Raw genomic sequence first — 72089 nt, 5'->3', positions numbered from 1 at the left:
GACACATTCGTCACCTGAGTGCCTGTGCACGACCCGGAGTATATTCCTGACCACAATAAGACTGATACAAACATGAAACTGAGATGTTCCTTCCAAGAGTCACCACACCGGTATAAGAGCCTCCTCTGCTCCAGTAAGAGCCAGTGTTACCAAAAGAAAAAAAACCATTGCAGTTCCAATCCAAGTAACCTTTAACATCAGAGATGCTCTGGGAGTTAGAGCTCCATCTAGCTTCCAAACTTTCCATGCCTAGCGAGGCTAGGCGCTTCCTGACTACCAATCCAAGTTTGAGACCTAGACCACAGTAGAGTAGCAACATAGGTTACAAGTCTCTTGAAAGCCTAAGATCCGAGAGATAAGGTTAGTACTTTTAATTCCCAAGGAGTTATGAAATGGTCAGAGACCGAAAAGTTTGACCGAGAAAAAAAGAGTTCGGTCCACATGCTTTGCCCGTTTCTGGTCGGCTCCCAAAGGGGACACTGGTTGCCTCTTGGCATTGGCAGGTCGGTATAAACCCCCGACAAGTTTCTGCCATAAGCCTTATGAGGTCGCCGAGGAAGCGCAGAGCAGGGCCTTTCATTCATTCACACAAGCACACCTTAGAGTTAGTAAAGAACAGCGGAAAACGTGTTCGCTAGGAGAACAAAGAAGTAGAGCTCCAAGCATCCTTACCTTGTCCTGAAGGATCCCGGACGAGCCCCCAAGATGAAAGGTTGTTGCTGAACGATAAGACGCGGGATTCTTGGCCTCCGGAGGAGACGAATTCAATCCGGGGCCAGAGACGAGGCTGGATCGCTCAGAGCTTTTGTGTAATAAAGTTTTATTAAAGTATAAAGGAGATAGAGAAAGCTTCTGACATAGGCATCAGAAGGGGGCAAAAGAGTACCCCCCTCCTAGTCTTTAGCTGTATGGTATATAGTCACTCACAGTCCGTTAATGAAAAGAAAGGAATGTCATAAAATCTAGAATGGCACCAGATAATTCATCCCAGGCCATAAAACTATTGACTTGCACCTTGTACCAACAAATAGTTTCGTTTACATAGATTAGGGGAACAATACCTGAACAAGTAAGTTAGGCCCTTTGGCGGAACCAACTTGAAGATGGAGTCTGGGGTTCATTAACATAGCTTAAGACAACATTTCCATACGAAAAAGAAATGTATTGGTTAACTCAAGGTTTGGGAGTAGTTAGCTTTAGGTGAGACCAGGTGTCATGGCCACACAGAATGTTAGGAGAAACCTCCTTTTAATTTTGTATAGAGAAGGAAAAACAGATCGCTGGTTTGTTCTTTTCTGCCGGTTAAGAGAGATAAAAATGTCTGGCACTTACAGTCTCATACCTCCATTTGGAGACCCCTGGCCTTCCTGCCTGTTACTCTCTCACTTCTATGAACATAACGTGCATATATCTTTTTGAACTATAGTTTTGTCTAGATATATACCTATGAGTGATATTGTTGAATCTTAAAGTGATTCACTTTTAGTTTTCTGAGGACCTACCATACTGTTTTCCACAGTGTTTGCACCAACTTGCAATCCCATTAGTGGTATAGAAGGTTTTCTCTTTCTACACACCCTCTGCAGCATTTGTCATTTGTAGACCTTTTAATGATATGGAATGGAGTTTTCAAGGCAAGAATGTTGAAGTGGATTGCCATTCTCGTCTCCAGCAAATTGCCAACATCCATTGGATAAAAGAAAATGAAAGGTAATTCCAGAAAAGAATCTATTTTTGTTTCATTGCCTATGCTAAAGCCTTTGACTGTGTGAATCACAACAAACTGTGGGGAATTCTTAAAGAAATGGGAATACCAGACCACCCTACCTGTCTCCTGAGGAACTTGTATGCAAGTCAAGAAGTAGCAATTGAAAGTGAACATTGAACAATGGACTGATTGAAAATTGGGGAAGCAGTACATTGTCACCTGTTACTTCTGTGCAGAGTACATCATGTGAAATGCCGGGCTGAATGAATCACAAGCTGTAACCAAGTTGCCAGTAGAAATATCAATAACCTCAGATATGCAGATGACACTATCCTAATGGCAGAAAGTGAAAAGGAACAAAAAAGCCTCTTGATGAAGGTGAAAGAGGAGAGTGAAAAAGCTGGTTTAAAACTCAACATTCAAAAAACTAAGATCATGGCATTCAGTCCCACTACTTCATGACAAATAGATGGGGAAAAAATGGCAAAAGTGACAGATTTTATTTTCTTGGGCTTCAAAATCACTTTGGACAATGATCGCAGCCATGACATTGAAAGATGCTTGCTTGTTGGAAGAAAAGCTATGACAATCCTAGACAGCATTTAGGTTGATTCTATTCCTTGGCTATTGAAAATATTGCTGCAATAAAAGTTGGGTTGCATATATCTTTTCTCTGGATACATGCCCGAGTGGGATTGTAGTTTCATATGGTAACTTTATTTTTAATTTTTAAAGGAACTTTCATACTGTTCTCCATAGTGACTGCAGAAGTTTGTATTCTGACCAGTGAGGTTCCTTTTTTTGTACACACTTTCCAGGATTTATTGTTTGTAGATTTCTTGATGATGGTCATTCTGACTGACGTGAGGTTTTATTGCAGTTTTGATTTGCATTTCTCTAATAATTGGCTATATTGAGCATCTTTCCATATGTCTTTTTGCATTTTTTATGTTTTCTTTGAAGAAGTGTCTATATAGTGTATCTGCCCATTTTTGATTAGGTTGCTATTTTGCTTTATTTTGCTTTTACAAGAAGCTGTATGAGCTGTTTGTGTATTTTGAAAATTAATCCATTGTTGGTTGCATCATTTACAAATATTTTTTTCCCATTCCATAGGTTGTATTTTCTGTTTATGGCTTTCTTTGCTGTGCAAAATCTTTTAAGTTGATTAGGTCCAATTTGCTTATTTTTGTTATTATTTCCATTACTCTAGGAGATGGATCCAAAAAAACATTGCTACAATTTATGTCAAACTAGTGTTCTGCTTATATTTTCCTCTAGGAGTTTTAGAGTATCTGGTTTTAACATTTTGGTCTAGTCCATTTTGAGTTATTTTTATATATATAATATTTTTAAAAATGTTCTGATTTCAGTTTTTTACATGTGGCTATCCAGTTTTTCCAGCATCAGTTACTGAAGAGACAGTATCTTTCCTCCACTGTATATTTTTTAAATTAATTTTTATTTTAGTATAAAGTTGCTTACAATGTTATGCTAGTTTCTACTGTTCAGAAAAGTGAGTCACTATAAATGTACATATATCTTCTCTTTTCTTGGATTTCTTCTCATTTAGGTCACCACAGAGAAGTAAGTAGGGTTCCCAGAACTATACTGTAGGTTCTCATCACTTACCTATCTTATACATAGTATCAATAGTGTGCCTGCTAGCTAAGTTGCTTCAGTCCTGCCCAACTCTTTGTGGCCCTATGAACTGTAGACTTCCAGACTCTTCAGTCCATGGGATTCTCTCAGAGAGAGTACTGGAGTGGGTTGCCATGCCCTCCTTCAGGGGATTTTCCCAATAGAGGGATCGAACCCTCATCTCCTACGACTCCTGCATTGGCAAGCTTGTTCTTTACCACTAGCACCTTTCTGTAGACCATAAATGCCTGGATGCATTTCTGGACTTTCTGTCCTATTCCATGGATCAATGTGTCTATTTTTGTGCCAGTACCATACTGTTTTGATTATTGTAGCTTTGTAGTACAGTCTGAAGCCGGGGAGCCTGATTCATTCAGCTTCATTCTTCTCTCTCAAGATTATTTTGACTTTTTGATGTCTTTTGTGTTTCCATATAAATTGAAAGACTTTTTGCTCTAGTTCTGTGAAAAAATGGCATTGATAATTTGATAGGATTGCATTGAATCTGTAGCTTGCCTTGTGTCATTTTAACAATAATAATTCTTCCAATCTAAGAACATGGGTATATCTTTCTATCCATTTGTGTGTTCTTCAGTTTCTTTCATCAGCATGCTATAGTTTTTGGAGTACAGATTTTTGCCTTCTTCAGTAAATTTATCCTTGAGTATTTTATTTTTTGTTGATACCATTGTAAACGTAATCACCTTCTTAATTTATCTTTCTGGTATTTTGTTGTTAGTAAAATCAATTTTTAAAAATATTTTTTATATTTCCTTCTATACACTCTAGTACTGAAATTAGCAGTTCTTTTAGGTTTATTGCCCTCCCACACTCAAGCCTTACAAATCTTTCTTTATACTAAATTACTTATGTGAATCTAGGTTAAATTTTGTCATTTGATAATCAGTATTTTTTCTGCTCCCTCTATAAACAGTATCACTTTATACAAGCAAACACATGTTCTCTCATCTATATCTCATTTTGTCCCCATCTAGTTTTCTTATTCCAATCATGAACCTGTCTTGCCAGTGTAATATTACCTGTCTCATCCCATTACTCACTCCCTCATCTATTTTCCTTAATCCTCTCTCCCCAGTATGCAACAAAGTTTTCCTAAAACCATTCCAAAAGGCAGAACAGAATGTTCTGGGACTTGAGACTTTGTCTAGCTATAAAGTTAAATAATTAAAAGGTTGAAATGTAAGATATCATTTCATATTGATTTAAGAAGAAAGAGCAGAGACATAGGTGGCTAAATGGCTAATGATTAGATATAATTTTGAATAATAAAGACTATTTAAAATCTTTTTCCTCTTTAATTTAAATAAGATGCGATAAGCCCTTGCTTCTGGTTTCTGATAAATACTACTGTCATAAATACTGCTGCTATTACAACTTTTTAAATGAAGACATAAAATCTAGTGATACTTCTCTGCCAGAAATTTGAGATAAAATTTTTAGAAATAAAGAAATCTAAGTAATTCTACAAAATGATATTACAGTCTATATTGCTAAATATTAATTAAGGTTTTAGGAGTATGTGTGTGTGTGGGGGGGAAAGATTCATTTATATTTGAGTGCTTAGAGAAAATGGAAAAAATCTTCAACTTAAAGAAAATGAATAGCATGCATGGCTTGGAAAAGGGAGAGGTAGGAAAGGAATAAGAGGGGAAGTGAAGGGGGTAGGAAGAGAATGATGCACAGAGAAATTTTGAGAGTAGAAACCTACCATAGAAACCAAACTCTTCCCTGTGATTTGATGACTCATTTTTCATAGCAAAAGTTATAATTCTGTTCTAATTTTTTGTATTGAATTCCTGAAGTATTAACACTAATTGGGAAAATTTTCAAAGACAAAAGCAATAGTATTCATAAAGCATTCTACAACAGTGCACAGAGATATGGGCAGCAGGGCTGGACATAAGATCCTGGACATGGAAACTTTGGCTACTGGGCTTTGAAAGAGCACACCCAAGGAAACACTAGCTCTTTCCCTGGTGAAGCTGAATACAGGGCACAAGCAATATGATATGGAGGAAAAAGAATATGATTTAGTCCATCATCCCATCTCAGGCTTTATGTTCAGTGGGAAAATGGCCTCCCCCTAGACCTATAACACTCCAGTGTCTGAGGCTCACAGCTGCAGCTCAGTGGCCTGGTAGAGCCTATATGTTTGGAGGATGCATCAGGCATCATCCAGGTGGGATGGAGCTTGGACTCAAACATTGCTATTGACTGAGACTGAAATTCTGAAGCACAGGGCTCTGGTTAGTTTCTATGGATTTTTTCAGAAAGTCAGTTCTCTTATGGGAGGCCAGCCAGAAGGCAATCTTACATAATTTTCCTTCCCCCCACTTTGCTAGTTTTAGAGGAAGCAGCTGCTGTCTCATGCTTCTCAGACACTTCCAGACTGGCAAACACATGGTCATCTTTAAATCATTAACACATTTTAATGTCCTAATGTTTGTAAAATTGTCAATCCCTATACTTTTCAAGATCGATGGAAACTAAAAAAAAAATTTGAGTAAGAATGTATGCCTCTGGTATCTTGTTTTCTCCCTCAAATAGAGACACTGAGGTTGACATTATAAATTCTTTTCAAATAATCAGATCTTAAATTTAAAGAATCAAGTTTTCTGGTATATGTTTAGAAATCATTTTATATTTATTGTTTCTTCTTATTTACCTTAATAACTTTTTTTTTCAAATTTTTAATCTTACACATTGATTTTCATTCTGAGAAGTATTATATTTTATCTTCTAAAATGGTACCTAGTTAAACTTACACACTTTTGCAAAACAAACTGTAAACACAATGAAAAGACCACACTTAAAATTGGGTAAAATATTTACAAATTAAGCAAGCAATATTGATTAATCTCCAAAGTATACAAATAGCTCACGCAATATCATGAGACAATATCATGACAAACATTATCAATATCAATATCAATATCAAAAGACAAACGTTCCAAACAAAAAATGGGTGGAAGATCTGAATAAATATTTCTCCAAGGAAAATGTATGGATGGCTAAAAACCACATAAAAATATGATAGTATCTCTAATCATTAGAAAAAATGTAAATCAAAACTACAGTGATATATCCTTTTACACTGGTCAGAATGGCCATCATCAAAACCCCCATTTTATTAGGGAGCCGTGGGGCCATGGAATGTACTTATTCAGGGAGTTTTAACCTGTAGGATATTAGCAAACCATAGGAAAGAAGATATGGCACTGAAAGATGGATTTCCCAGGTTGGTAGTTACCCAATATGCTACTGGAGAAGAGTAGAGAAATAGCTACAGAAAGAATGAAGAGTGTGAGCCAAAGAAAAAACAATGTTCAGTTGTGGATGTGCTGGTGATGGAAGTAAAGTCCATTGCTGCAAAGAACAATATTGCACAAGAACCTGGAATGTTAGGTCCATGAATCAAGGTAAATTGGAAGTAGTCAAACAGGAGATGACAGAAGTGAATATTGACATTTTAGGAATTGGTGAACTAAAATGGACTGGAATTAGTGGATTTAATTCAAATGACCATTGTATCTATTACTGTGGGAAAGAATCTCTTAGAAAAAATGGAGTAGCCATCATAGTCAACAGAAGAGTCCAAAATGCAGTACTGGGGTGCCATCTCAAAAGCGACGAAATGATCTCTGTTTGTTTCCAAGGCAAACAATTCAATATCACAGAAATCCAAGTCTTTGCCCTAACCACTAGTGCTGAAGAAGCTCAATGGTTCTGTGAAGACCTACAAGACATTCTACAACTAACAACAACAACAACAACAACAACAACAACAAAAGATGTCCTTTTCATGATAGGGGACTAGAATGCAAAAGTAGGAAGTCAAGAGATACCTGGAATAACAGGCAAATTTGGCCTTGGAGTACAAAATGAGGCAAGGCAAAGGCTAACAGAGTTTTGCCAAGAAAACATGCTGGTCATAGCAAACACCCTCTTCAAACAACATAAGAGATGACTCCACATGGACATCACCAGGTGGTCAATACTGAAATCAGATTGATTATATTCTTTGCATCCAAAGATGGAGAAGCTGTATAGAGCCAGCAAAAACAAGACAAGAAGCTGACTGTCACTCAGATCATGAACTCCTTATTGCCAGATTCAGACTTAAAATGAAGAAAGTAGTGAAAACCACTAATGAAAACATTCAGGTATGGCCTATATCAAATCCCTTATGATTATACAGCGGAGGTGACAAATAGATTCAAGGGATTAGATCTGAGAGATAGAGTGCCTGAAGAACTATGGATGGAGGTTCATAACATTATACAGGTGGTGGTGATCAAGACAATCTCCAAGAAAAAGAAATGCAAAAAGGCAAAATCATTGTCTGGGGAAACCTTACAAATAGTTGAGAAAAGAAGAGAAGCAAAAGGCAAAGGAGAAAAGGAAAAATATACCCATTTGAATGCAGAGTTCCAAAGAATAGCAAGGAGAAATAAGAAAGCCTTCCTCAGTGATCAGTGCAATGAAATAGAGGGAAACAATAGAATGGGAAAGACTAGAGATCTCTTTAAGAAAATTAGAGATACCAAGAGAACATTTCATGCAAAGATGAGCTCAAAAAAGGACAGAAATGGTATGGACCTAACAGAAGCAGAAGATATTAAGAAGAGGTGGCAAGAATACACAGAAGACCTATACAGAAAAGGACCTTAGTGACCCAGATAACTACGATGGCATCATCACTCATTTAGAGTCAGATATCCTGGAGTCCAAAGTCAAGTGGGCCTTAGGAAGCATCACTATGAACAAAGGTAGTGGAGGTGACAGAATTCCAGCTGAGCTATTTCAAATCCTAAAAGATGATGCTATTGAAGTGGTGCACTCGATATCATAGCAAATTTGGAAAACTCAGAAGTGACCATGGGACTGGAAAAGGTCAGTTTTCATTCCAATCCCAAAGAAGGGCAGTGCCAAAGACTGTTCAAACCACTACACAATTGTGCTCATTTCACATTCTAGCAAGGTAATGCTCAAATCCTTCGAGCTCGGCTTCAACAGTATGTGAACCAAGAACTTACAGATTTACGAGCTGTATTTAGAAAAGACATTGGAGCCAGAAATGAAATTGCCAACATCTGTTGGATCAAAGGAATAGGGAATTAAAAAAAAAAAATCTACTTCTGCTCCATTGACTATGCTAAAGGCTTTGACTGCGTGGGTCACAACAAACTGTGGACAATTCCTAGAGAGATGGTAATACAAGACCACCTTATCTGCCTCCTAAGAAATCTGTATGAAGGTCAAGAAATAGAACTGGACATGGAACAATGGACTGGTTACAACCTGGGAAAGGAGTATGTCAAAACTGTATACTGTCACTGTGCTATTTAAGCTATATGCAGAGTACGTCATGCAAAAAGCAAGGCTGGAAGAAGCACATGCTGAAATCAAGATTTCAAGGAGAAATATCAACAAACTCAAATATGCAGATGACACCACCTTTGTGGCAGAAAGCGAAGAGGAACTAAAGAGCCTCTTGATAAAAGTGAAAGAGGATAGTGAAAAAGCTGGCTTAAACTCAACATTTGAAAAACTAAGGTCATGGTATCCAGTTCCATCACTTCATGGCAAATAGATGGGGAAACAGTGGCTGACTTTATTTTTCTGAGCTGCAAAATCACTGCAGATGGTGACTGCAGCCATGAAATTAAAAGACACTTGCTCCTTGGAAGAAAAGCTATGCAAACCTAGACAGCAGAGTAAAAAGCAGAGACATTATTTTGCAACAAAAGTCCATCTAGTCAAAGTTCTGGCTTTTCCAGTAGTCATGTATGGATGTGAGAGTTGGACCATAAAGAAAGCTGAGTGCTGACGAATTGATGCTTTTGAACTGTGGTGTTGGAGAAGACTCTTGAGAGTCCCTTGGACTGCAAGGAGATCAAACCAGTCCATACTAATGGAAATCAACCCTGAATATTCATTGGAAGGACAGATACTGAAGCTGAAGGTTCAATACTTTGGCCACCTGATGCAAAGAATTGAGTCATTCAAAAGACCCTTATGCTGGGAAAGATTGAAGACAGGAGGAGAAGGGGATGACAGAATATGAGATGGTTGGATGGCATCACCTTCTCAATGGACATGAGTTTAAGCTAGCTCTGGGTGATAAACAGGGAAGCCTCAGACATGACTATGCAACTAAACTGAACAGATAATGTGTCATATCCTAAAAACATAACCATGTTCCATTAGTTGTTCTCTCTTTGGAATTTGAAATAGGCAGCACAGAGGAGATAAGATAGGTAGCAAAAACAAGTGGAGTTTTGAGACAGGGTTGAGAAAGAGGTCATAAAATAGAATCATAGAATCATGTTGGAGATATATTAAGTGGAGGATAGAGTGTGGGTACAGAATCATGGGAATTATGAGAGAATGAGATGTTGTGAGTAATCTAAAGTGCTGAAACTATGGGTAAGTATAAATTTTGAGAGGATTGCAACCCAAAGCTCTTACAAAAACAGCAAGACTGTCTCTCTTGGGCAAACTGAGAATGGCCTGGACCATCAAGTATTATTCTTTGTTATAGCTCCACAGCTAAATGTTGTTTAACTTTATAAAATAAAACTTGATTAATGCTTATTTTTAGAAAAAAATTTACAAACAATAACTACTAGAGAGAGTGTGGAAAAAATGGAAGCCTCCTACATTAGTACACCCACTATGGAAAGCTGAATGGAGATTCCTTAAGAAACTAAGAATAGAGTTATGATATAATCCAACAATCTGAGTCCTGGGCATATATTGGAGAAAGTCATAATTCAAAATGTACATGCACTCAGTGTTCATTGCAGCACAGTTTACAATAGCCAAGACTTGGAAGCAACATACATACATATACATATAGGTTTATACATACTGTTGTGCTGTTCCCAGGTGGTGCTAACGATAAAGAACCTGGCTGCCAATGCAAGGGAAGCAAGGAAAGTGGGTTCAATTCCTGTATCAGAAAGATCACCTGGAGGAAGGCATGACAACCTACTCCAGTATTCTGGCCTGGAGAAGCCTATGGACAGAGGAGTCTAGTCACAAAGAGTCAGCTAGGACTAAAGCGACTTAGCATGCATGCATGCATACACACACACACACACACACACACACACACACACACACACACATGATAACTGTAGCTATAACAGATTCACTTTGTTGTACAGAAAAGCTGTATCATAAATCAATTATACTCCAATAAATTTTTTAAAAAAATATTATATGTTACAAGTATAAAGTGTAGTAATTCACAGTTTTTGAAGTTTATATTCCATTTATAGCTGTTATACAATATTGGGTATATTGGCTAGTTGTCTGTAATTGTGGTTTCAGTCTGCCTGCCCTCTGATGCCCTCTCTCAGTGCCTACCATCTCATTTTGGTTTCTCTTACATTGGACGTGGGGTATCTTCACGGCTGCTCCAGCAAAGCACAGCTGCTGCTCCTTGTGGTTTCAGACAGGCTGAACCACAATCACAGACAACTAGCAGGTCTGATCACACAGACCACAGTCCTGTCTAACTCAGTGAAACTAAGCCATGCCGTGTGGGCCCACCCAAGACGGTCGGGTCATGGTGGAGAGGTCTGACAGAATGTGGTCCACTGGAGAAGGGAATGGCAAACCACTTCAGTATTCTTGCCTTGAGAACCCCATGAACAGTTTGAAAAGGCAAAAAAATAGAACACTGAAAGATGAACTCCCCATGTCAGTACGTACCCAATATGCTACTGGAGCTCAATGGAGAAATAACTCCAGAAAGAATGAAGGGATGGAGCCAAAGCAAAAGCAACACCCAGCTGTAGATGGGACTGGTGATAGAAGCAAGGTCCGATGCTGTAAAGAGCAATATTGCATAGGAACCTGGAATGTTAGGTCCATGAATTCAGGCAAATTAGAAGTGGTCAAACAGGAGATGGCAAGAGTGAATATCAACATTCTAGGAATCAGCGAACTAAGATGAACTGGAATGGGTGAATTTAACTCAGATGACCATTATATCTACTACTGTGGGCAGGAATCCCTTAGAAGAAATGGAGTCGCCAACATAGTCAACGAAAGAGTCTGAAATGCAGTATTTGGATGCAATCTCAAAAATGACAGAATGATCTCTGCTCGTTTCCAAGGCAAACCATTCAATATCACGGTAATCCAAGTCTATGCCCCAACCAGTAACGCTGAAGAAGCTGAAGTTGAATGGTTCTATGAAGACCTACAAGGCCTTCTAGAACTAACACCCAAAAAAGATGTCCTTTTTGTGATAGGGGACTGGAATGCAAAAGTAGGAAGTCAAAAAAACCCTGAAGTAACAGGCAAATTTGGCCTTGGAGTACAGAATGAAGCAGGGCAAAGGCTAATAGAGTTATGCCAAGAGAACGCACTGGTCATAGCAAACACCCTCTTCCAACAACACAAGAGAGGACTCTACACATGGACATCACCAGGTGGTCAACAACAAAATCAGATTGATTATATTCTTTGCAGCCAAGATGGAGAAACTCTATACAGTCAGCTAAAACAAGACTGGGAACTGACTGTGGCTCAGATCATGAACTCCTTATTGCCAAATTCAGACTGAAATTGAAGAAAGTAGGTAAAACCACCAGACGATTCAGGTATGACCTAAATCAAATCCCTTATGACTATACAGTGGAAGTGAGAAATAGATCTGATGGACAGAGTGCCTGATGAACTATGGATGGAGGTTCATGACATTGTACAGGAGACAGGAATCAAGACCATCCCCAAGAAAAGGAAATGCAAAAAAGCAAAATAGCTGTCTGAGGAGGTCTTAAAAATAGCTGTGAAAAGAAGAGAAGCAAAAAGCAAAGGAGAAAAGGAAATATATACCCACCTGAATGCAGAGTTCCAAAGAATAGCAAGGAGAGATAAGAAAGCCTTCCTCAGCGATCAATGCAAAGAAATAGAGGAAAATAATAGGATGGGAAAGACTAGAGATCTCTTCAAGAAAATTAGAGATACTAAGGAAAAATTTCACGCAAAGATGGGCTCAATAGAAGACAAAAATGGTATGGACTTAACAGAAGGAGAAGATATTAAGTAGAGGTGGCAAGAATACACAGAGGAACTGTACAAAAAAGACTCCATGACCCAGATATTCACGATGGTGTGATCACTCACATAGAGCCAGACATCCTGGAATGTGAAGTCAAGTGGGCCTTAGGAAGAATCACTATGAACAAAGCTACTGGAAGTGATGGAATTCCAGTTGAGCTATTTCAAATCTTGAAAGATGATGCTATGAAAGTGCTGCACTCAATATGCCAGCAAATTTGGAAAACTCAGCAGTGGCCACAGCACTGGAAAAGGTCAGTTTTCATTCCAATCCCAAAGAAAGGCAATCCCTACAAATGCCAAACTACCACACAATTGCACTCATCTCACAGGGTAGTAAGGTAATGCTCAAAATTTTCCAAGCCAGGTTTCAGCAATACATGAACTGTGAACTTCCTGATGTTCAAGCTGGTTTTAGAAAAGGCAAAGGAACCAGAGATCAAATTGCCAACATCTACTGGATCATTGACAAAATAAGAGAGTTCCAGAAAAACATCTATTTCTGCTTTATTGACTATGCCAAAGCCTTGACTGTGTGGGTCACAATAAACTGTGGAAAATTCTGAAAGAGATGGGAATACCAGACCATCTGACTCGCCTCTTGAGAAACCTGTATGCAGGAAATGTTGTAAAGTGATTGGCCTCCAACTAATAAAATAATATTTAAAAAAAAAAAAAAAAAAAAGAACTGGATATAGAGCAACAGACTGTTTCCAAATAGGAGAAGGGGTACATCAAGGCTATATATTGTCACCCTGCTTATTTAACTTATATGCAGAATACATCATAAGAAACGCTGGGCTGGATGAAGTACAAGCTGGAATCAAGATTGCCAGGAGAAATATTAATAACCTCAGATACGCAGAAGACACCACCCTTATGGCAGAAAGTGAAGAAGAACTAAAGAGCCTCTTGATGAAAGTGAAAGAGGAGAGTGAAAAAGTTGGCTTAAAGCTCAACATTCAGAAAACTAAGATCACGACATCAAGTCCCATCACTTCATTGCAAATAGATGGGAAAACAGTGGAAACGGGCTGACTTTATTTTTCTGGGCTCCAAAATCACTGCAGATGGTGAATGCAGCCATGAAATTAAAAGATGCTTACTCCTTGGAAGGAAAGTTATGACCAACTTAGACAGCATATTAAAAAGCAGAGACATTACTTTGTCAACAAAGTTCCGTCTCGTCAAGGCTATGATTTTTCCAGTATTCATGTATGAATGTGAGAGTTGGACTGTGAGGAAAGCTGAGCCCCGAAGAATTGATGCTTTTGAACTGTGGTGTTGGAGAAGTCACTTGAGAGTCCCTTGGACTGCAAGGAGATCCAACCAGTCCATCTTAATAATCAGTCCTGGGTGTTCATTAGAAGGACTGATGCTGAAGCTGAAACTCTAATCCTTTGGCCACCTGATGCAAAGAGTTCTCTTATTTGAAAAGACCCTGATGGGGAAAAATTGAGGGCAGGAGAAGGGGATGACAGAGGATAAGATGGTTGGATGGCATCACCGGCTCAATGGACATGGTTTGGGTGGACTCCGGGAACTGGTGATGGGCAGGGAGGCCTGGCGTGCTGCAGTTCATGGGGTTGCAAAGAGTTGGACACGACTGAGCGACTGAACTGAATTGATTGGATATATTCTAAGTATTGTACAATATATACTTGTAGCTTATTTTATATCTAATAGTTTGCCTCTTTTCATCCCCTACACTTATATTTAAATGAAAAAAATCAATAAACATATATTTTATGACATATATGACTTTGTTCATGACTTTACAATATACTTCTTTTAGTCCACAATTTTTCTCTCAAAGAGAGTGGCATCTGCTTTTAGTTCTTAATGTCTGAAATGATTCAGTCATATCATCAATCTTGATAAAGTTTTTTTTATCCTGAAAATAGAAGACTAGGTTGACAGTAGCAAAGTCTTAGGAAGTTGAAAATAGTATTTCATAATCTTCTGGCATTTGTTGCAACTGATGACCATTTTGCCATCAGGTATACTTTTTTATTTTTCCTTTACAGAAAATCTCTTTGAAAGTTTAAAATTTTTCCCTTTCTCACTGATGCTTAAATTTTATGATAACCTATTTTTCATTGAAATATAGTTGATTTACAGTGTTGTGTTACTTTCATATGTAGAGCAACATGAATCAATTATACATATACATATATCCACTCTTTTTAAAGATTCTTTTCCCTTACAGGCCATTACAGAGCACTGAGTGGATGTCCCTATGCCATATGGCAGGGAACTTACTGTTATCTATTTTATATATGGTAGTGTGTGCTTGTCAGTTCCAAGCATATCTTTATTTTATTTATCCTGCTCTGCAGGTAATCTAACAGTTTAATTTTATTCAATTCTGAAATATTCTTTGCCATTTGTTTTTAAATTTTTTATGTCAGTTCTTCTGAATTTTACATATATCAGTTAATAAACATTCATATATTTCTTATATTTGTGTGTATATCTAATAGAGATCTATATAATCAACATATTTATGTATTATATATCAGCTATCTATCACTATTCTGTTTATCTCTTTATCAATTATCAATTTAATAATCAGTTTGTTTAGGTTTCTCTTTCTAGGAAACCTGACATTAGATTTGTCATCTCTCCCTCATAACTGTCAGTATCTCCTCAATTTCTTTCTTGGCTCCTTTTTCCTCTTCTCTGAAATTGAAATGTATTTTTGAATTTTGACTGTGAAGTACTGATTATATTTTCCGTAGTAATGATACTGCTTTTACTGCAAAATCTACAGGTTTTAAGTTATTTCTGTTTTATTTTCAACTGACTTGTGTTTTTGTTGTTGTTATTGTTTATAAATATTTAAATTTTGTTTTAAAGTATTAAAAGTGCAAAGTAGTTTATTCCTTCAAGAAACTACTTTTTAAAATATGCTGAATCTCAAGTATTTTTGCATGCCTTCTTTATGTACTTCTGTTATTGTAAAATGGTTTATAAATAGCTTTAATAGTCTCTTCTGGTAGCTTCCCTAGTGGTTCAGTGGAAAAGAATCTACCTGCCAATGAAGGAGATGCAGTTTCAATCCCTGGGTTGGAAAGATCCCCTGGAGAAGGAAATGGCAACCAACTTCAGTATTCCCATTTGAACTCAGAGTTGCAAGGAATAGCAAGAAGAGATAAGAAAGCCTTCCTCAGTGATCAATGCAAAGAAATAGAGGTAAACAATAGAATTGGAAAGTCTAGAGATCTCTTCAAGAAAATTAGAGATACCAACGGAACATTTCATGCAAAGATGGGCACAATAAAGGACAGAAATGGTATGGACCTAACAGAAGCAGAAGATATTAAAATGAGGTGGCAAGAATACACAGGAGAATTATACAAAAAAGACATTCATGACCCAGATAATCATGACGGCGTGATCACCAAGCTAGAGCCAGACATCCTGGAATGTGAAGTTAAGTGGACCTTAGGAAGCATCACTACAAACAAAGCTAGTAGAGGTGATGGAATTTCAGTTGACCTAATTCAAATCCTAAAAGATGATACTGTGAAAGTGCTGCACTCAATATGCCAGCAAATTTGGAAAACTCATCAGTGGCCACAGGATTGGAAAATGTCAATTTTCATTCCAATCCCAAAGAAAGACAATGCCAAAGAATGCTCAAACTACTGCACAATTTCACTCATCTCACACACTAGTAAATTAATGCTCAAAATTCTCCAAGCCAGGCTGCAACAGTACATGAATCATGAACTTACAGATGTTCAAGCTGAATTCAGATAAAGCAGAGGAACCAGAGATCCAATTGCCAACACCTGCTGGATTATTGAAAAAGCAAGACAGTTCCAGAAAAACATCTATTTCTGCTTTTTTGACTATGCCAAAGCCTTTGACTGTGCGGATCACAATAAACTGTGGAAAATTCTTCAAGAGATGGCAATACCAGATCACCCGACATGCCTCTTCAGAAATCTGTATGCAGGTCAGGAAGCAATAGTTAGAACTGGACATGGAACAACAGACTGGTTCCAAATCAGGAAAGGAGTATGTCAAGGCTGTATAATGTCACCCTGCTTATTTAACTTATCTGCAGAGTAAATCATGAGAAACGCTGGGCTGGATGAAGCAAAAGCTGGAATCAAGATTGCTGGGATAAATATCAATAACCTTAGATATGCAGATGGCACCACCCTTATGGCAGATAGGGAAGAAGAGCTAAAAAGCCTTTTGATGAATGTGAAAGAGGAGAGTGAAAAAGTTGGCTTAAAGCTCAACATTCAGAAAGTTAAGATTATGGCATCTGCTCCCATCACTTCATGGCAAATAGACGGGAAACAGTGGAAACAGTGACAGACTTTATATTTTTGGCTTTCAAAGTCACAGCAGATGGTGACTGAAGCCATGAAATTAAAAGATGCTTGCTCCTTGGAAGAAAAGCTATGACCAACCTAGACAGTAAAAAGCAGAGACATTACTTTGCCAACAAAGGCCTGTCTAGTCAAAGCTATGGTTTTTCCAGTGGCCACATATGGATGTGAGAGTTGGACTATAGAATTGATGCTTTTGAACTGTAGTGTTGGAGAAGATTCTTGAGAGTCCCTTGGACTGCAGAGAGAACCACCCAGCCCATCCTAAAGGAAATCAGTCCCGAACATTCATTGGAAGGACTGATGTTGAAGCTGAAACTCCAATACTTTGGTCACCTGATGCAAAGAACTGAATCATTGGAAAAGACCCTGATCCTGGGAAAGATTGAAGGAGGGAGGAGAAGGGGACGACAGAGGATGAGATGGATGGATGCCATCACTGACTCAATGGACATGACTTTGGGTAAACTCCGGGAGTTGGTGATGGACAGAGACCTGGTGTGCTGCGGTTCATGGCCTCGCAAAGAGTTGGACACGGCTGAGCGACTGATCTGAACTGAGTGGCTGAACTGAATTGGACTCAGTTTTCTTGCCTGGGAAATTCCGTGGACAGTGGAGCCTGTGGGACTACAGTCCAAAGGGTCACAGAAGAGTTGGAGAGTATTTAGCAAGTTAACAACAACAATTGGAAATCAAGATAATTCTAAATGTGTCTGAAAGCTTGATTTTCTCCAAAATTGTGAATGAAGTTTACTTTGTTTTTCACATTTATTTCAGCAACATTCCACTTAGGCTTCTGTAATATAATTATAAGAGCCACAAAATAAAGTTACATTTAGCCTCAGTATCTTTATGGAAGTGATAATAAAGTACTACTACTGTTGCAGATCCTAATCTGTACACAGTGTATGTGTTTTGAACACCACTGAGTAGCCTTTTATACTATACAGATTCAACAAGGTTTGACTGAGCCCATCCTTTATATTTATAGCAGGGTCCCATCTCAATTTCTGAATAGCTCCCCTGATTTGGAAATAGCTGGCTACAGTGGTACAAAGTCTTATAAGGAAAATATTTAGTTTTGTTTTTAGTTTAGTGAGTCCGCAAGTATTTTCTTCAGTAAAATCAGTGTGGAAGTACCTCCAAGAGCACTGCTCCCCACCATTTCTATGGCCAAATATATTGATGAGAGCACTGCCGTTCTACGCATGTCAGAAAAAACTAGTATTTTTCTTATAAGCTTGTAATTTAGTCTGCAGATCATTATCAATTGTGGTATTTAATGAGTGGTATTTAAAAGACTTCCAATAGATTTTATCCAAAATCCTTTATATTCTACCTATAATTCCATATACACTCTTTACTATTGGGTGGTGTTGTTCAGTCACTCAGTTGTGTCTGACTCTTTATGACCCCATGGACTGCAGCATGCCAAGCTTCCCTGTACGTCACCATCTCCCAGAGCTTGCTAAAACTAATGTACATTGAGTTAGTCATGCCATCCAACCATCTCACCTTCTGTCGTCCCCTTATCCTGCCTTCAATCTTTCCCAGCATGAGGGTCTTTTCAAGTGAGTCAGTTCTTTGCATCAGGTGGCCAAAGTATTGAAGCTTCAGCTTCAGCATCTGTCCTTCCAGTGAATATACAGGATTGATTTCCATTAGTATTGACTGGTTTGATCTCCTTGCAGTCCAAGGGACTCTCAAGAGTCTTCTCCAACACCACGGTTCAAAATCATCAATTCTTTAAGCACTCAACTTTCTTTATGGTCCAACTCTCACATCCTTACATGACTACTAGAAAAGTCAGAGCTTTGACTAGACGAACTTTTGTTGGCAAAATAATGTCTCTGCTTTTTACACTGCTGTCTAGGTTTGCCATAGCTTTTCTTCCAAGGAGCAAGTGTCTTTTAATTTCATAGCTGCAGTCACCATCTGCAGTGATTCTGGAGCCCAGAAAAATAAAGTCAGCCACTGTTTCCCCATCTATTTGCCATGAAGTGATAGGACTGGATACCATTACCATAGTTTTTTGAATGTTGAGTTTAAGCCAGCTTTTGCACTCTTCTCTTTCACTTTCATCTAGAGGCTCTTTAGTTCCTCTTCGCTTTCTGCCATAAGGGTGGTGTCATCTGCATATCTGAGGTTGTTGATATTTCTCCCAGAAATCTTGATCAGCATGTGCTTCATCCAGCCCTGTTTTTCACATGATGTACTCTGCATATGAGTTAAATAAGCAGGGTGACAATATACAGCCTTGATGTCCTCTTCCCCAATTTGGAACCAGTCCATTGTTCCTTGTCTGGTTCCAACTGTTGCTTCTTGACCTGCATACAGGTTCCTCAGGAGGCAGGTAAGGTCATCCTATATTCCCATCTCTAAGAATTTTCCACAGTTTGTTGTGATCCACATAGTCGAAAGATTTAGTGTAGTCAGTGAAGCAGAAGTAGATATTCTCTGGAATTCTCTTGCTTTCCTATGATCCAACAGATGTTGGTAATTTAATTTCTGATTCCTCTATCTTTTCTACATCCAGTTGAGCATCTGAGGTGCTTATGATTTGCCATAAAGAGTCTATCTGCAGTGTGGGAGTCCGGGGTTTGGTCCCTGAGTAAAGAAGATCTCCTGGAGAAGGGAATGACAACCCAATCCAGTGTTCTTGCTTGGACAATCCAATGAACAGAGGAGCCTACAGTCCATGGATCACAAAGAGTCTGACATGACTGAGTGACTAACACTTCTTAATTTTCAAAATTCTCTCATTCCCTCTGGGAGGCAGTTATATCTTGAATTATGATGTCCTGTTTCATTTTCCTCTGAATATGACATACATGGCACAAATTGCCTGCAGTTTCTACTAAATGATTTTCATTCCACACTGATTTTAATGCTGCATTTTTTTCCTCAAGGTAAACATAAATAGCACTTCAAGACTTCCTCACTGTGAATGAGATTGAAGTTAATATCCAGAACTATCTCCATCCCTTTACTATAATAAATGATGTATGTGTCCAAAATTTCCTCCACATTCTTTTGAGGTTGTTTAAGGATGTGCGCTGTCTATCTGACTTTGTCCTTACTCAATACCTTTGGACTACTAGGGGGGTAGAACTAATTTTCTATTCTGTTACCTGGATGACATTCACCTTAAATTGTTTAAGATTTTCACTTTTACCCAGAATTCTATTTAAACAAAGAGTATTTGGCAGCAAGTTAGTTACTATTCAAAACATGCTTTGCTCATTGATGCTATATATTCACTTACATTTTTTCAGATATATAAAAAAAGACATATTTATCTTTTAAGGCTATACAAACTATATTTGTTGTTTTCATTTAATATTTAGAAAATGTAATTCCCAAGCTCTTATTTTGATATATCCTGAGTTCTTTAATTAAAGTTTCACGATTAAGGGATTGGTCCCTTATAATATCTTTTTGTCTATCTGCCTGTATATCTGTCTCTCTATGTCTCTTTGTCTCTGACTCTCTCTTTCTATCTCTCCTACACACCACACACACACACCACACACACCACACACACGAAGCACATTGTTAATCTTATTTTCCTTGGTCACTAACAATGCCAAGAGAAAATTCAGAGCCATGCTAGTACCATAACTTTTCCTGTTGCACCCTCAGCATTCCAGATCTAGAAACCCATTGCAGAGTGTGGTCTTTGCTAGGTGTGTGTCCTCAAGCTAACCTCATGGTAAACAGCTGCTGATCCCAGGAGGCAAAGGTGTTTCTACAGAGTGAGTTCCCATCTTCTGTGCTGTATGATAACCATGTGTGTCTCTCAATGGAGAAGACTGTCTGGATCCAAGTGATACAGCTTTCTGGTGGTAGTATGTTTTCAACTCATACACAGTCTGCCATTTTCTCCAAACCCTTTCCATAGCCCTGAGTTTCTGGAATGAAATGGATTTTGACATCAACATTTTCCTCTAGTTTTAATGAGATAAAACTCTGCTGGATCAGACTCTGATCTTAATCATAATTTCTTTATCAGATATCTCTATCCACTTCTTTTAAAAAGCTTAGTAAAGAACATCTTGTGAAGGTAAGGACTATATTGATTTTGTTATCTCAAGAAAATGGCATAGCTCCAGGAGTGTTATTAATCTGTTTATGTATTTGCTGTCTCAACCTTACTCTCCTAAACCTTAGCAGCAGGGATCATGTCTTTTACAGTAATCACTGCCTTCTCTGTTCTCAGTGCAGTGCATGGGGCATGACACGTACACAGTAATACAAGATTAATAAGCATGTCTGATTGGTGGGTTCATAGGCAGGCTTCAGGCTGTCAGCTCTCCGACCTTCCCCTTCATTATTAATTCACACGAATATATGGTAAACAGTGATGAGTAGAGAGACAAAAACAACTTTAAATAATTTTGAAGCTAGCTCATAGGTACAGTAAAATAATGTAAAATATGTTCCATTTGGTTATTTCAGTCAGTTTGAGAAAGGCATCAGGGAGAAATCTGGGGAAGTTTTTAAGCTTATTATTATATTACTGTCTTTTCAGGGAACTCTCATGTTCTGCCACTGAATCTAGCTTTTTCTATTCTGATTTCAATGATATATATCTCATTGCATATATGTTAGATCTGATAGACAAGAGTACCTGAGGAACTGTGGGCAGAGGTTTGTAACACTGTACAGCAGGTGGTGGCCAAAACATGCCCAAGAAAAAGAAATGCAAAAAGCAAAATGGTTGTCTGAGGAGGCCTTACAAGTGGCTGAGAAAAGAAAAGTGAGAGGCAAAGGAGAAAGGGAACAACAAAGCAAACTGAATGCAGAGTTCCAGAGAACAGCAAGGAGCGACAAAAAAGCCTTTTAAGTGACCAGTGCAAAGAAAGACAGGAAAACAATAGAACTGGAAAGTCTAGAGATCTCCTCAAGAAAATTAGAGACACAAAGGGAACAGTTCATGCAAAAATGGGTACAATAGAGGACAGAAACAGTGAGGACCTAACAGAAGCAGGAGAGATGAAGAAGAGGTGGCAAGAATACACAGAAGAACTGTACAAAAAAGGTCTTAATGTCCCAGAAAATCACAACGGTGTAGTCTCTCACCTGGAGCCAGATATCCTGGGGTGTGAAGTTAAGTGGGCATTATCATATGTGAAATAGATCGCCAGTCCAGGTTTGATGCATGAGACAGGGCACTCAGGGCTGGTGCACTGAGATGACCCTGAGGGATGGGATGGGGAGGGAGGTGGGAGGGGGTTTCAGGATAGGGAACACATGTACACCCATGGCTGATTCATGTCAATGTATGGCAAAAACCATTGCAATATTGTAAAGTAATTAGTCTCCAATTAAAATAAATGATTAATGTTTTTAAAAAAGGAAGCATTGATTGCTGGTTATTTAGTTGCAAAGTTGTGTCTGACTCTTGCAACCCCATGGACTGTAGTAGGTTACCATTTCCTTCTCCAATTAGGAAGCATAATTATAAGCAAAACTAGTGTATGTGATGGAATTTCAGCTGAGCTACTTCAAATCCCGAAAGATGATGTTGTTAAAGTGCTACACTCAACATATCAGCAAATTTGGAAAACTCAGCAGTGACCAGAGGACAAAAACATTTCAGTTTTCATTCCAATCAAAAAGAAGGGCAATGCATGCCAAAGAATGCTTAAACTACAACACAATTGTACTCATTTCACATGCAAGCAAAATAATGCTCAAAATCCTTCAAACTAGGCCTCAACAGTACATGAACTGAGAACTTTCAGATTTTCAAGCCGGATTTAGAAAAGAAAGAAGAACCAGAGGTCAAATTCCCAACATCCATTGGATCATAGATAAAGCAAGGGAATGACAGAAAAACATCTACTTCTGCTTCATTGATGATGCTAAAGCCTTCAATGTGTGGATCACAACAAATTGTGGAAAATTCTTAAAGAGATGGGAATACAAGACCACCTTACCTGCCTCTGGAAAAAACTGTATGCAGGTCAAGAAGCAACAGTTGGAACCAGCCATTGAGCAAAGGACTGATTCAAAATTGAGAAAGCACTACAGTGAGGCTGTATGTGTCACCCTGTTTATTTACCTTCTGTACAGAGCACACCATGCACAATGCTGGGCTGGATGAAGCTGAAGATGGGATCTAGATTGCAGGGAGAAATATCAATAGCCTCAGTTACATAGATGACACTACGCTAATGGCAGAAGGTGAAGAGGAACTAAAAGGCCTCTTGATGAAGGTGAAAAAGAAGAGTGAAAAAGCTGGCTTAAAACTCAGCTTTCAAAAGCTAAGATCATGGCATCTGGGTTCATCACTTTATGCATGGTAAATAGACAGAGAAAAATGGAAACAGAGACAGACATTATTTGGGGGCTCCAAAATCACTGCAGACAGTTACTGCATCTGTTAAATTAAAAGAAACTTGCTCCTTGGAAGAAAAGCTATGACAAACCTAGTGAGTGTATTAAAAAGCAGAGGCATCACTTTGCTGACAAAGGTCAATCTAGTCAAACCTAGAGTTTTTCCAGTAGTCATGTATGGAGGGAGATTTGGACCATAAAGAAGGCTGAGTGCCATAGAATTGATGCTTTTGAATGGTGGTGTTGGAGAAGACTCTAGAGAGTCCCTTGGACAGCAAGGAGATCAAACCAGTCAATCCTAAAAGAAATCAACTCTGACTATTCATTGGAAGGACTAATGCTTAAGTTGAAGCTCCAATACTTATAACCACCTGATGTGAAGAGCCAACTCACTGGAAAATACCTTATGCTGGGAAAGTTGAGGGCAGGAGGAGAAGGGGGCACAGAGGGTGAGATGATTGGATGGCATCACTGACTCAGTGAATATGAATTTGAGAAAACTCAAGGAGATAGTGAAGGACAGGGAAGCCTGGAGTGCTGCAGTCCATGGGATTGCAAACAGTCAGACAGGACTGAGCTTCTAAACAACAACAACTATATATATGTAGCACAATGATCCCATTGGGCATCGACTTTGTTAAATGATACGCTAGTGTTTTTCTTACTTATAAATGTTAAGAATAGTAGGTTAGATTCAGTTTTCAAAACTATTCAGTTCAGTTCACTCAGTCTTGTCTGACCCTTTTTGACCCCATGGACTGAAGCATGCCAGTGAAAGGTTGTTGTTGAATGATAAGACGCCGGGATTCTTGGTCTCTGGAGGAGATGAATTCAATCCAGGGCCAGAGATGAGGCTGGGTCGCTCAGAGCTTTTGCGTAATAAAGTTTTATTAAAGTATAAAGGAGATAGAGAAAGCTTCTGACATAGGCAACAGAAGGCGCAGAAAGAGTACCCCCCTGCTAGTTTTCAGCTGGATGTTATATAGTTACTAGCATTCTGTTAATGAAAGAAAGGGATGTCTTAAAACTCAGAATGGCACCAGATAATTCATCCCAGGCCATAAAATGATTGACTTGAATCTTGTAGAAGGGCATATTACCATACAAATGGTTTCATTTACATAGATTAGGGGAACAATATCTGATTATAACATACCGGTTTGTCAAGTAGGTTCTGAGCCATTTGGTGGATTGAAGACAGCCTGAGGTACACTAACATAGCTTAAGACAAACATTTCCATAAGAAAAAATGTATTGGTTAACTCAAGGTTTGAGAAGAGTTAGCTTCAGGTGAAACCAGGTGTCATGGCAACACTGCATTTTAAGAGAAACTTCCTTTTAAATTTGTATAGAAATGGAAAAAAGTTTCGCTTGTTTGTTTCCTCCTGCCGCTTAAGAGAGATAAAAATGTCTGGCATTTGTAGCCTATTTCCTCCGTTTGGAGACCCCTGGCCTTCCTGCCTGTTACCCTCTCACCAGGCTTCCCTGTCCATCACTAACTCCCAGAGCTTGCTCAATCTCATGTCCATTGGGTTGGTGATGCCATCTAACCATCTCATCCTCTGTTGTCCCTTTCACCTTCTGCCTTCAATCTTTCCCTGATTCAATCTTTCAAAGCAGTTACCTAAGAAGAATTAGGATTCTCTTTCCATACCAGATGGTTAACTGTCTTTGGACTACCTAAAGCCCTGTACTTTCACTGGAATATTAAAAACACTATGAACTGTAAAATAGTTTTATTTTCTGCAAACTATAAACTCTTTAGGAATCAAAAGAAGATAATTAATATTGAAAGAAATAAAAATTTCATTACAAAAATGATCAGAAAGTTTAAAAGAAGTTGTTAAATTGTTAAAAGTCACATTTCACTTTTATATGCACATTTGACCCTAAGTAATTTATAATAGTACCTGACATGACTATCAAATAGATGTCAGACACACTAAAGGTGTTATCATGACAACAGATGTTTTACAGTGACTAATGATGAATTTTCTTATTTAAAACTGTTTATCTCAAATAATTTATGAGTTCTAATCAATCCCATCAAATTCATCTCTGTTCTGTTGAAAAGTAAGCTCATCACTGATCCCTCCTTTGAAGGCTCAGACAACTTAGATGCCAAATTTAGTGTAATTCTACCAGTTAAAAATTGTTTAGTACACATGAAATAAAAACATATTCAAAATAACTATGCCTAAATGAAGATATACAGCAAACTGCTTGATAATCTGTCTTTCTAAATATTATATATTTTGTCATTTGTCATTTCTAAATACTATTAGTTGGATGAGTTTAAAGTACCAAACATATTTTCATGTGCCTATTAGTTATTTGCACGTCTCTTTTGGGAAAATGTCTATTTAATTTCTCTGCCTATTTTTTTTTTCATTTATTTATATTAGTTGGAGGATTAGGGTTTTTGTTGTTGAGTTATGTGAGTTCTTTATGTTTTTTTTTAATACTAGCCCTTATCAGACATATTGTTTACAAATATCTTCTCCTATTCGGTAGGTTGCTTTTTCATTTTGTTGATAATTTCTTTCACTCTGTGAAAGCTTTTTAGTTTGATGTAGTCTCATTTGTTTATTTTTGCTTTTATTTCCCTTGCATTTAGGAGACAATATCCAGAAATATGTCACAAGGACCAGTATCAAATAGTGTCAAACTATTAGTGTCAAACTAATACCGCCTATGATTTCCTCTGGATATTTTGTGGTTTGGAGGCTTTCTTTCAAATGTTTAATCCATATTTAGTGGGGTTTGTGTATGGTATGCGGAAAAGGCAATGGCACCCCACTCCAGTACTCTTGCCTGGAAAATTCCATGGATGAAGGAGCCTGGTAGGCTGTAAACCATGGGGTCGCGAAAAGTCCAACACATCTGAGCGACTTCACTTTCACTTTTCACTTTCATGCACTGGAGAAGGAAATGGCAACCCACTCCAGTGTTCTTGCCTGGAGAATCCCAGGGACAGGGGAGCCTGGTGGGCTGCCATCTATGGGGTCGCACAGAGTCGGACACGACTGAAGCGAGTTAGCAGCAGCAGGGGTAGCAGTGTATGATAAGAGATACTGCAGCCAGAAAATTAAAAGACATGCTCCTTGGGAGAAAAGCTATGACAAACCTGTAGATAGCATATTAAAAAGCAGAGACATCACTTTGCTGAAAGATCCATATAGCCAAAGCTGTGGTTTTTCCAGTAGTTTTTTCAGTAGTCAGGTACAGTCATGTACAGATGTACTCACACCGTCCTTCCATCTCAGATCCTTGACTTACGTTACCTTTGTTAAACTTGCGGAGAGCAGATTGTGAATGATGCGGATAACGATGATGGTAACAAGGAAACAAAGGAAGGCAAGGAGGATGAAGAGCAGCTTCACAGAACCCTTTGCCTTTTACAAAGTGGTTTCACATTCAGCTTGTACTTCCTCTCACAGCAACTTGAGAGGTGGTGTTGCACTTCTCACTTCCCAACTCAGACAACATCGTTTCAGAAAGTTTGTGACTCCTTTCAGAGCACAAAGCTCTAGAAGCAGAATTGAATCAAACAAGTAAGCGTTTTTTCTCTCCAAACTCCATGGTCCTTGTTACTTCAGAGTTAATCAATAAATGACACTTCATGACATTCAAATGCACTTACTTGCAGCCCTCATGACACTTCACCACTAAATATTCAACATTGTTTAAAAATGAACGTGTTCTGCTACATAAAAAATTACGTCCATCACGTCAGGAAATTTAACATAATGTGTAATTCAATATAATACAAATCCCTAACACTCAGTTCAAGCTAAAATTCCTCTAATTGCTCAGGTAATATTCTTTATTGCTTTATCTTCTAAAATCTTGGACCCAAGAAGAAGCACGTATTGCCTAAAGTTGTTACCTTTCTTTAGTCCACATCATTCAGCACAGGTCTTCAGTTGTGTTTGGTTTTTCTGACATTGTCATTTTTTTAAAGAGTATAGTCAGGTAGCTCCATTATATAATCCTTAATTTAAGCTTTCCTTATTTTCTCTGATGTTAAATAAAACTTTTAATCAGTAATAGGAGAGTAAAGGTGAATCTCAGATGATCCCTTTTCCACCCAGGAAAATGAATTAAAAAAAAAAAAAAGGTTTTTGTGTGTATGGCAGGAAAGAGGGGCAACTGGAGGACAGAGAAACAAGTTCAATCTCATGCAATAGGCTTTACAAATGACAGCCAAGGAAATGAGTCCAAGGGCATAAGATACAGCCTCTACTCTATATCAACTCTGCAAAAATTAAAGAAAGCATCTTTAATTTGTAGGAAAAAAGACTGAGGATTATTTAAAGAGCCTAGGAAAAATAGATAATTCAAAAGACAGCTGAATTAGCCTATTTTTTATATGTTTGAACATCAGCAGAAGAAATAAAACAAAATCAGTAAGACTATTGAGAGGAAGATCTAGGGCAGGAGGAGAAGGGGGTTTCAGAGGATGAGATGGGTGGATGGTATCATTGACTCAATGAACATGAGTTTGAACAAACTCCAGGAGATAATGAAAACAGGGAAGCCTGACATGCTGTAGTCCATGGGGTTGCAAAGAGTCAGACACAGGTTAGCAGCTGAACAACAACAACAAAGGATTGTTGCCCTTCATCCCTATGTATTTTTTAAAATTAGTTTCATATATTGCTTTAGAAAAAAAATTAATTTGAAAAAAAAGTTCTGGGGAATTTTGAAAGACACAGAGGTATTATAATCCATAACTGATATCAACAGTTTTCTTAAATTCTTCATTTAAATTCTCTAAAATTCCTTCCTCTCTGGAAACTCTTGTCAGGACTTCCACCCACAATTTTCCTGAAACTCAAGTGTGCAAATCATTTTCTCTAGTTGAATCTCTTTATTTTCCACCAATATTGTAAGCTGACTCGAACTATTCTTATTGCTGAATGACTTTCATATTTACTTTTCCTTTTTGATCAGTCCTGTTCTTTTCTGCCAATATTGAATCCTGAATTTCTACTAGTGAGGGATGTGGGGGTGGCACCCACATTAGCTTAGGGGTGTGGTGGTAACAGACAGTGAGGAGAAGCTAGCTTCCACCAGCTTCATCACCTCCAGGTCCCCACTACCCTCCAGCCACTGAGAGATACTTCTGCTAAATCTGTATTGTGGAACACACAGAACTGCTCTTGCCTAGATAATTTGGAAATGGCAGTCTCTAAACTCTTTCATGTTCATGACTTTGCTGCTTGAAACAAGCACTAACTATAAACTATCACACACTCTGGAACAGAAGCAGCTCAGAAGACTCTAACTACACAGCAGAAAGTCAGAGGGGTCAGTAGAGGTTTGCTGTACATGGCTCTCTTAAAGCTGAAACTTAAAGAATGTGCAGGTAAAGAATCCACCTGCTAAGCAGGAGAATCAGGTTTGATTCCTAAGTCAGGGAGATCCTCTGGAGAAGGAAATGGCAACCCACTCCAGTATTACTGCCTGGGAAATCCCATGGACAGAGGAGCCTGGCAGATTACAGTCCATGGGATCTTAAAAAGTCAGACATGACTTAACATCTGAACAACAACAAGCAGTTAGTTAGGAATACAGAAAGGAAAATTCATTTCAGAAAAAGAATTAGAGATCAACAGAGCATTTGGCTGGACTGTAGTGAGATAGAAAGGAAGGGGACAGGATACAACCGTTCAGAAGAATGAGATACCACAAAAACTGGTTAGAACATGCCCGGTCCAAGATGACAGAAGATTTGACTTCCAGTAGTCCTTGAGTCTCATTATATGCTCATTGTACGTTAGCATTATATCCACCAGCACCGTGACAGTTCTAAGGTAAACCACACAAGGCCAAAAACTGGGTGTTGCCCCAACTCCTGGAAACCCCTGCCGCTTCACCAAGGTAATTAGCATATTCTTCCCACTTGTTAACCTGTAAAATTACCCAGCCCATAAAAACTAACCACCCCCACACCTTAGGACTGCCCTCACTTTGAGACCACCCAGAAAGGGGGAGGTCCTGGGGCCACCTCTTGCCTTCTGAGATGGCCCATGCTCCATGGAATATGTATTTCCCTGAATAACCTACTTTCAGTTTACTATGGCTCTTGAATTCTTTCCTGCATGAAGCCAAGGACCTTCACTTGGTGGCCCATCCTTAGGACTCACCTGAGACCTGGGGCAGGATGTCTCACATTCCATTTTTCCTACAACAGTAGGAGCAAAAAGGGCTGGGGAAAAGTAAAGAGTGTGGATGGGAGGGCACCAGAGATGTGAGTAGCCATTGGGTCATAAATAGACTTGTGCACTAGGTTAAAAGAACTTAATTTCTTGTCTGAAACCAAAGGAAATATTTGTATCTCCTTTATGGTAAAATCATAAACTTGGGTGTTATTGCCATTAAACATATTTATACAATTGTCAAGGCTGCATAATAAAAATCCCATGTTAATTTACTCTTGAGTTACCTAGCACAAGATTACAGATGAGCAAATAATTTTTTTTTGTCTGGCTTCATATATTTCAATGAAACAGAAAAGCATACCATGCTTGCTATTATTTTGGATAAAACATGCCTTTATCTTGCCAATTTTCTCCAAAATACACCAATATGTTTGTTTGAAATATATTTTCCTATATGAATGTTGAAGATAAACACCTCAAATTAAATAGAAACTGAGGAAAAAGCCAAGTGTTTCTGACACAAACTCTTCTCCTTTCCAGCAACAATTTTGTCCTCAAAATCATGGCTACTCCATGTGATATGTTTTGGATACACTATCTTATTTTGCAATTTTAATCATGATATCTTGTGGTCATTGAGAACTACTATACTTTTGGGGAAAGATTTAGTTTTGCCTTACCTCAAGGGGAGAGGCATTCTCATTTTAATTAATAAGTAAACTAAAGGTCCTTAGGTATGAAAAGAGAGCACAGATGCTGGTTATTAACACACTTTGACATACACATGAGCTCCTATCTCTCTCTGATGCTCATATGCTTGGATCTGGCCTTCCAAGAGTCTAAATGTTCTAGTAGCATTGATTAACTTGGAAAGCACATTTGGTGTCTTAGAGTTCTCCCCAAGAATGTGCCTAAGAGTGGATTAAAAGGTTAATTCTTTATTTGTGAATTACAAATCCAAGTCAGTGAAAATGAGGGGAAAAGGAAGTGAAGCCAGGCAAGATGCAAATCAAGAAGAGATATTTTACAACACTGGCTAATGCTTCATGAGCTGCTTTATTGACATACAGGTGGTTCCTAACTTGTATGCAGCAGTACGAGGCACTTTGTTTGAAGGGCTACAGAAAGAGCCACACCTTGAAGGAAGAGAAAAAAGATGACTTATCCATTTTTACTCTTTTGTGTTACTTTCTCATGGGACACGATTCACCCCACGAGTAGCTTAGCTTCTTTCATCTCACTAACCACTCCAGAAGTCATGCTCCACAGATTCCAGTTTGGTATTTCACACAAGTCTGGCATTAGAATCATGATTCTACAAAGGGTTGCAACATAAAAAAAAAAAAAAAAAAAGGAAAGAAAAGGAAAGAAAGAAAGAAAAAAGAAAGTGGTAAACGAACCTGCAAAGATGTATGAACTTCCTGTGAAACAAGAAATGGTGCTCTGGAGGAATCTAGGTAGGAAGACATACACCTATGTGATTTTGTACAGAAAATGTATAAGTCACAATTTATGTGGCAAGATCATATTTTGAAAGGTTATGTTTTCTATGCATTTCTTTCCTGATTTTCTCACACAGATACCCTGCTGGTTATTTTTCAGTCCTGACACTCTTCAAGGCAAAAAACAAAGATTCAAAGATAAACATTGAAGGAAAGTTTCATCCAAATTCCAGGAAAGTAAACTTGGAAGTATGCAAATTAATAAAGGTCTTTTTTTTTTTTTTTTTCATGAACTAATAGAGAACAAATTTGACTCATTATTAGATCTGTTTCTTTTACTTTAAACTTTGTGTTCTATTGCTTTTGCTACAAGTTACTCACTAAAGGGATGTTGCCTACGGCTTAAAGTGTAAATAATAGCCCATCTCTGGGAACCCAGACTTTCAAATCTGGAATTAAACTTTGTTTAGGCCACAGGAAACATCCTGATCATGCCTGCCTGTGAATGGCTGCAGGAAAGAAGGAATTAACATATCCCCTTAGGAGTCTGGCTGGAACCAGAAAAGATTTGCAAAATGCCTGTTTTACCTTCCCTCCTTCCCTCGCTCTCCTTGCTTTATAAGAGAATCTAACATCTAAACCTGGGCCATGCAGTTCTTTGAGACAGTGGTCCACCATCTTATTGGCCTGCTGACTTTCCTAGTAAAATGGCTATTCCTAGTCCCACCACTCTTCCCTGGATTTACTGTCCTGCTGTGTCTAGGGCAATAGGAGCTTGGACTCTGTACAACACTATCAAATCAGGCACCGTGCAACCTACCCCTGCCAGTCTCATAGATGTGGCAGAAGATGGAAAACCACAGCTGACCCAGCGAGTGGCATCAGTTTCCTGTTGCATCTGTTCCAAGTGCTGTGGAGGTGATGCAGAGAAGCCCAGTGGAAGCTTCTCATGTGGTGGGTGTGCCTCACGCTGAGGACACCCCCAGATTATGTGAGGGCTGCTAACACATCTGACAGTCCCGGTCCTGGGGAAGATGTTCTCTTTAGTTTCTTGGCCAGGAAACAAACCTGCCATGCAGCCTGAGGAGAGAAAGCTATCTGTCTTCCAAAGCTGAGAGCTGTGTTAATATGTTTGAAAAAAGATCTATAACAAGGCAACAAAAACTTTTAATGCTTCTTGCTCAGATGTGGAGAAAAAAGAAAGACATGACAAACCTTATCTCAGCAAAGAGCAGAAAGTTTAGTTTGGAAGAAGAGACTATTTGGCAACAAATATTCTCTAGGTCAGGATTTTTGTTGTTGTTATAATGTAAGTATTTAATCTATATAAAACCTGTATTTATCCCTCAACTATATCAAAAAATTAGAGAAAGTAAAAATAGTTATTATCTTGCTTCCAAACTTCATACACATGAAAAAGTTGCTATTTAAATCCAATGAAAAATTGCTAAATTTGTATTTTCAAGTAACTGGTAAGTGTTGTGGGTTTTAAAATAAGCCAACTGCTGAATCTTGTATAGATATGAAAAAAGTAACTAGTGTAAAAAAAGCCATGTCCTGCGTATTATCTTCTAAAAACATTGCTGTTTGTTGTTCAGTCACTCAGTCGTGTCTGACTCTTTGTGACCCCATGGACTGCAGCACGCCAGGCTTCCCTGTCCATCACCAACTCCTGGAGTTTGCTCAAACTCACGTTCATTGAGTCAATGATACCATCCAACCATCTCATCCTTTATTGCCCCCTTTTCCTCCACCCTAAAAAAAAGTGGACTTCCTCAAACAAGTAAATAAATGCCAACTTTATCAAGATATAAAATACCACCTTCACATTTAATATCTTGAACTTTGAATAAATCTTTGTCTAATTTGTGGGAAAAGAAGAATGCTTCTGCTAAGGCAATTTTATGTAAAAAAAAAAAAAAAAATTCATTGGTTAAATCTTATGTATTTACTGATTTTCTTCGATTCTAAGGCCCATTTTCTCTGTGAGAAAACTGACTCTGTGAAAGTCAGTGAGAAAATATCAGATGCTTAAAATCAAATATCTTTGCTTCTAGTCGCCAAGCTCAGCGAAAGAAAAAGCAGCAGTTGGTCCGTGAGTTTCCACTCTTTCAGTGCAGCTGTAGCTAAGTTCTCAGCACATGGAAATGGAGAACCGGGCCTAGAATCTGGCCTCTTGGGAACAGCCATGGAGTGCCCAGAGGACTGGGAAAGCCAGCACTGCTGCCCATGCTATTGGCACATGAGTGCAGTAAGCATGGTCCATATCATGACTTTTTATAACAAAGTGCAGACACTGGCCCAGAGCAAACATGTCATATGGGCTTCAGGTTTCCTTGATACCTGTGGCCTCATCTTTTCTTCTTCTTTGCTGACATCCATGAATTCATCTTGCAAATGGTTGCCCCATGATTTTATTCTCTGTCCCCAACCCCTCCTCAGAAACTAAATGCAGGAAGCATTTTATATATGTATTTCTGGGAAGGTGTAAATGACTGACAAGTTTTAGCATGCCAACTCTAGTATGGTGCATTTTTACCAGAATAGATGGGAAATTTAAACCAAGGATCAGTCAACAAGTAGCAAAGGTTGAGAGGGAAAAAAAAGAGAGAACTGACTCTTTATTGAACTCTTCATATGACCTGTGTTATTTCAAATAGTGAATTAGCTGTGTTGACTCCTGCCATCCTCATAATACTTCTAGGAGGGAGATACTGAAACCATACTCCTCTTAAATGGGACTGGAACCCAGCTACACCTCTTATTGGGAACTGATCCCATGATCCCTGACTTAGGAGGGGACTCTAACCCACTATGTTTTGATTGAAACTACCTGCCTGGTCTTAGGACTTTCTGACACTCAGGTTCTTTGTCTTGATGCAGAAAGAATTCAGTGAGAGGCAAACCAATAGGCAAAGAGTGAGGTTATTAGCCTAGGAAGCTTGTGAGAGATACAAGAGGCAGGAAAGGGAATGCAACCCTGAGAACAAAGAGGGCTACACTTTTAAAATCCAAGAAAAACTGGAGGGGAGAAGACCACCTTCTTCCTCATTCTGGGGCAGACATTAAGGCTTACATCATTAGTTCCTTTTTTGACCCTGTGTGGTCTAACCAGGACCGTCATGGCTCTATTTATTTATTTTAGATACGAGGATAATTGATTCACAGTATTGTACTGGTTCCTGCCATACAGCAATGTGAATCGGCCATAAGTTTACAAATTTCCCCTCCCTCTTGAATCTCATCCATAACCCCCATCCCATCTCACCCCTCTGGATTGTCACAGAGCACCAAGTCAGGCTCCCTGCGCTATGTATGGCTCTATTTAAGTCATATGTATATTAGCAAAAGGATGTTGACATTCACTAAGAATGGTAATTCATCTCAGGTTTCACTGTAATGTCCCTTTTCTAACTCTTTCACCTATATTCCTGCCTTGTTTACTTCAAGGACCATTAACTCATGTAACAAGATTCAGACCCCATATCTATTGTCTTGTACTTTATATTGTTGCTAGGTTTTACTGGATTCTTTTCTGGAGTGGTCATCAGCTTACAACAAACTCTCAAACTCCCTTAAAATTCCTTTTTGTCTTTAAATCCCTAGTGGGATTTCTAAACTATTTAATTACTCTATCTCTATAGATATTTACATTTTCAAGTAGATGTAATTCACATAAAAGGAAACCCTGGTGAAGGGTTTTAAGCAGGGAATTTAAGCAACTTGTTCAAGACTCCTTCCACAGTTAATGTCTACACTAGAATTTGGTTTCACTTTCCTCAGCATCTGCATACACAAACACTACAGTACACTGACTCTTGGAAGCCAAGAGGAAGGAAAAAGGAAAACAAGTTTTCGGGTTCTCCAGAAATCATATCATGTAAGCACCACATTGTCTGTTCCTAATGCCAGCCCAACCAGTCTTGTGGGAGTATGTGAATGTTTCTGTGTTCATTATAGCAACTGCAGGAAGCCTGTCTTCACATCCCTTGTTTATATTGATGATCACCCAGAAGAATTGACAAGCACCAAGATGTCAATACACAGTCCAACAATAAAATTTTCTTACCTTATTAACATGTACTAAATTTAGCTGGAGAATAATTGGGTTCAATCATGAATTATGAAAGACATTTACAGATTGAAAGTCATTATTTTTGTTCTCTTGTTGGCAGTGATTCCCTCCAGGAATCATTCTTCCACTTTCTCAAAAAATATTCTCCCATTATTTAGCTGCACTTGGTACAGAATGGGAGATTGTTGTAAAAATCAGCAGTGAAAAAGCCCCCAAAAGAATTCACAACAGCATTGCAAAAGAATAGGCTTTGCTATTTGTATCATTTCTATCACACTTGTTTTCTAAAAAAAAAAAAAAAAAAAAAAATCCTGCTATATATATTTCTGAAATAAAATATGTGTGCTTACTGAGTGAGCAGCTCTTAGAATGTGCCGGTATTGTGAAATTTGTTTTAAAAAATTATTCAAATAATTTAACTGAGTGTAAATAATGTAAGCCATATTTAAAATTTTAACTTGAAGCCTCTAGATATGTTTTCACCATTATTTTAGCTAAAAGTGAAGGCACTAGAAAAATAATGCAAATAACTAAAATGGTAATATTGTACAACCAGAAACTAAATCTTTAGTACTATTTTCTACAGTGATAATCAGATCTGGAGAGTATTATTTCTTCACTTAAACAACAGAAGAACTTATGATAAGTATTCATAATAACCATTCTGGCATTCCTTTCTTTCTTCTTTGTATTCCTATGAAAATAAGCTTGCATAAATATATATAAATAGTCAAATTTTATGTTTAAATATTAGACAAGGACCATAAATCTGGCAGATATTCAGAACTATATTCAAGTTGTTTCAAACTACAGAATGTCAGGATCTGCTCCAATCATGCTGAGTCAGGATTCCAGCATTAGACACAGAATGTGAGTATGCAAGAAACCCCTGTAGAGGAGTCTGTTGATCAGCAGACCTTTAACTAGGTTATTATGCTTAAGAGGACTTGTTTAATCCAATTCATGTTTATACTTTGTCAACTACAAATTGGCATCTGCCATGGCCACTTGAAGACAATTGAAAGGCAAAGGAGAAAAGGAAAGATATACCCATCTGAATACAGAGTTCCAAATAATAGCAAGGAGACATAAAAAAGCCTTCTTAAGGGAACAATGCAAAGAAGTACAGGAAAACAATAGAATGGAAAATACTAAAATTTTCTTTTAGAAAATTAGAGATACCAAGGGAATATAACATGCAAAGATGGGCACCATAAAGGACAGAAACAGTATGGGCATAAAAGAAGCAGAAGATACTAAGAAGAGATGGCAAGAATCCACAGAAGACTTATACAAAAAAGGTCTTAATGATCCAGATAACCACAATAGTGTGATCACTCATATAGAGCCAGACATCTCCGAGTATGAAGTCAAGTGGTCCTTGGGAAGCATCACTATAAACAAAGCTAGTGAAGGTGATGGGATTCTAGCTGAACTAATACAAATCCAAAAGATGATGGTGTTAAAATATTGCACTCAATATGCCAACAAATTTGGAAAACTTAGCATTGGCCACAGGACTGGAAAAAGTCAGTTTCCATTTGAATCCCAAAGAAGGGCAATGCAAAAGAATATTGAACTACCACACAATTTCATTCATTTCACAAGCTAGAAAGGTAATGCTCAAAATCTTTCAAGCTAGCCTTCAACAGTACATGAATTGAGAGCTTGCAGATTCATAAACTGGGTTTAGAAAAAGCATAGGAAGCCTTTTTTGCCAAACTTTTGTTGGATCATAGAAAAAGCAAGGGAGTTCCAGAAAAACATCAACTTCTGCTTCATTGACTATGCTACAGCCTTTGACTGTGTGGATCACAGTAAACTGTGGAAATATCTTAAATATATGGGCATACCAGACCACCTTTCTGAGAAACCTGAATGCAGGACAAGAAGCAACATTTAGAACTGGATGTGGAACAGTAGATTGGCTCCAAATTGGGAAAGGAGTTTAAGATTGTACATTGTTACCCTGCTTATTTGACTTATATGCATAATACATCATGCAAAATGCCAGATTGGATGAAGGTCAAGCAGGAATCAAGATTGCCAAGAGAAATAACAATAATTTCAGATATGCAGATGACACGACCCTAATGGCAGAAAGCAAAGAGGAAGTAAAGAGTCACTTAATGAAGGTGAAAGAGGAAAGTGAAAAAGCTGGTTTAAAATTCAGCATTCAAAAAACAAAGATCATGGCATCTGGTCCCACCACTTCATGGCCGATAGATGGTGAAACAATGGAAACAGTGAGAGATTTTATTTTGGGTGGGTGGGTGGCTCCAAAATCACTGCAGATGGTGACTGTAGCCACGAAATTAAAAGCTGCTAACTCCTTGAAAGAAAAGCTATGACAAACCTAGACAACGTATTTTAAAGCAGAGGCATCACTTTGCCAACAAAGATTGTATAGTCAAAGCTATGGTTTTTCCAGTAATCATGTATGGATGTGAGAGTTGGATCGTAAAGAAGGCTGAGGGCTAAATAATTGATGCATTTGAACTGTGGTGTTGGAGAAGGCTCTTGAGAGTCCCTTGGACTGCAAGGAGATCCAACCAGTCTATCTTAAAGATCAGTCCTGGGTGTTCATTGGAGGGACTGATGATGAAGCTGAAGCTCCAATAATTTGGTCACCTGACGTAAAGAGCCAATTCATTGGAAAAGACCCTGATGCTTGGAAAGACTGAGGGCAAGAGGGAAAGGGGCAGCAGAGAATGAGATGGTTGGATGACATCACTGACTCATGAGTTTGAACAAGCTCTGGGAAACAGTGAAGGACAGGGAAGGCTAGAGTGCAGCAGTCCATGAGGTTGCAAAGAGCTGGACACAGATGAGTAAATGAACAGCAACAATGGACACTTACTATCTACCTCTACAGTGACTAAATCATGTGCCTCTGCAGCTGCTGAGCTTCAACACTCCATGAAATGAGATCAGGGTGGAGAGCAGAAGTGAGGCTCTCTGTGCTGAGGGGGAGACTGATAGGGCAGGCCTTCAGATAGTTAGATTTTCTCAGGAGCTGATTTTATGAGCCCAGTTCTTCTATTTCCTCATATCTAGAAAAGCACTAAAATCCTTTATGGTGATGACTGTTCCTTATGACTAGCAGAAAGTTTCACCAAAATAGCAGAAGACTTCTGGAAAAATGTGTGTTTGATTGCATATATTCCACCTTCACCAAAATCACATATACAGTGACCTTCCCTATGCCTCTTTGGAGCAGACTCTCAGAGCTATCTGAAGTACTGCTTCCCAGGCTGCAGTCCTCATTTTGCCCCAAATATAACTTAACTCCTGACTCACACATTATACACTTCTTTTAAGCTGACAACTTCAGTTATAAGATATTTATATTTACCTTTTCACTGTTGCTCCTTAAAAAGACATTAAAATTTTACACTACGATGCTAAGTTTAAATATAAGATGCCTTGAAATGCACTGATTTGTACTAATTTTAAGCACATCATACTTTACCTACAGGCAGAATTAGAACCATGCTTTTTAAACTGATAGATACTTTGATTGATAATAGAATTATACATGTAGAAGTCCTTCAGTATCTTCCCAATATTTGCCTGTATCTAGCCTTCAGTTCTTACCTACATGGAGGGAAAAGTTTAACTTCTTTTAGGAGCATATTATCTTGGAAATTTCAACATAAAAATAAAAATGTGGCAGTCTACGGGTGCTTAGTAATTTAGTTCAGTTTAGTCGCTCAGTCATGTCCGAATCTTTGTGACCCCCATGAACCGTAGCACGCCAGGCCTCCCTGTCCATCACCAACTCCCGGAATCCACCCAAACCCATGTCCATTGAGTCGGTGATGGCATCCAACCATCTCATCCTCTATCGTCCCCTTCTCTTCCTGCCCCCAATCCTTCCCAGCATCGGGGTCTTTTCCAATGAGTCAGCTCTTCGCATGAGGTGGCCAAAGTATTGGAGTTTCAGCTTCAGCATCAGTCCTTCCAATGAACACCCAGAACTGATCTCCTTTAGGATGGACTCGTTGGATCTCCTTGCAGTCCAAGGGACTCTCAAGAGTCTTCTCCAACACCGCAGTTCAAAAGCATCAATTCTTTGGTGGTCAACTTTCTTTATAGTCCAACTCTCACATTTGTACATGACCACTGGAAAAACTGTAGTCTTGACTAGACAGGCCTTTGTTGGCAAAATAATGTCTCTGCTTTTTAATATGCTGCCTAGGTTGGCCATAACTTTCCTTCCCATTTAGTTAACAGACATCTTTTATTCAATGAGATAGGCACAACAATGAAAATTGGTTTTTTATAATTTATTAGGTACAGTTTCATAGATAGACATACCATGAGAAATAAAGTAGACAATGGAAAATGAATTTCACAATGTGAAATGTGATGAAGGATATAGAGCTATCTCATTATAGATGATATTTATACATATTCAACTTAATATGGCTATAAGGTAATAAGACTGCATCATATCAATAACTATATCAACAGTCTTATTTTTATAGTCACATTCACTTGTATGTAGGTATGTTAACTTAGCTCACAAACAAGAGGTAAAAATGATGCATTCATTCCTTCTATCATTTTAAAAAAATGGAAAGAAAAAGAAAAATACTTACTGAGTCCTGATACACACAAGGAGGATGCTAACTGTCTCACATAGAACAAGCATGGTGCCTGCCATGCTTGAAATTTACTTGAAACTAAGTAAGTTTCACTTAGTGAGGGAAGTAACCAGGAACCACTAGTAACCGGGCAATTACAAGTGTGATAAGAGCTAGAAGGGTAAGAACTTGCCATGGAGATGTCAGGAGGACACTGAAACAGCCACAGAGAAGTTCAAGATTGTCCATCATCAATGAAATTCAAACTAATCCATTGAGACTGCTGTGGTGCAGGATTTAGCCAATTAGGAAAGGGGAGCGAGGAAGCATCCCAGAAAGAGTAAACAGCACATGTGAAGAATGAGAGATGAGGGAATTCCCTGGCAGCCCAGTGGTTAAGACACTACAAGACTCTACATTTTCGTTGCCAAGGTTGCAAGTTCGATCCCTGGTTAGGGACCTGAAATCCTGCAACCTGCATGGTGTGGCAAAAAAAAGGAGAAAAAAAAAAAGTGAGGTGGAAAGAGCTAGATGGAGTCTCCCAACAATTTCACTGATTTGTAGCATCCATTTCTAGAGATGCCAAATAATCACACACCTTCTTAATGGCCTGTCCTAGTTTTCCATTCACTCACCCCTCCCCCATTCCTACTCAGTTCAATTCTTTCCATGTAAACCTTTATCTCAGGTCTGCTTTTAGAGGAGCCCAGATTTTAAAGCATATTATCAAAGCCTCAGTGCTTCTCTGGTGGCTCAGTGGTAAAAATCTGCTTGCCAATGCAGGAGACATGGGTTCAGTCCTTGGGTTGAGAAGATCCTCTACTGGAGAAGGAAATGGCAAACCACTCAGTATTCTTGGCTGAGAAATCCCACAGACAGAGGAGCATGGTGGTCTATAGTTCATAAAGTCGCGAAAGAGTCAGGCCCAACTTAGCAGCTAAACAACAACAAAGCCTCCAAAAAATTTTGGAAAATGTTTACACAGGCACAAGCATTTGACATAGAGCATTTCAGAACACTCACACTAGAAAAGCATTAAGGGATATTTTCTTTTCATCATTTCAGTGAGATTTTGCAGTATCCAAGACAGTAGTAAAATCAAGGAGAATAATAAAAATTAAGAATTTACATTCTATTGTTTTTGAGGCACATTTCACATAACTATGAGAGGTCCCCTTCATGGATCACAGCCTTGTTGCAGTAAAGGGGTTTGCATACTTACCGAAGCTATGAGCCATGATGTGCAGAGCCACCCAACATGGATGGGTCAGAGTGAAGGGTTCTGAGAAAACATGGTGCACTGGAGGAGGGAATGGCAAACCTCTTTAGTATTCTTGCAATGAGAACCGCATGGACAGTATGATAAGGCAAAAAGATATGGAACTGGAAGATAAGCCCCCCAGGTCAGAAGGTGTCCAGTAGGCTTCAGAGAAAGAGCAGAGTACAATTACGAATAGCTCCAAAAAGAATGAAGCAGCTGGGCCAAAGCGGAAATAGTGCTCAGTTGTAGATGTGTCTGGTGGTGAAAGTAAAGTCTGATGCTGTAAAGAACAATATTACATAGGGACCTGGACTGTTAGGTCTATGAATCAAGGTAAATTGGAAGTGGTCAAGCAGGAGATGGCAAGACTGAACATTGACATCTTAGGAATCAGTGAGTTAAAATGAACCAGAATGGGTGAATTTAATTCAGGTGACCATTATATCTACTACTGTGGGCAAGAATCCCTTAGAAGAAATTGAATAGCTCTCATAGTCAACAAAAGGGTCTGAAATTTCAAAAATGACAGAATGATCTTGGTTTGTTTCAAAGGCAAGCCATTCAACATCACAGTAATCCAAGTCTATGCCACAGCTTCTCAAGATGAAGAAGCTGAATGGTTCTGTGAAGACTACAAGACCTTCTAGAACTAAAACCAAATAAGATGTCCTTTTCGTTATAGGGGGTTGGAATACAAAAGTAGGAAGTCAAGAGATACCTGGAGCAACAGGCAAGTTAGGCCTTGAGTACAAAATGAAGTAGGGCAAAGGCCAACAGAGTATTGTCAAGAGAATCATTAGTCATAGCAAACACACTTTTCCAAAAACACAAGAGATGATTCAAAACATGTACATGACCAAATGGTCAATACTGAAATCAGATTGATTATACTTTTTGCAAGTGGAGATGGAGAAGCTCTATACAGTCAGCAAATACAAGACCTGGAGCTGCCTGTGGCTCACATTATGAGCTCTTTATTGTAAAACTCAGGCTTAAACTGAAGAAACTCGGAAAAGCCAATAAACCATTCAAGTATGATCTAAATAAAATCCCTTATGATTATTCAGTGGAGGAGACTAATAGATTCAAGGGATTAGGTCTGGTAAACAGATTGCCTGAAGAACTATGGACAGAGGTTCATAACATTATACAGGAGGCAGCTTCCAGAACCATCCCAAAGAAAAAGGAATGTAAGAAGGCAAAGGGGTTGTCTGAGGAGGTTTTACACATAGCAGAGGAAAGAAGAGAAACAAAAAGCAAGGGAGAAAGGGAAAGATATACCCAATTGAGCACAGAATTCCAGAGAATCATAAGGAGAGATTAGAAGGCCTTCTTCAATGAACAGTGAAAAGAAGAGGAAAACAATAGAATCAGAAAGATTAGCAATCTCTTCATTTAAACTGGAGATATGGGAGAGTTGCCGTTGGATTGAGTATGACATGACTCCAATGGGTCAATCAGCTACACCGACTCAGGTCATGCTGCCTACATCTGCCAGGCAAAAAGCAGAAACATCATTCTGAATGCAGAAAACCCAAATCAAACTGACACTCATCTGCTATTCTAGCCAATATTGATTAGATGCTGTGAGAGAACCCTATTGTATAATGATCTAACAACATTAAACTTGATGTTTATTTTATTTTGGTAATTATGCTAACATTTCAAAGTCAAATAGAGATGGTCCAGTACCAGAAATGAAATCATTGCTAATGAACTGATTGATCATATTCACACACAAGAGATACGGTGTAGAATGGTTTCTTCTTTATTCCCCCGAAATCTATCAATGTCTCTTAAAGTGTTGTTAGGGAAAACTTTCTCTGACACCCCTCTGTCTGTAAATGAGTAAAATAGCTTGCCTCATCCCATTGTGTACTTATAGATATAAAATACAAAATAAGTTACTTACTAAAATTATCTGCTTTTCCTATAAGAGAACACTTTTATCAATCTAGATTGCAACAGCCATTGTTTGGAAGTATGAGTGAGTGAGCACACAGCTTTAGAAGAGAAAGTGGGAAATAAAATTTCATTCTAGTATAAACTCCCCCTGTGAAACTTTTTTTTGAGAATCTCCTTGAAGAGTAGACTTTGGAGAAGACCCCAATTTATCTACACTGTCTTACAGGGTACATTTGCTCAATATAGATCAATGGGTGTGTCTATCCATGTCCTCAGTTTGGAATTGACACTGATCTTTCACATCATTATACAAAATATACCTCCATCCTCAGAAATATACTTTATCTGCATTATTTTAAATCTGAAATATCACCAAGTGTTGCATTTCAAACACTGAAACCTCCAAGTTCTGAGGAGGGTGCTTACCTATATGGATTAAGTCTTGTCCTATGCAACCTAAGGTTTGAGAACACTTGGGTTCCTGCCCTAGACAGTTCCCTCCTCCTCTTATTTTTTTTTTTATTTATTTTTTATTTTTTTATTTTTCAGTGGGTTTTGTCATACATTGATGTGAATCAGCCATAGAGTTACACGAATTCCCCATCCCGGTCTCCCATCCCACCTCCCTCTCCACCCGATTCCTCTGGATCTTCCCAGCCCAACAGGCCCGAGCACTTGACTCATTCCTCCCACCTGGGTTGGTGGTCTGTTTCACCACAGATAATATACATGCTGTTCTTTCGAAACATCCCACCCTCACCTTCTCCCCCTCCTCCTCTTATTTACTATTGAAAATCCACATATTCACTTCTGGAAGGGAAGATCAGCTCTCTTTCATGTTCCTGCTTTACTAAGGGCTTTGCATAGATTTGAAAAAGATAGTCACTTAGAAGAGAGTGTCTAATTCTCCCAAAATACTTATTTTTGTGAATCTGATAGGACAGGCAAGAGGGTAAGAAATCTTTTCAATATATCTCCTCAAGAACAAGGAGAGCAGTAGAGGAGATATGGAGGGGGATAACTCATTTAGGTGGAACAGTTGTAACCTACAGCATGTGTGAGTCTAGAAGAAAGATGATTTGTCTTGAAGGATACCAGAGAGATTTGGGCAGGGAGACAGCAGCTATGGTAGAGAGTTGGGGTCCATCAAAGTATGAAAGATGGAAGAGAGTGTAGGCTGCAAGTCTATATGGGATCAGCTGACCCTTTGCCTTCCTTAATTTATAGGGGTCTAACCTCACACACTCCAACCAAGGGGAAGATGAGACCCAAGGATACAACACGAATAAATACTCAGAAATAATAGCCCTCAGAAGTGAAGAGGACGAAGGTGACATAGGTTTTGAACTGGGAAATAATTAAAATCAACAGAAAGAAAGAATAGCCAAATCTTAAGGCCCCTATCACTATGCTAGGCAGAAAACATGTAAAAGCAGCCCTTTGGGGAACCAGCCTCTGCTTCAGTGGGTAAAGTCTATTAAAAATCTAAGGAAAAAGAGAAGGAAGGGAAGGAAGAAGGGTGGGAGAGAAGAAATAATTGTGGTTTTATTATTATCTTTTTAATTAGAGAGATCATCTTCAGCAACCTGTTGGTCCTTCCTTAATTCTGATCTCACAGATTGAGCAGTACCCTCATTTGTTGCTTGAGGGATACATGCATTGTTAACAGTTTCCTGTATTTCTATATTTGTTGTAGGTTATTGGCTTCCCTTCATTGCAATAATTGCCTCCACAGTTAAATACTGCAGCCAGGCCTCCTTTGGTGCCGGGGGCTGGGGGTGGGGGGCGGAGGGGTGGGTGCAGGGGACAGCTTTTATATACTTTTTGTTATTTGCAAGCTCAGGTTTCCAATGGTGTCTTCCTCATCAGTCCTATCATAAATTGATAATTGCGCTCCTTCTCGATACTAACTCACCATTGCTTTGAAAAATAGTGCCTCATCTAGGATGCATAATGAAGTATAGTCTTGGGTAAATTTTCAGGCTCGCATGCACTTTAATTATTAAATTAACAAATTAAATTTAATTATTAAATTGATAATTAAATTTATTAAATGCACTTTAATACCTATATACTAACCTGCCCACCTCTGCCTTTAATCCAGATTTCCACAGTCTCTCACACCAAATCAGGCCAGCATTTATTCTTATATAGAACACAATTTTTCCACCCTTATGGGATATTCTAGACTGTATGCTTCATTTTCCAGGGCCCTTGCTGGGGTATTAAATCATACATCTGAAAAGGACCACTTTATATCAATAACATACTTATTATTTAAAATTAAATTAGACCTCTCTTCATCCAGTACCCTCAGAATTCAGTCCTGTATTTACTTTCACATCTCCTGCCAGTTTGTGATGTCTGGGTCCTGCGGTTTCACAGGGCCTTTCCTCCATTACTGGACCCACTGCATCCCCAACCAAGTTATCTTGACACTTACCCATGCACTTGGCCATTTGTGGGCATGTCTTGACAGAGTGAATGTCATCTTGTAAACAAGAGACACTTGCATCATCTTCAAGCAATGGCAGAGCTCCAGCCCTTAGTGCATAAAAGTGAGTGACTTCTGCAAGCTCACAGAGTTCTGGGAAAATGAAAGATTCAAGACTTTTTACCCATTCATACATGTACCAACGCCATGCTTTCTGAGTAGGACCCTAGTCTTCATATGGGTAATCTACCTTGATTGAGAATTTGATATTCACAGGAGCTTTCTCTACTTTTCTGCTGCAGATGATGAATACCCCTTTATACCCTGCCAAGGAGGCCTTGAACTTTTACCCTTGGCTTCTAGCTGGCAACTGCCTCTGCTCTTATTCACCTGTTTATCAGAGCATCAGTTGAGCAGAGTAATAACCACCCAATGACACTGCCTTTACAGTACTGTTTCCTGCCTATTTCTAAATTCATGATAAAGAATTCAGTCCTTCTGGATGGGAAGTTTTTCATAGCACCTGGTCAGCAGTAATGCTAAGCAAAGCACAGGTGCAGACGCCACCTTCCTCTCCTCCTGGCTCACTCCAACTTGTCCATAAATGCCCGGTAGGCCCTGAAGGATGTGTGTTTGATGCCGTTCATCTCATTCCCCACAGGACTGCATACCTGCTGCTAAGTACCCAGCACACTATGTGGGAGCTGTCTACATGTGGCTCCCTCCCCACACTCTACAGAGTCAGCTGGAGGTAGGGCCCCGCGTCTGTCTTAGTCCCTGTTGGTTACACCTGTAGCAAGGCGCACAGCACCAGAGACCTACCAGGTAGTAGATAAAGGCTTGTTTAGCGAATAAGTCAATGTTGCTCAATACTCTGGCTTTCTATTATCTAGCTGTCCCTTGATTCAGTATGCTGTCCTAATCAAAGACAACAAATGGAAAGAGTGAGTTAACCACTAATAAAAATATTCATTAGATTTAGTGACAAATCTCCTTACACATGTGTAGTGTAGCTAGACAGCATCCCCTAATCCTACTTTTCAGAGCTAGCTGTATATATCACTAAAACATCACTTGTCATTATTTTATTAATTTTGCAGACTTACAATTTAGGATCTATCAGCATTGTCACCATTGTTTAAAAATGTACTGCTGCTGCATTATGTAAAATGGCCCTGTAATGACCTAGCTGTCTTACTCACTTTCTCTGACTATTCAGTGAGTCATACCATATTTCCTTCCAAAATCTTTCATCTCATTTTTCACTATCCAAATGCTTAAATAACTGGCATTATTTATGGAAATGAAGCATGGTGAAAGTAAGTTGAAAGTTAGTCAAAACCTAGTCCACTTTATTGGAGAAGGACATGGCAACCCACTTCAGTATTCTTGCCTGGGGAATCCCGGGGACAGGGGAACCTGGTGGGCTGCCATCTATGGGGTCGCACAGAGTTGGGCATGGCTGAGGTGACTTAGCATGCATGCATGCAGTCCATTTTATAAGGTACAATTATTTAAGAGGTACACAGTTTGCCACAGTTTTATGACAATGCATGTGTGTCCAACTCTTTGCGACCCCATGGACTATAGCCCACCAGGATCCTCTTGTCCAGGGGATTCTCCAGATAAGAATACTGCAGGGTGTTGCCATTTCCTTCTCTAGGAAATCTTCCTGACCCAGGGATTGAACCCAGGTGTCCTACATTGCAGGCTGATTCTTTAATATCTGAGCCACCACCGAAGACCATTATGTCAATAGGAATAATTATGCCATCTTCTTATTTAAAATGGTTATATTCTCTTTCTTTCTATATGCAAATAAATATAATGCATATATATATTTACACACATATGTGCATAATTGTACATTCATAATAAAAATGATATTTTCTTTATTTTAGCATTCACTCTGAAAGTTCTATAAGCTGTTCTATGACATATTCCTTTACAAACACTGAATCTATTCTTTGACTTGAAGGAATGTCTGTTCTGTTGATCTTTGCACCTATTGGCTGTAAATCTTAGTGCCCAACTTTCTTTCAATTATCTTAGATCAATTTATCTTGTAACAACTGGTTTCTGGAATCCTCTGGGAAATTTCAAAGCTTATTGCCTTTGAAATAGAATCATTTTCCAGAGCTTCATAGTTATAGATACAGCTAATGACTTAGAGTTGCATACAGCTTATGGTTTATATTTGTTGGTGAGGAAACTGCTCAAAAAATTGGAACCAAAGGAAATGTCAAAGGAAGATCCAAGTGTATCAGTTATGTACTAAGTAAATCCCAATTTAGTCTCCCAGTTAAATCCCACTGATTTGTTCCAGTGAGAGAAGCCACATCTTTGCCTGCTTTGCTGTTAGCCCAAATGGTGTGCATGATGACTTACATGATTTGATGTTCTATTCTGTCAACTAAGGTTTTAGCCACTATGTAGCAAAATCCTCTACTAGAAATGAAAATGTAAATTTTAGCTTTTATTTCTCCATGAAATGAAACTACCCAATCTAGTTCAGTTCACTTTAGTTTGTTTTTCTCTAGGCATATTGATTATATTATATATCAGATTGATTACATTCTTTGCAGCCAAAGATGGAGAAGCTCTATACAGTCAGCAAAAACAAGACTGAGAGCTGACTGTGGCTCAGATCATGAACTCCTTATTGCCAAATTCAGACTCAAATTGAAGACAGTAGGAAAGACCACTAGACTATTCAGGTATGACCTAAATCAAATCCTTTATGATTATACAGTGAAAGTGAGAAATAGATTTGAGGGATTAGATCAGAAAGACAGAGTCCCTGATGAACTATGGATGAAGGTTCATTACATTGTACAGGAGACAGGGATCAAGACAATTCCTAAGAAAAAGAAATGCAAAAAACCAAAATGGTTCTCTGAGGAGGCCTTGCAAATAGCTGTGAAAAGAAAAGTGAAAGGCAAAGGAAAAAAGGAAAGATATACCCATTTGAATGTAGAGCTCCAAAGAATAGCCAGGAGAAATAAGAAAGCCTTCCTCAGTGATCAGTGCAAGGAAATAGAGGAAAACAATAGAATGGGAAAGACTAGAGATCTCTTCAAGAAAATTAGAGATACCAAGGGAACATTTCATGCAAAGATGGGCTCAATAAAGGACAGAAATGGTGTGGACCTAACAGAAGCAGAAGATATTAAGATGAGGTGGCAAGAATACACAGAAGAACTGTACAAAAAAGATCTTCATGACCCAGATAACCATAATAGTGTGATCACTCACCTAGAGCCAAATATACTGGAATGTAAAGTCAAGCAGGCCCTAGGAAGCATCACTATGAACAAAGCTAGTGGAGGTGATGGAATTCCAGTTGAGCTATCCTAAAAGATGATGCTGTGAAAGCGCTGCACTCAATATGCCAGCAAATTTGGAAAACTCAGCAGTGGTAACAGGACTGGGAAAGGTCAGTTTTCATTCCAATCCCAAAGAAAGGTATTACCAAAGAATGCTCAAACTACCACACAATTGCACTCATGTCACACTCTGGTAAAGTAATGCTCAAAATTCTCCAAGCCAGACTTCAGCAATACATAAACCATAGATTCCAGATGTTCAAGCTGGTTTAAGAAAAGACAGAGGAACCAGAGATCAAATTACCAACATCTCCTGGATAATCAAAAAAGCAAGAGAGTTCCAGAAAAACATCTACTTATGCTTTATTGACTATGCCAAAGCCTTTGACTATGTGGATACAACAAACTGTGGAAAATTCTTAAAGAGATGGGAATACCAGACCACCTAACTTGCCCCTTGAGAAATCTGTATGCAGCTCAGGAAGCAAGTTAGAACTGGCCATGGAACAATAGACTGGTTCCAAGTAGGAAAAGGAGTATGTTAAGGCTGTATATTGTCACCCTGCTTATCTGGTGGCTCAGATGGTAAAGCATCTGCCTGCAATGCGGGAGACCCAGGTTCAATTCCTGGGTTGGGAAGATCACCTGGAGAAGAAAATGGAAACCCACTCCAGTACTCTCGGCTGGAAAATTCCATGAACGGAGGAGACTGGTAGGCTACAGTCCATGGGGTTGCAAAGAGTTGGACACGACTGAGTGACTTCACTTTCTTTCTTTTATTTAACTTGTATGCAGAGTACATCATGAGAAATGCTGTGCTGGATGAAGCACAAGCTGGAATCAAGATTACCAGGACAAATATCAATAACCTCAGATATGCAGATGACAGCACCCTTATGGCAGAAAGTGAAGAAGAACTAAAGAGCCTCTTGATGAAAGTGAAAGAGGAGAGTGAAAAAGTTGTCTTAAAGCTCAACATTCAGAAAACTAAGATCATGGCATCTGGTCCCATCACTTCATGGCAAATAGATGGGGAAACAGTGGAAACAGTGACACACTTTATTTTGGGGGGCTTCAAAATCACTGCAGATGTTAAATGCAACCATGAAATTGAAAGACACTTACTCTTTGGAAGGAAAGTTATGACCAACCTAGACAGCATATTAAAAAGCAGAGACATTAATTTGCCAACAAAGGTCCATCTAATCAAGGCTATGGTTTTTCCAGTGACCATGTATGGATGTGAGAGTTGGACTATAAAGAAAGCTGAGCCCTGAAGAATGGATGCTTTTGAACTGTGGTGGTGGAGAAGATTCTTGAAAGTCTCTTGGACTGCAAGGAGATCCAACCAGTCCATCTTAAAGGAGATCAGTCCTGAGTGTTCACTGGAAGGACTGATGTTGAAGCTGAAACTCCAATACTTTGGCCACCTGATGCGAAGAGCTGACTCATTTGAAAAGACCCTGATGTTGGGAAAGATTGAGGAGGGAGGACAAGAGATGACAGAGGATGAGATTGTTGGATGGCATCACCGACTCCATGGACATGAGTTTGAGTAAACTTTGGAAGTTGGTGATGGACAGGGAGTTCTGGCATGCTGCGGTCCATGGCGTTGTGAAGAGTTGGACACGACTGAGCGACTGAACTGAACTGAGGCATATCAATGATCCATTTACAAATAAAAAAATGATGTTGGCACATTTTCCTTTGTGAAATATGATAGTCATTCAGCAGGTCAACCATGATTATCTAAAAGAGTTTTGAGGGTGAAATGGTCAACTCTATTGGAAATTGTTACAAAGATCAAGAATAATATTTTCAACTGAGCAACAAAGCATCTCATTTTTGAAAGCATTGATGATTTAATAATTTGAATGAGTAATATATTTATAGCATGGTTACATCATGTATATCATTGTTTAAAAGCAGTGGCATCATAGAATTTGAGTTTATTTTTACTATTTCTGACTTGGTCATAGTGTCACCTGACCCACTCTAGGATGTTAGCACTCCGATTCAGTAGTGGAATTCTCCAAAGTTTGAATCCAGATTACTTCATCTCAGGAATAGAAAATATTTCCTAGAGGGTATATTAACATGAAAATAAAGTTAACGGTAAATTATGCATTTGTGATATATAAATTAACAAAAGCTTATTCTTAAATTCATTGTCTTTTACCTTCCTAAAATGTATCATATTAAATAGACATAGTTCTACTTATCATAAAAAACTTTTAGATATCAAAATGTCTATTTTTGTATATGAATGGAGTTTGGGGGAGAAGGAATAGGTGTATATGTATGTTTGAACCCTTTTGCTGTTCACCTGAAAACTATCACAACTTTGTTAATCTGCTATACTCCTATGTAAAGTAAAAATGTTTAATAAAACTGGGCAAAAAACCCCTCTATTTTGAAATGATTCCCAGATTTAGGTGGATAAAATGGAAAACTGAGGAATTATAATTGGAAGTTGCCTATTTTGGTGTTATGTAATGGTGGATTCTTGGAATAATGTGTGTAAACCACGTATGAAAATTGAAAGTCCTTGCATTTGCTAATTGTCTAAAATCAAGCATCGTTTGATTGAGCTTTCCTCTGTATTAAAACTATTGACTCTAGAGCCTTTGCACTTCCACTGTGGCCTGTTTTTGAACTGGCTTGTAGGTGCCAAGACTTTAGTCTCCTTGGACTATATTAGCTAAAGACCTTATCAAACTCCAGAGGAAATAATCAAAAGTTGAAGAGTTTGTCTCATCTCTGTCAATCAACTGGTGAGATATTCGAACTACTTAAATTTGACCCATGGAACCTTGGAAAGTAGCATATGTAAGTATTAAGCTACAGTGATTAGACAAAATGGCATAATGCAGCCATGGGTGCCCATCCAACCCACCTGCCCTGCTCTCCACTTTTCCACAGTATCACCAAATGGCCCGCTCAGTGCTTCCCAACGGCTGTGTGTGTATGGAAGTTGCTCAGTTGTGTCCGACTCCTTGATCCCATGGGCTGTAACCCGCCAGGCACCTCTGTCCATGGTTCCCAGTAAGAATACTGGAGTGGATAGCCATTGCCTTCTCCAAGGGATCTTCCCAACCCAAGGATGGAACATTGCAGGCAGCTTTACCATCTGGGCCACCAGGGAGGCCCTTCTAATTGCTGGTGTGCTGCGTTCAGTCGCTCAGTCGTGTCCAGCTCTTTGCCACCCTGTGGAATGTAGCCACCACGCTCCTCTGTCCGTGGGGATCTCCAGGCAAGAACACTGGAGTGGGTTGCCACGCTCTACTTCAACGGATCTTCCTGACCCAGGGATCAAACCTGAGTCTACTGCATTGCAGACAGCTTTTTTTTTTTTTAACCTCTGAGCCACCAGAGACGGCCCTCCTAATGGCTGCTGCTGCTAAGTCACTTCAGTCGTGTCCAACTCTGTGCGACTGGCATAGACAGCAGCCCACCAGGCTCTGCCATCCCTGGGATTCTCCAGGCAAGAACACTGGAGTGGGTCGCCATTTCCTTCTCCCTCTTAATGGCTTCTTAGTAGCAAATAACCGAAATCCAGTTCCTCTGTCAGTCATGATTAGAGAGTCTGCCTTTGGAACTTTCATGTCCTTCCTGCTTCCACATAAAGGACTATCTAGATATATTTAATCCATGCCCACTTAGCACAAGCTATCTGGCATGCCCATCCAATATACCATCATCTGACACAAGACATTCTAAGGAGCAGAGTAACACATTTTTATGATTATTATCTTATTGGCACTGACAAAAGTGTATGAAACATCTTTTCTGGTCTTGTTAGCAAATATTAGTATAAGCAACACCATTATTTGGAAGACAATCCTCAAAATAATTTGTACCGTGAATCCTTCCATGGCTTACTTGCCTAATAAATTATTTCTTTTCATCTAAGGCTGTGTGTTAGTTGAACAGTCATGTCCAATCTTTGTGACCCCATGGACTGTAGCCTGCCAGGCTCCTCTGTCCATGGGATTCTCCAGGCAAGAGTACTGGAGTGGGTTGCCATTTCCTTCTCCAGGGATCTGCCCGACCAGGGGAGCGAACCTCGGTCTCCCACATTGGCAGGCTGATCCTTCACCATGTAAGCCAACAGGGAAGTCCTAAGTGAAACTAAAAACAAAACAAATGCATCTTTTTCTTTAGTTTTAGCATGCACATAGTAGGTAGCCACAAGATATTTTATAATTAAATATATCAAACTGAGTCAACTGCTTCATATTTTAGAAATTTTACTACACATCTCTTTGCAGTAAACCTAACATTAGTCCATCCATATCTATGAGCTGCATAATCCCTCAAGTCAATTACCTTAGAGTATACTTATTTGGACTTCCCTCGTGGCTCAGATGGTAAAGTGTCTGCCTACAATGTGGGAGACCTGGGTTCAATCCCTGGGTCAGGAAGATCCTCTGGAGAAGGAAATGGCAACCCACTCCAGTACTCTTGGCTGGAAAATCCTATGGATGGAGGAGGGTAATAGGCTACAGTCCATGGGGTCGCAAAGAGTTGGACATGACTGAGCGATTTCACTTCACATACTTATTTTAAAAATGCAGTCTTAGAAACAACACAGTACATATTGAAATTATGTTAGGTACTGTAAACTATGTGAATCTGACAATTAATAAATAATGTATTATATTTTATATCCCTTAAGGTTACATTTAAAATCTAATAATTCTCTAAAGCTGTTTGAGTTACATGATCCTTTCAAAAGGTAATCATTTGCATTTCAAAAGGAGCTTTTGTTCTTTAAAGCTATAAGAGCCCATCTGAAATAAAACCTGACTGGGATAGGATTTACTATAGAAGATGAAGCCAGTGTTAATGTTTACTTAATGCCTGCAGAGAAAGAAACCAGATAATATCTCTATAGTGTACTTTAAAGCAACGCTTGTAGCTTTTTTCAACTTAATCTTTATTTAGACAGTGAAGGAATAATAAAAAAAAAAAAGACTGAAATTTTTTATGATGACAGCTTTCAAGACAAAAGTTAACATTCATATACCTTTGGCTCAGAAAAATAAATAAATAAATGAATAAATAAATAGGACCAAAAAGATTTATTGGCCAGATTTTTTTTTAATACATGCCAATTTGGATTTAAATCATCAGATCAAAATGCATACCTAGATCCTTGGCCCAAAGCAACAATAAATGAAGACAGTTTCATTCAGCTAACATTTCTATCAAATCTAGGGACACAGAGTTTTCTAATTTACATAATTACGGATGTAAAATTTCATGCATTTAAATAACCTTAACATTTCAAACAGATTTGACTTCCAGTTTTTTAAATAAAGTGAGACGAACTAAGAATTTATCCTCAAATTATGTACATTCACTGCTATTGAAAGTGATGGAAAAAATAGCTGTACGTGAAGTAAGAAATTTCATTTTAGAAGCTGAATGCTACAACAAGAAAGTGTGACTAACTACTCATAATCTTTAACTGACTGTTAAGATGCAGCACCCAGTTAGCATCCGGAAATTCTGAGTGCATTTTCTGCAGTTCTCCCCGCAGTTCTCTCAAATCGTCACCAATCCAGCTATGTATCATCCGCCTCTCTCAGCATATGACCATTTTCCTGACTTCTGTGAGAAAAGATAGTCCATTAGATATGAAACCCCACATCTTTCTCTTAATATCATTCTAATTTAACTTCATCACTTTCTCTTTCCTTCTGATTTTTTAATCTTAATGGCCAATCACTCCACATGTAACCTGGATTTCATTATCTGCTGCCTGTTCAGTGAACTTACTCCACATTAAAAAAAAAATTATTGGGTATAGTTGCATTACAATGTTGTCAGTTTCTGCACTTTGCTGTGCTTAGCTGCTCAGTTGTGTCCAGCTCTTTGTGACCCCAAGGACTGTAGCCCGCCCAGGTCCTCTGTCTGTGGGGTTCTCTACTGGAGTGGGTTGCCATGCCCTCCTCCAGGGAATCTTCCCAGCCCAGGGATTGAATCCAGGTCTGTCACATTGCATGCAGATTCTTCGCCATCTGAGCCTGTGTTGGTTTCCACTGCACAGCAAAGTGAATCAGTCACGTGTACGCTTATATACCTTATTTTTGGATTTCCCTTCCCATTTAGGCGACCGGAGGGCAGTGAGCACCGTCCCTGTGCTACACAGTAAGTTCTCACTAGTTATCCGTTTTATACACAGTACCAGTAGTGTCTGCCCATCAGCCCCACTCTCCCAACTCATCCTGCCCTCCCCTCTCCCTGCCTGGTGTCCATGAATTTGTTCCCTATGTCTGTGTCTCTATTTCTGCTTTGCAAATAAAATAATCTATACAATTTCCCCATATTCCACACATATGTGTTAATATACAATATTTATTTTTCTCTTTCTGACTCAGGTCATTCTGTATGACAATCTCTAGTCTCCAGTCAAATTATTTCTCTTTTGTGTATGTTATCTTCACCATCTTCCTTCAGACTTGTTTCTTAAATTCAGTATGCAAGTCTGCTTACATTTAGTATGTGTTAAATAATGAACTTTTCTTGGCTTCCCTGGTGGTTCAGCAGTAAAGAACCTGCCTGCAATGCAGGAGACCTGCGTTTGATCCCTGCGTCAGGAAGATCCTCTGGAGGAGGGCATAGCAACCCCCTTTAAGTACTCTTGCCTGGAGAATCCCATGGACAGAGGAGCCTGGCAGGCTGCAGTCCATAAGGTCGAACAGAATAGGACATAACTGAAGTGACTATGCAGCAGCAGCAGTGAACTTTCCTTATGCCTGCATCTCCCTACATCTAGTCTTATAGGTACATCGTCCTACACTTCCCTTCATGGCCATGGCTCCACATGGGGCTAATTTATATAGTTTATATTCTGGGTCCACACCTCCTCACCTCACCCTTTCATACCTCTACATTTTGCTCTTAATCTTTCATCTAAACTATCTTTGCCAGAGGTATTAATAAGGCCTAATTACTAAGTGAAAAAGTTGTATAATCCTTTTTTCATGTCAGTTTCCTGCATTTTACAATTGACCATCTCATCCTTGAAATTCCACATTCCTCTGCCTTCAGTGATTGCACTTTCTTCTGGTTTTCCAGCTACTCTTTCAAAAACACTGTCCTAACTTCCTCATTCTCGGACTAGCTCTTAAACAGCCGTGTTGTCCAGGGTTTCACTCTTAATCATTTGTGTTTTATTTAAATCCTGTATTTCCTCCACAAGTGATCATACTCATACCCATCCCTTTAATAAAATTAATAACTAAATTTTAACCCCTAAATCTATTTATAAGGGTGATTGCTATGTTCTCTACTGCTAAATATTAGAGATTACTAAAATACCACCAATTAATATATAAGATAATTTGGCCACCTGATCCAATAGTTTGGCCACTGATGTGAAGAACTGACTCATTGGAAAATACCCTGTTGCTGGGAGAGATTGAAGGCAGGAGGAGAAGGGGATAGCAGAGGATGAGATGGCTGGGTGGCATTACCAACTCCATGTATATGAGCTTGAGCAAGCTCCAGGAATTGGTGATGGACAGGGAAGCCTGGTGTGCTACAGTACATGGGATTGCAAAGAGACACAACTGAACTGAACTGAATATATAAAATACTTGACTGTTCTGTCATTCCAAAATTCCAGATGACTAGTAAAAAGTGAGTGTAATAAACACAGATGTGCATCCAATCTGGTGTTGGACAAACTTCGGTTAAAATCTTAGGCCTGCCATACAGTAGTTGAGTGGCTTGTATCTCACTGTAAGCCTCATTCAATTTAAATTCCCTCATTTGTGTGGCTCAGCTGGTAAAGAATCCACCTGAAATGTGGGAGACCTGGGTTTGATCCCTGGGTTAGGAAGATCCCTGGAGAAGGGAAAGGCTACCCACTCCAGTAACCTTGTCTGGTGAATTTCATGGACTATACAGTTCACGTGGTCTCAAAGATTCAGACACAATTGAGTAACTTTCACTTCACTTCACTTCATTTGTAAAGTGGGTCTAAGTAGTAATACCTACTCTACTGCTGTAAGATACATACTTAATGAAGTCCTTGGCATTTAATAAATTAAAAAAAAATTAAAAAGACAAACTGCTAAATCTTCATCCATAATTTTACCAAACAAATTTAACACTTATTTTTAAGTATATTAGCTATGCCCTGAAATTAATAAAGTTGAATTTTATTGTCACTTTGAAAAGGAAAGTGAAGAGAGTTGGAGAAAATGTTCATTTCTCTAAAAGGCTCCAGACTTGGAGATTCTTTTGTCAAGCAAATGACCAGTTCAGAATGAAATGAGAGACTTTATTCAAAAAGACTGCTGGGATAAGGGAAAAGTGACAATTACCATACAGAAAATTTTCCATTGTAAATCCTGTACGTTTTTCAAACATTAGGCAGAAAAGTTCTCATTTGTAGGAAATGAAATAAAGTTTCCTATATTAAGACACAGGGAAGTCATTCAGGCTTATGCATGAGTTAACTTGAGACAGCCTGTCTGTACCCCATCAAACGTACACTATCTCTCGGCTTTAGTTATGTCTATGTGTTCATGGCTGTGCTGGGTCTTGGTTGCAGCACACGAGCTCCTCACTGCTGTGTTCGGGCTTTTTCTAACTGCTGCAAGTGAGCGCTACTCTCTAGTTTTGGTGCATGGCCTTCTCACTGCAGTGACTTCTCCTCTTGTGGAGCATAGGCACGTGAGATCTTAGTTTCTGAACCAGGGATCAAACCCATGTCCCCTGCATTGGCAGGAGGATTCTTAACCACTGGACCACCAGGAAAGTCCCTGCTTTAATTATTAAAGAAAAGGGCACACCGACCACAAGTAAAGACGGTCCATGTGAAAACTGACTCCCCTCTTAAGTGCCAAGGCCATCCTGCATGTGCTGTACATGAAAGTGCTGACCTGTTTTTTTGAAACTTTGGAGAAATGCGTCTCTGATTCATTTAATGTTGTTTGTCCTGATAAGACATACAGCTTTGCTGAAAACCCTGCTTCTCCGGAGCAGTTTTGAGTTATCTGGGAAGCCAGCTCTGGGCTAGTTCTCAGTTGGCTCAAATAAAACTCCTCTTATTCTTATTACTGATTCTTTTTGTTGAGCAGGAGGTATGATGAAGTAGTTGAGCAGGAAGTGTCTGTTTTGCTGTCAGCCAGTTCTCAGGACAAGACATTGGGAGTGGAGAGAGCTGTTTCTCACTCCAGTATCTGCTGAGTTCCCAATGCTTGCTTAAAATTTAGGGTGGGTCAAAAGTCAGAGCCCTTAGAAGAGAGAAGCCTGGCTGATATTTGGTAATGTCAAACTAAGGGGCATTTTGTCCAGATTGGTCAGCTACTCATTGAAGAGACAAAGAAGGGGATGTGTATCCAGCCTTGTCCAAGGTTAACCTGAGGGCTGCCCCCAAGTCCCACCTAGATTATTTAGGGCAAGTGTGGTTCTTAGAGTTAGTTCTTTCCTGGAACTCACAGTGGGAAGAATTCCTAATCACCCTTGTTTTCCTATGTATAGGGATTAGGGAAAGTTCAACATTTATCTAACATGTAACAAAATGTATTACATCTTTGGTACAACCCATTCCATCCCACAGTTAGTGTCTGACCAGAGCAACGTGGGGAATCTGGTTTCACATAGTCACTGCACTATGGTGATCAAGATACGGCATGAATTTTGCAAGAACTTGTACAATCTTTATTTTGGAAGTTTTCACCTTCTAAAAGTTAGGCCTTTGTTGCTGTTTTTTATTGTGAGGTGTGCTCAGCTAGCTACTTTGGATATCTGTTGCTGTCCTTACTGTTTGTTTGTCCTCCTTCTTATCACTAGCTTGTCACCAGCCCCAAGTCCAGTGGAAAATTGCTTCTAGACATGCTCCACTTGTTGTTAGGACTAGACCATTATGAGAATAGACTTTTCCTTTGGAAATGTCTTCTTGCAGATCCTTATAGAGAAATAAGTTGAAGTTCATTAAAGGGATTCATGCATAGTTTATAAAAATGTCTTTGCCTCTAAAGCCTTCTTATTATTAACTTTAAGTTTCTGCCATATTAACAGTTATGCTATTGTTTTTCCATTTTTGAAAAACTGATTTAATATTTTATACTCCTTTTTCCCCCAAAAGACTAATTAATGTAACTATGTAATACATGTAAGAAATAACTTTTAAGTTTTAGTGAGTTCACTGGTAATTTCCCCAGCATTCTTATTGAAATGTGGTCACCAGATTCCAAATGTCCAAATGTGTTACTCACATGCGCAATAGATGTATGCATTTTACTAGTGGTCATCTCCCTTAAAGTTTCAGTCCTTCTGTGCTGATCCAGACTGCTCCTCCCTTGGATGCCATATGGCTGTCCTGTGAATTCTCTCAGCCTCTGTGTTGGTTATACTGTATCCTGATCATTCATGTTTTTCCTTTCTGAATTTACTCCTTTGTTTTGATAGAACACATCTTCTAGTAGCTTCCTCTTTATCCCCATTGTTATAAGTTTATAACTATTTTATTCCTTTAGTTAGTAGGTAGAAGGAAAAGGAACACCCATGTGATCAATCTCTATTTTTAATACTTTTTCTCTCATAAATAATATTTTAAAAGGAATTTGGAAATCAGGCCTAAGTGATAAGATTACTTTCATCATCAAATTAAAAATACAGAAAATTCTACAAATTCAAAACTAATTGCATTTACTAACCATTATCTTTTCAACCTAAAAATAATATTTGTATTATTTTGTCAATCTAAGAGTAAAAATTATTTGACATGCCAATATTTCACATAACAAAAGAAAGGGAATTGGTGAGAAAAAATGAAGTAAACTGTTAATCAATTTCAAAGGAACAAACACTAATTCCAACTATTATGTTTGGTTTCTAAATATAATACAGGATGGCTAGAACTGTAGAGAAATACAAGCTTTAAAAACTGAAAAATGTTTGTTTATTTTGCATCCCAGTTTTAATCTTTTCATGCTTAACTTTGTTAACTTGATAACTGACAGCATCCTTTTCCTTTCTTCATGTATCTTTTTTTTTCTTTATTTTTAAAATTTTCATTGGAGTATAGTTGATCTACAAAGGAGTGAGGGATTAGTTTGGATATTGGGATTGACATATACACACTATATATAATATGGATAACCAACAAGGACCTACTGTATAGCATGCACTCAATGCTCTCTAATGGCCTATGTGGAAAAAGGATCTTCATGCATGTTTAACAGACATGCATACATCAAAGAAAAATATTTCCTAGATGACTAAGTTGTGATTAGAAAGAGGCATATGTGATATATGAGATCAGCTTTTAAACTAATTCTCAGTTGACTTTACTGAATAACCAAGAATAAGTACAAGAAAAACAATCTATTCATAAGCTATTCAAACTCTCATGAATAAAAGTAGTTAAAAAGGAGGCCCTGACTGCTTTGCCCACTATGGAAGCTCAGAATTCACTTGAATGCCCAGTGTCTCAGGAAATGCATGCTCAGTCACACTGTTGTGTTCAACAATTTGTGACCCTATGGATGATAGCCGGCCAGGCTCCTCTGTCCATGGGATTCTCCAGGCAACAATACTGGAGTGTGTTGTCATGTACTTATTCAAGGGGTCTTCCTGAACCAGGGATCAAATCTGTGTCTGCTACACCTCCTGCATTGGCAGGTGAATTCATTATCATTGAGCCATCTGGGAAGCTCAAATTAGTAAATATTTGCAGCTAAATGAATACTCATAATTAGCTTTCAAAATTATTGTTATTATCTGAGGATTCTATGTTATATAAGCTAGTTTTCTAATTCCTTTTATTGTCTCTTTATTTATATATCTCCAAAATAAGTTTTTTCCACTAATGTTAGAATGTGGCTTTGTCCTAAACTGGGCATTACTTTCCAATGTGAATATTAAAAAAAAATACTTCTGCTGCTATATGTAACATTCTTACTAAGAATTTTGCAGTTGCTAGTGCTGCTACTATTATTGTAATGATATATTATGAGTAGTCATGTGTGGATGTGAGAGATGGACTATAGAGAAAGCTGAGCACTGAAGAATTGATGCTTTTGAACTGTGGTGTTGAAGAAGACTCTTGAGTCACTTGGACTGCAAGGAGATCAAACCAGTCAACCCTGAAGGAAATCAGTCCTGAATATTCATTGGAAAGACTACTGCTGAAGCTGAAGCTCCAATACTTTGACCACCTAATGCGAAGAGCTGACTCATTTGAAAAGACCCTGATGCTGGGAAAGATTGAAGGTAGGAGGAGAAGGGGACGACAGAGGATGAGATGGTTGGATGGCATCACCGACTCAATGGATATGAGTGCGTAAGCTCTGGGAGTTGGTGATGGACAGGGAGGCCTGGTGTGCTGCAGTCCATGGGGTCTCAAAGAGTCAGACACAACTGAGTGACTGACTGACCTGAACTGATAATCCTAAAAGATGATGTTGTTAATATAGTGCACTCAATATACCAGCAAATTTGGAAAACTCAGCAGTAGTCACAGGACTGGAAAACGTCAGTTTTCATTTCAATCCCAAAGAAGGGAAATGCCAAAGAATGTTCAAACTACTGCACAATTACACTTATCTCACACACTAGCAAAATAATGCTCAAAATTCTCCAAGCTAGTCTTCAACAGTACATGAATTAAGAACATCCAGATATTCAAGCTGGATTTAGAAAAAGCAGAAGAAACAAAGACCAAATTGCTGACATCTGTTGAATCACAGAAAAATCAAGAGAATTCCAGAGAAATATCTACGTCTACTTCATTGACTGTTTTAAAACCTTTGACTGTGGATCACAGCAAACTTTGAAAAATTCTTAAAGAAATGAAAATACCAGACCACCTTACCTACCTCCTGAGAAATCTCTTGCAGGACAAGAATCAACAGTTAGAATCAGACATGGAACAATGGGCTGGTTCCAAATTGGGAAAGGAGTACATCAAGGCCATATATTGTCACCCTGCTTATTTAAGTTAATGCAGAGTACATCATGCAAAATGTTGCCTGGATGAAGCACAACTGGAATCAAGATTGCCAGGAGAAATATCAATAACCTCAGGTAGGCAGATGACACCACCCTCACGGCAGAAAGTGAAGAAGAACTAAAGAGCCTCTTGATGAAAGTGAAAGAGGAGAGTGAAAAAGCTTGCTTAAAGTTCAACATTCAAAAAACGAAGATCACGGCATCTGGTCCCATCACTTCATGGCAAATAGATGGTGAAACAATGGAAAGAGTGAGAGACTTGATGTTCTTGGGCTCCAAAATCACTGCAGATGGTGACTGCAGGTATGAAATTAAAAGACACTTGCTCCTTGGAAGGAAAGCTATGACAGACTTAGACAGTGTATTTAAAAGTAGAGGCAAAAAACTTTTCCAACAAAGGTTAAAGAGATGGTTTTTCTAGTAGCCATGTAAGAATGTGAGAGTTGGACCATAAAAAGGTTGGGTAACAAAGAATTGATGCTTTTGAACTGTGGTGTTGGAGAACACTCTTGAGAGTCCCTTGGACTGCAAGGTAATCAAATCAGTCGACCCTGAAGAAGATCAATGCTGAATATTCATTGGAAGGACTGATGCTGAAGCTGCAGCTTCAATACTGTGGCCACCTGATTGGAAGAGCTGAGTCATTAGAAAAGACCCTGATGCTGGGAAAGGCAGCCTTCCCTGCTCCTGAAGGCAGGAGTAGAAGGGGACACCAGAGGATGAGATGGTTGAATGGCATCACTGACTCAGTGGACATGAATTTGAGCAAGTTCCAGGTGATGGTGAAGGAAAGGGAAGCCTGGAGTGCTGCATTCCATGGGATTACAGAGTCAGACATAACTGAGTGACTGAAGGAAGACCAGGCTGCTGATAATAACAAGAATGATGATTATGAAGATGACATAAAGACATCACATTCTTCTTAAAACTTAGATCCATCTCAGCTGCTTTCATGGAGGGTTCACTATACCTTTAATAAGAGCAAAGCCCTTCACCGTCCACTTTACCTTCTTTCACATAGACATATGCAAATCATTAAATTCCTTCAATTTTTTCTATTCAAAGGTCTTCTCTGTCTGCTAGTTTCATGCACCTTTCTTCAATCCCCCACTAGGGCAGCCAACACACTCCTTTTTTTACATTTTTGGGTCAATCCCAACAGGAGAGAGATGATACAGGAGAATCATTTGAAGACTGTATATTTACAGAGAGACTAACACACACACACACACAAGATTAAAAGAAGTACCTAAATATAGGAGGAAGCAGAAGCCAACAGTAGCAGAGCTGCCACCACACCTATGTGCTAGGGAATAACGGGAGGAAAAGGAAGAGAACTGGGTGGCATCTTGAGAGAACCAACGTCCTTCAATAAAGGGACACCACCAGTTCAAGGCAAACTCTCTGGACAGGAACCAGAGAAATAAACAGAAAATTGCCAGAGAAGTACCCTCCCATCAGCCTCTTCCCTTCTGCTTATCCAAGCCTGTAGTTTAGTCCCCAAAGATGCCAGACTGCACAGGAGCTTCTGATGTGATTAATGTGGGTTAGGAACCTGGAGGAGAGAATGAGGTGGAAGGGTGGAGCCCAGGTGTGGAGTGGAATCGTCTGGCACAGCATCTATTTTCCTAATCCACCCTGTTTAGTCATAAATCCTGAAGAGTAGGAAAACTTATACTATAGACTCAAACTCTTTCCAGGTCCTTTCTTTATTTCATTTCAGTTCAGTCGCTCAGTCGTGTCGGCCTCCCAGGAACCACCGAGACCCCATGAACCACAGCACGCCAGGCCTTCCTGTCCATCACCAACTCCCGCAGTCCACCCAAACCCATGTCCATTGAGTCAGTGATGCCATCCAACCATCTCATCCTCTGTCATCCCCTTCTCCTCCTGCCCTCAATCTTTCTCAGCATCAGGGTCTTTTCAAATGAGTCAGCTCTTCACACCAGGTGGCCAAAGTATTGGAGTTTGAGCTTCAACATCAGTCCTTCCAATGAACACCCAGGACTGATCTCCTTTAGGATGGACTGGTTGGATCTCCTTGCAGTCCAAGGGACTCGAGAGTCTTCTCCAACACCACAGTTCAAAAGCATCAATTTTTCAGCGCTCAGCTTTGTTCACAGTCCAACTCTCACATCCACACATGACCACTGGAAAAACCATAGCCTTGACTAGATGGACCTTTGTTGACAAAATAATGTCTTTGCTTTTGAATATACTGTCTAGGTTGGTCATAACTCTCCTTCCAAAGAGTAAGCGTCTTTTAATTTCATGGCTACATTCATCATCTGCAGTGATTTAGGAGTCCAGAAAAATAGTCAACCACTGTTTCCACTGTTTTCCCATCTATTTGCCATGAAGTGATGGGACTGGATGCCATGATCTTAGTTTTCTGAATGTTGAGCTTTAAACCAACTTTTTCACTCTTCTCTTTCACTTTCATCAAGAGGCTCTTTAGTTCTTCTTCACTTTCTGCCATAAGGGTGCTGTCATCTGCATATCTGAGGTTATTGATATTTCTCCTGGCAATCTTGATTCCAGCTTGTGCTTCCTCCAGCCTAGTGTTTCTTTATTTGGGAACCACATAAAACTGAAATACATGTCACATAATAAAAAGGTTGGAACAATATATCCAAATGTGACATATGTTGCTTCTGAAACCCAAAAAGTTTTCCAGGCACGGTGTTATTTTCCTTCATGCTTCTGTTGCTGCTAAGTCGCTTCAATCATGTCCAACTCTGTACGACCCCATAGATGGCAGCCTACCAGGCTCCTCCTTCCCTGGGATTCTCCAGGCAAGAACACTGGAGTGGGTTGCCATGTCCTTCTCCAATGCATGAAAGTGAAAAGTGAAAGTGAAATCGCTCAGTCGTGTCCTACTCTTAGCGACCCCATGGACTGCAGCCCACCACGCTCCTTCATCCCTGGGATTTTCCAGACAAGGGTACTGGAGTAGGGTGCCATTGCCTTCTTCGAGGGGATATTAAATGCACCTTCAGAGCTCATCTTGACTCTGGTGGTGGGATGGCTTAAAAGAGGACCTTGGTCCTTGACTTTTTGAAGAAAGAGTTCAGCAGACAGACCAAGGTTGTGTAATAGAGATAGCGTTTATTAGAAGCAACCTTTGCTGGTGGCTCAGAGGGTAAAGCATCTGCCTGCAAGGCGGGAGGCCTGGGTTCGATCCCTGCGTCGGGAAGATCTCCTGGAGAAGGAAATGGCAACCCTCTCCGGTATTCTTGCCTGGAACATCCCATAGATGGAGAAGACTGGTGCAGGCTACAGCCCGCGGGGTCGACAAAGAGTCGGACACGACTGAGCAACTTCACTTTCACTTTATTAGAAGCAAAGTGTGGAAGATCACATGGGTGAAAAAGCGAGTTTGCACACAATAGGGCAGCTTAGTTTGCTTACATGGGGGCAGTTCTCCAGATTATCTCTGGCCAGTCCTCTCACTTGTGCCCATGTTTGGTCTGGGAAAGGGCAGCGGGAGACCAGTTGCAGCTGCTCAGCCTGGGACCTGACTATTTTCTATCTCAGCCTGACAAGCACTAGGTTATGGATTTTTACAAACTTCACTAACAGATTGGGTTTCTGAGTTTTTCCAGAGTTTATTTTCAAACCCCAAGGCAGAAATGTCTTATTAACTTGTAGAGGATGCTTCCTGATTACTAGATCTTAGTATTATGAAATCATCAGTATCAGGAGCCAATGTGATGTTTCATGGAATATCAAGTTGATCAAGGTCCCTCTAGATTATATCATAAAACAGACCTAAAGAAAGGGCATAGAAGGAGCAGAGCAGGGAATAAGAAGAATTGTCAGTATTCTGCACATGCAGACTAGTTTTGATCTTGTGTAATGACAGCACTAGAAAGGAACATATCTGACAAATAAATAGCTAAAGATCAGGAACCAGGAATTGTATTGAAGTATGTTACTAAAACGTTAAACAAGCAGACCAACAAACATAAAACAATAGCAAAACAACAACAACAACAACACAAAAACAACACACAAATCCATAATGGGTTGTAAATTGCATCATTACTTGGTTTAGATCATGACAACCTAATGAGATGCTCCATGATGCATCTGGTCTTTTTTCCTGATATGTAACTTATATGTAAAGTGAGTATGTGTTAAGAATCCCCATCCCTGCATCTATAGACTTTGATAGTATCCCTCATCTCTACCTATTTCGGGATCAGGGAATTACTTTTGGTACACTTTCTCTGATGGTGATTCTCTGGGAGCTTTAACTTGGCTTTAACTTATATGATAGCCCTTCCTTTTTTACTCAGATAATCAATTCTAGTATTCTACTAGTTACTGAAAATATCCATTCTAACTGTACATTCCTGAGATTGTGGAAATAACAACATGGTTGAATGATAGATAGTCTGCTGCTGCTTTGTTGCTTCAGTCATGTCCAGCTCTGTGCGACCTGTGGGTTGTAGCCTTCCAGGCTCCTCTGTCCAAGGAATTCTCCAGGCAAAGAGTACTGGAGTGGGTTGCCAGGCCCTCCTCCAGGGGATCTTTCCAACCTAGGAATTGAACCCGGGTCTCCTGCATCGCAGGCAGGTTCTTTACCACTGTTCACCAGGGAAGACCAAATGATAGTCTAAACTCACATATAAAATCCATTCCAATGTTGCCAAGTTCCTGAATTTTACTCTCCTTCTTCTACAATATGCCAACGTATCAGGTTTACTGAGTTCATGAAGTGTAGGCCATTGCTGAGTTGAGTCTGATTCTGGCATGTTTTTATTATAATTTCTAGATACTTGCATCAGGCATTAAATTCTAAATTCTAATTTGGTTCACTGTTATTAACAAATTTGAGTTATCTGAGATTTACATTATTTCCCCTTTTGTCTAGTATCCTCACAACTGTCAGCTCTCATGCTCCTTGGGATTCTACAAATAAATACTGGAAAGGCCTTGTAATTTCCTTAAGTTCTCTGGTGGCTCAGATGGTAAAGTGTCTGTGTGCAATGTGGGAGACCTGGGTTCGACCTCTGGGTTGGGACGATCCTCTGGAGAAGGAAATGGCAACCACTCCCGTACTCTTGCTTGGAAAATCCCATGGACAGAGGAGCCTGGTAGGCTATGTGCCAGTCCATGTGGTCGCAAAGAGTCAAACATGACTGAGCAACTTCACTTTGTGATTCTCTTAATGTGCAGATTATGTATCTTCTCCTGGACCATGTTTTACATCCTTTGATCACTGTATATGATGTCAAGTTCAAACTCAAATGTTGCCCTCAAGAAAAAGAAAGTGGAAAGTAGTTTCTGAAGAATTGGTACTGAGCTTGAACACCTATAGGAGAGATTCAATGTACAGGTGGACTAAGATCCCTCAGATAGGAGGATAACTTGCCACCTATGGCATAAGCATTTAACAAAGATTTTAGGTGTTTAGTTTCTCCACCTCAGTTCTCTTTGCCTAAATGTCCTAAGGCCTCAATCTTTTCCCATCAGCATCATTACTATAATGGAAGAGACTTAGGAGCATCATCTGTTTTGCTGCTTTGAGATCCTCACAAAGCCAGGCTGATTTCCAGGTGTATCTTCCCATCTATGAGTATTAAAGAGAGGAAATGTCAGAAGTACTATGGAGTCTTTTGGTCTCCACAAGTGTCTTAATTTTAGAGTCCTAATTTTCAATTTATCTTTGTTTTTCTATGTATGTCCTTTAGGGTGTTATGGAGTAACCAGGTGATTCCACAATCACTGAAGATGTTTTGTTACTATGTGTGTTGAAGAACCCCAAACCACTCCCTGGCTCAGTGATTTTCAAGGAGGATTATAGGACTCTCCTATAGTCACATGAGTGCTATGATTTATTATAACTAAAGAATACACAGCAAATACACAAAGGGAAAAGCATATTGGGTGAAGTACAGACGCCAGGCATAACTCTTTCCTTCCCAGTGGAGTCACACAGGGACTGCTTAGCTATTCCAGTGAGATTGTGACAAAAAGTATACAATGTCTCCCAGGGGAGCTCATTAGACACTCCGTTCCCAGGAGCTCTATTGAACGCTTGTCATGCAGGTACTCACTGGGGATCAAGTGCCGAAATTCCAGACTCCCAAAGGAAATCAGGTGTGCAACAAAAAGTACATTGTTGTGTACATCAGAAAACACCATGGTGTGCATGTAAGTATATAGTTTTTGTCAATCAAACATCAAATAAACCAGAGGGGAAACATTTTGCGAACCGTTTATGCATAGAGAAACACTCTTTGGAAGTTTTGGGAATGGTAAGAACCCACTCCCACAATCTAAATTTCCAGATGCAGCTAAGAGCTTGACTTGCAAGCGGGCGTTGGAAAGGGTGGGGGTCTCAGTGACATTTGTGCGCAGCCCATTAACTCAGTGCTTAGAAACCTGTTCTTCCAAGACCTTGCATTCTGATTGCACTTTATCACATGTCCCTCTGATAATTTGAAAAATTATAGCTACTTTTCACTGCTATGAATTGCTTGTGTCTTATTTTCACCTGCAATGGAAGTTATCTATGTATTCTTTAAACCTATGATAAAGAAAACTCCAGAATCCCACTTTTATTAGCTTTTATTATAATATACTTGCTTTATAGCATTGTGTTAATTTCTACTGTATAGCAAAATTAATCAGCTATACATACACACACAATCCCTCTTTTTTGGCTTTCCTTCCAATTTAGGCCACCACAGGGTATTAAGGACAGTTCTCTGTACTATACAGAAGATTCTCATTAGTTATCTGTCTTATGTATAGTCCTGAATATATGTCAGGCTCAATCTCCCAACTCAATCCACCCTCATCCCCCCGCCATGTCCGTATGTTTAATCTCTATGTCTATGTTTCTATTTTGTTTTGCAAATAAGACCATCTATGCCATTTTTCTGTATTCCACATATATGTGTTATTAATAATATATATTTGTTTTTTCTCTTTCTGACTTACTTCACTTTGTGTACAAATCTCTAGATCCCATCCATATTTCTACATATGACCCAATTTTTTCCTTTTTATGACTGAGTAATATTCCATCATATGTATGGACCATATCTTCTTTATCCATTCTTCTGTTGATGGACATTTGTGTTGTTTCCATGTCTTGGCTGTTGTAAACAGTGCTACAGTATACAGTATACATGTGTATTTTTGAATTATGTTTCTCTCAGGAAATTCTCTGGTAGTCCAGTCATTAAGACTTCATCCTAACCCTGCTGGGGTGCCAGTTTTATCCCAGTTTGAGGAACTAAGAATCCTACATGCATTGTGGACAAAAACAAAACAACACAAAAAACAGAATCACATTTTAAAGACTTTTTTATTACACCCACTTCTGGTGGTAGTTATTATACCAATCTCTGACCCAACAGAAAGTGAAAAGTGAAAAGTGAAGTCATTCAGTAGTGTCTGACTCTTTGTGATCCCATGGACTGTAGCCTACAAGGTTCCTCTGTCCATGGGATTTTCCAGGCAAGAATACTGAAGTGGGTTGCCATTTCCTTCTCCAGGGGATCTTCCTGATCCAGGGATCAAACCCAGGTCTGCCACATTGTAGGCAGATGCTTTTACCACCTGAGCCACCAGGGAAGTCCGACCCAACAGAAAACAAGTGAAATAATAAAATTTGAGATATGTCAAAAGGGAGGTATTTACAAAGGCCAGAGTAGGGAGACTTCATAGGATGGTGGAGAAACACAGGACCACCACCAGCAGAATTGCAAACCACCTAGGCACTAGGAGACATTAGAAGGATAGTTTTCTGAACCCACAAAAATGAAAGGGAACACCTTAGGAGAACTAGTGGTCCTATCCTGGAGGATGTAGCCAGCTGAAGCCATCCAGGCAAGAAGCACTCTGAGCTCACTCTCCTCCCATTTTTTATGATCTCTCACAGTACTGCATGTTTGGTCTACCCAGTTAGAGCCCACGAGCCAGGGGTCCTGATATAATCAATATAGGGCAGATCCTCAGGACACGGGACAATTTGCAAAAGATTACAGAGATTCACCTGGAAGGGCAACAGAAGATTTGGGGCATGAACTATAGTTCCCTTTCCATTTGCCACAAATTCTGCATCCTTTGATTCAAATATATTCTGACATCTCACCTTCTCAAAGAATAATCCTAAAAATGAATTACAAGTAATGAACTTCCTTTCTCCTCCTTGTCTAAATATTCAAGTCTAATCGCTGCCTACCAGTTTTCTCAAAATATATCGTTAAAATGTGCTTATGTGTTTTAAAAATTTGCAGTTTTATTTCTTGCTATTTTCTCATTGTGTTATTCATTGAGACTATCTTAATGCCCTTAATAACTCTTCATTTTGTACTGTATAAAATAAATCTTGTGTTTTAAAGTTCCTTATTGGCAAATGCTCTATGTGTTTTGTTAAATTAATACAAGGTATTGCCCAGCATTCTGAGCATGTAAATTTGGCATTCATATTTTTTTCTATCCTTGCCAAAACTTAGCTCAGTAAAATGTTTACCAGAGAATAAGATGCATCAGCTTATGTCAAGAGACTGGGATTCTAAGCACTTCTTATGCCTGCCAGAAGCACATCTTGATCTGGGAAATTTCTCTCAATCTCAGCATCCTCAGTTGCAGCTTGGATGCTATCACCTCTGATACCTCTTCCAGGTTTAAGAGTCTGTTTGATGATTTCAGCTCAATCATTGTTAGAATTTTTTTCCATCCTCCCCCCTAACTGGAAATACAGAGTCTTTTCAAGAGGACATCAAATTTCTATGCCAATTATTCTACAGATTTGAAGTGTTCTTCTGAGAGTCAACTTGTCCAAAATCAACTTTTGTGATACGATGTTCTCATCTGATTTTAAGTGTTAGAATTATAAAATAAACTTCTACCAATATTGGCATTTCCTCATTATCCCATTACATGCTTTATTGGTTTACATCTTAATGATAAGACAGTTCTCTTTTCTGGATCTTACTATGCCAGTTTTCATGTTTATATATAAACATTACTGCATCTAAACTATACATTAAACATTTTAGACTTTATTTTTTAAATTAATTAATTTATTTTAATTGGAGGCTAATTACTTTACAATATTGTGGTGACTTTTGCCATACATTGACATGAATCAGCCATGGGTATACATGTGTTCCCCATCCTGAACCCCCCTCTCACCTCCTTCCCCATCCCATCCATCAGGGTCATCCCAGTGCACCAGCCCCAAGCATCCCATCTCATGCTTCAAACCTGGACTGGTGATCTGTTTCACATATGATAATATACATGTTTCAATGCTATTCTCTCAAATCATCCCACCCTCGCCTTCTCCCATAGAGTTCAAAAGACTGCTCTTTACATCTGTGTCTCTTTTGCTGTCTCACATATAGGGTCATCGTTGCCATCTTTCTAACTTCCATATATAAGCAGTAGTATACCGTATTGGTGCTTTTTTTTTTTTTTTTTCTGACTTACTTCACTCTGTATAATAGGCTCCGTTTTCATCCACCTCATTAGAACTGATTCAAATGCATTCTTTTAAATGACTGAGAAATATTCCGTGTGTTTATATACCACAACTTTCTTATCCATCTGTCTGCCAATGGACATCTAGGTTGCTTCCATGTCCTGGCTATTATAAACAGTGCTGTGATGAACTTTGGGGTACATGTCTCTTTCAATTCTGGTTTCCTTGGTGTGTATGTCTAGCAGTGGGATTGCTGGATTGTATGGCAGTTCTATTTCCAGCTTTTTAAGCAATCTCCACACTGTTTTCCATAGTGGCTACCCTAGTTTGCATTTCCACCAACAGTGTAAGAGGGTTCCCTTTTTTCTGCACCCTCTCCAGCATTTATTGTTTGTAGACTTTTTGAGAGCAGCCATACTGACCAGCATGAAATGATACCTTGTTATGGTTTTGATTTTCATTTCTCTGATAATGAGTGATGTTGAGCATCTTTTCATGTGTTTGTTAACCATCTGTATGTCTTCTCTGGAGAAATGTCCATTTAATTCTTTGGCCCGTTTTTTGATTGGGTCATTTATTTTTCTGGAATTGAGACATAGGAGATACTTGTATATTTTTGGAGATTAATTCTCTGTCAGTTGCTTCATTTGCTATTATTTTTTCTCCCATTTGAAAGCTATCTTTTCACCTTGCTTTTCGCCTTCCTTCATTGTGCAAAAACTTTTAAGTCTAATTAGATCCCATTTGTTTATTTTTGCTTTTATTTCCATTACTCTAGGTGGTGGGTCATAGAGGATTTTGCTGTGATTTATGTCAGAGAGAGTTCTGCCTATGTTTTCCTCTAGGAGTTTTATGGTTTCTGGTCTTATGTTTAGATCTTTAATCCATTTTGAGTTTAGTTTTGTGTATGGTGTTAGAAAATGTTCAAGTTTCATTCTTTTAAAAGTGGTTGACCAGTTTTCCCAGAACCACTTGTTAAATAGATTGTCTTTTCTCCATCATATATTCTTGCCTCCTTTGTCAAAGATATGGTGTCCATAGGTGCATGGATTTATTTCTGGGATTTCTATTTTGTTCCATTGATCTATATTTTTGTTTTTCTTCCAGTACCATACTGTCTTGATGACTGTAGCTTTGTAGTATAGTCTGAAGCCAGGCAGGTTGATTCCTCCAGTTTCATTCTTCTTTCTCAAGATTGCTTTGGCTATTCGAGGTTTTTTGTATTTCCATACAAATTGTGAAATTATTTGTTCTAGTTCTCTGAGAAATAGCATTGGTAGCTTGACAGGAATTGCACTGAATCTATAGATTGCTTTAGGTAGTATACT

This window comes from Muntiacus reevesi, chromosome 16 (genome assembly GCF_963930625.1).
Source record: "Muntiacus reevesi chromosome 16, mMunRee1.1, whole genome shotgun sequence".
NCBI lineage: Eukaryota > Metazoa > Chordata > Mammalia > Artiodactyla > Cervidae > Muntiacus > Muntiacus reevesi.
The sequence above is the reverse complement of the archived record's forward strand: the minus strand, read 5'-3'. Positions refer to the sequence as shown.